We start from the raw sequence: 72,089 nt of genomic DNA on the forward strand, positions 1-72,089 counted from the left end.
CACATTCGATTGATCGATACCGCACATTCGATTGATCGGTATCGCACATTCGATTTAACGATCATTCGATTGATCGATACTCAACATTCCATTGATCGGTACCGCATATTCGATTTAACGATACCAAACATTCGATTGATCGGTAGGGAACATTCGATTGAACGGTACCGCACATTCGATTGATCGGTACCACACATTCGATTGATCGGTACCGCACATTCGATTGATCGGTATCGCACATTCGATAGATCGATCCTCACATTCGATTGATCGGTACCGCACATTCGATTTAACGATACCAAACATTCGATTGATCGGTACGGAACATTCGATAGATCGGTACCGAACATTCGATTGATCGGTACCGCACACTCGATTGATCGGCAAGGCACATTCGATTGACCGGTAACGCACATTCTATAGATCGGTACCGCACATTCGATTGATTGGTACCGAACATTCGATTGATCGATACCGCATATTCGATTGATCGATACTGCACATTCGATTGATAGGTACGGAACATTCGATTGAACGGTACCGCACATTCGATTGATTAGTACAGAACATTCGATTGATCGATACCGCACATTCGATTGATCGGTACCGCACATTCGATTGGTCGGTACCGAACATTCGATTGATCGATACCTCATATTCGATTGATCGATACTGCACATTCGATTGATCGGTACGGAACATTCGATTGAACGGTACCGCACATTCGATTGATTGGTACAGAACATTCCATTGATCGATACCGCACATTCGATTGATCGGTACCGCACATTCGATTGGTCGGTACCGAACATTCGATTGATCGATACCGCATATTCGATTGATCGATACCGCACATTCGATTGATCGGTACGGAACATTCGATTGATCGGAACCGAACATTCCATTGATCGATACTCAACATTCGATTGATCGGTACCGCACATTCGATTGATCGGTACCGAACATTCGATTGATCGGTACCGCACATTCGATTGATCGGTACCACACATTCGATTGATCGATACCAAACATTCGATTGATCGATACCAAACATTCCATTGATCGATACTCAACATTAGATTGATCGGTACCGCACATTCTATTTAATGATACCAAACATTCGATTGATCGGTACGGAACATTCGATAGATCGATAGCGCCCATTCGATTGATCGGTACCGCACATTCGATTGATCGGTACCGCACATTCGATTGATCGATAACGAACATTCGATTGATCGATACCAAACATTCCATTGATCGATACTCAACATTCCATTGATCGGTACCGCACATTCGATTTAGCGATACCAAACATTCGATTGATCGTTACCGAACTTTCTATTGATCGGTACCGCACAATCGATTGATCGGAACCGCACATTCGATTGATCGATACCAAACATTCCATTGATCGATACTCAACATTCGAACATTCGATTTAGCGATACCAAACATTCGATTGATCGGTACGGAACATTCGATAGATCGGTACCGCACATTCGATTGATCGGTACCGCACATTCGATTGATCGGCAAGGCACATTCGATTGATCGGTAACGCACATTCTATAGATCGGTACCGCAAATTCGATTGATTGGTACCGCACATTCGATTGATCGTTACCGAACATTCTATTGATCTGTACCGCAATCGATTGATCGGAACCGCACATTCGAACTAACGGTACCGCACATTCGATTTAACGATACCAAAGATTCCATTGATCGGTACCGCACATTCGATTGATCGGTACCGCACATTCGATTGAACGATACTCAACATTCCATTGATCGGTACCGCACATTCGATTGATCGGTACCGAACATTCGATTGATCTGTACCGCACATTCGATTGATCGGTACCGCACATTCGATTGATCGGTACCGCACATTCGATTGATCGATACCAAACATTCGATTTAACGATACCAAACATTCGATTGATCGGTCCGGAACATTCGATTGAACGGTACCAAACATTCGATTGATTGGTACGGAACATTCGATTGATCGATACCGCACATTCGATTGATCGGTATCGCACATTCGATTTAACGATACCGCACATTCGATTGATCGGTACCGCACATTCGATTGATCGGTACCGAACATTCGATTGATCGGCACGGCACATTCGATTGATCGATACCGCATATTCGATTGATCGATACCGCACATTCGATTGATCGGAACCGAACATTCAATTGATCGGTACCGCACATTCGATTGATCGGAACCGAACATTCAATTGATCGGTACCGCACATTCGATTGATATTTACCGAACATTCGATTGATCGGTACCGCACATTCTATTGATCGATACCAAACATTCCATTGATCGATACTCAACATTCGATTGATCGGTACCGCACATTCGATTGATCGGTACCGAACATTCGATTGATCGGTACCGCACATTCGATTGATCGGTACCACACATTCGATTGATCGATACCAAACATTCGATTGATCGATACCAAACATTCCATTGATCGATACTCAACATTCGATTGATCGGTACCGCACATTCTATTTAATGATACCAAACATTCGATTGATCGGTACGGAACATTCGATAGATCGATAGCGCCCATTCGATTGATCGGTACCGCACATTCGATTGATCGGTACCGCACATTCGATTGATCGATAACGAACATTCGATTGATCGATACCAAACATTCCATTGATCGATACTCAACATTCCATTGATCGGTACCGCACATTCGATTTAGCGATACCAAACATTCGATTGATCGTTACCGAACTTTCTATTGATCGGTACCGCACAATCGATTGATCGGAACCGCACATTCGATTGATCGATACCAAACATTCCATTGATCGATACTCAACATTCGAACATTCGATTTAGCGATACCAAACATTCGATTGATCGGTACGGAACATTCGATAGATCGGTACCGCACATTCGATTGATCGGTACCGCACATTCGATTGATCGGCAAGGCACATTCGATTGATTGGTAACGCACATTCTATAGATCGGTACCGCAAATTCGATTGATTGGTACCGCACATTCGATTGATCGTTACCGAACATTCTATTGATCTGTACCGCAATCGATTGATCGGAACCGCACATTCGAACTAACGGTACCGCACATTCGATTTAACGATACCAAACATTCCATTGATCGGTACCGCACATTCGATTGATCGGTACCGCACATTCGATTGAACGATACTCAACATTCCATTGATCGGTACCGCACATTCGATTGATCGGTACCGAACATTCGATTGATCTGTACCGCACATTCGATTGATCGGTACCGCACATTCGATTGATCGGTACCGCACATTCGATTGATCGATACCAAACATTCGATTTAACGATACCAAACATTCGATTGATCGGTACGGAACATTCGATTGAACGGTACCAAACATTCGATTGATTGGTACGGAACATTCGATTGATCGATACCGCACATTCGATTGATCGGTATCGCACATTCGATTTAACGATACCGCACATTCGATTGATCGGTACCGCACATTCGATTGATCGGTACCGAACATTCGATTGATCGGTACGGCACATTCGATTGATCGATACCGCATATTCGATTGATCGATACCGCACATTCGATTGATCGGAACCGAACATTCAATTGATCGGTACCGCACATTCGATTGATCGGAACCGAACATTCAATTGATCGGTACCGCACATTCGATTGATCGGTACCGAACATTCGATTGATCGGTACCGCACATTCTATTGATCGATACCAAACATTCCATTGATCGATACTCAACATTCGATTGATCGGTACCGAACATTCGATTGATCGGTACCGCACATTCGATTGATCGATACCAAACATTCCATTGATCGATACTCAACATTCGATTGATCGGTACCGCACATTCGATTTAGCGATACCAAACATTCGATTGATCGGTACGGAACATTCGATAGATCGGTACCGCAAATTCGATTGATTGGTACCGCACATTCGATTGATCGTTACCGAACTTTCTATTGATCTGTACCGCACAATCGATTGATCGGAACCGCACATTCGAACTTACGGTACCAAACATTCGATTTAGCGATACCAAACATTCCATTGATCGGTACCGCACATTCGATTGATCGGTACCGAACATTCGATTGATCTGTACCGCACATTCGATTGGTCGGTACCGAACATTCGATTGATCGATACCGCATATTCGATTGATCGATACCGCACATTCGATTGATCGGTACGGAACATTCGATTGATCGGAACCGAACATTCCATTGATCGATACTCAACATTCGATTGATCGGTACCGCACATTCGATTGATCGGTACCGAACATTCGATTGATCGGTACCGCACATTCGATTGATCGGTACCACACATTCGATTGATCGATACCAAACATTCGATTGATCGATACCAAACATTCCATTGATCGATACTCAACATTAGATTGATCGGTACCGCACATTCTATTTAATGATACCAAACATTCGATTGATCGGTACGGAACATTCGATAGATCGATAGCGCCCATTCGATTGATCGGTACCGCACATTCGATTGATCGGTACCGCACATTCGATTGATCGATAACGAACATTCGATTGATCGATACCAAACATTCCATTGATCGATACTCAACATTCCATTGATCGGTACCGCACATTCGATTTAGCGATACCAAACATTCGATTGATCGTTACCGAACTTTCTATTGATCGGTACCGCACAATCGATTGATCGGAACCGCACATTCGATTGATCGATACCAAACATTCCATTGATCGATACTCAACATTCGAACATTCGATTTAGCGATACCAAACATTCGATTGATCGGTACGGAACATTCGATAGATCGGTACCGCACATTCGATTGATCGGTACCGCACATTCGATTGATCGGCAAGGCACATTCGATTGATCGGTAACGCACATTCTATAGATCGGTACCGCAAATTCGATTGATTGGTACCGCACATTCGATTGATCGTTACCGAACATTCTATTGATCTGTACCGCAATCGATTGATCGGAACCGCACATTCGAACTAACGGTACCGCACATTCGATTTAACGATACCAAAGATTCCATTGATCGGTACCGCACATTCGATTGATCGGTACCGCACATTCGATTGAACGATACTCAACATTCCATTGATCGGTACCGCACATTCGATTGATCGGTACCGAACATTCGATTGATCTGTACCGCACATTCGATTGATCGGTACCGCACATTCGATTGATCGGTACCGCACATTCGATTGATCGATACCAAACATTCGATTTAACGATACCAAACATTCGATTGATCGGTCCGGAACATTCGATTGAACGGTACCAAACATTCGATTGATTGGTACGGAACATTCGATTGATCGATACCGCACATTCGATTGATCGGTATCGCACATTCGATTTAACGATACCGCACATTCGATTGATCGGTACCGCACATTCGATTGATCGGTACCGAACATTCGATTGATCGGCACGGCACATTCGATTGATCGATACCGCATATTCGATTGATCGATACCGCACATTCGATTGATCGGAACCGAACATTCAATTGATCGGTACCGCACATTCGATTGATCGGAACCGAACATTCAATTGATCGGTACCGCACATTCGATTGATATTTACCGAACATTCGATTGATCGGTACCGCACATTCTATTGATCGATACCAAACATTCCATTGATCGATACTCAACATTCGATTGATCGGTACCGCACATTCGATTGATCGGTACCGAACATTCGATTGATCGGTACCGCACATTCGATTGATCGGTACCACACATTCGATTGATCGATACCAAACATTCGATTGATCGATACCAAACATTCCATTGATCGATACTCAACATTCGATTGATCGGTACCGCACATTCTATTTAATGATACCAAACATTCGATTGATCGGTACGGAACATTCGATAGATCGATAGCGCCCATTCGATTGATCGGTACCGCACATTCGATTGATCGGTACCGCACATTCGATTGATCGATAACGAACATTCGATTGATCGATACCAAACATTCCATTGATCGATACTCAACATTCCATTGATCGGTACCGCACATTCGATTTAGCGATACCAAACATTCGATTGATCGTTACCGAACTTTCTATTGATCGGTACCGCACAATCGATTGATCGGAACCGCACATTCGATTGATCGATACCAAACATTCCATTGATCGATACTCAACATTCGAACATTCGATTTAGCGATACCAAACATTCGATTGATCGGTACGGAACATTCGATAGATCGGTACCGCACATTCGATTGATCGGTACCGCACATTCGATTGATCGGCAAGGCACATTCGATTGATTGGTAACGCACATTCTATAGATCGGTACCGCAAATTCGATTGATTGGTACCGCACATTCGATTGATCGTTACCGAACATTCTATTGATCTGTACCGCAATCGATTGATCGGAACCGCACATTCGAACTAACGGTACCGCACATTCGATTTAACGATACCAAACATTCCATTGATCGGTACCGCACATTCGATTGATCGGTACCGCACATTCGATTGAACGATACTCAACATTCCATTGATCGGTACCGCACATTCGATTGATCGGTACCGAACATTCGATTGATCTGTACCGCACATTCGATTGATCGGTACCGCACATTCGATTGATCGGTACCGCACATTCGATTGATCGATACCAAACATTCGATTTAACGATACCAAACATTCGATTGATCGGTACGGAACATTCGATTGAACGGTACCAAACATTCGATTGATTGGTACGGAACATTCGATTGATCGATACCGCACATTCGATTGATCGGTATCGCACATTCGATTTAACGATACCGCACATTCGATTGATCGGTACCGCACATTCGATTGATCGGTACCGAACATTCGATTGATCGGTACGGCACATTCGATTGATCGATACCGCATATTCGATTGATCGATACCGCACATTCGATTGATCGGAACCGAACATTCAATTGATCGGTACCGCACATTCGATTGATCGGAACCGAACATTCAATTGATCGGTACCGCACATTCGATTGATCGGTACCGAACATTCGATTGATCGGTACCGCACATTCTATTGATCGATACCAAACATTCCATTGATCGATACTCAACATTCGATTGATCGGTACCGAACATTCGATTGATCGGTACCGCACATTCGATTGATCGATACCAAACATTCCATTGATCGATACTCAACATTCGATTGATCGGTACCGCACATTCGATTTAGCGATACCAAACATTCGATTGATCGGTACGGAACATTCGATAGATCGGTACCGCAAATTCGATTGATTGGTACCGCACATTCGATTGATCGTTACCGAACTTTCTATTGATCTGTACCGCACAATCGATTGATCGGAACCGCACATTCGAACTTACGGTACCAAACATTCGATTTAGCGATACCAAACATTCCATTGATCGGTACCGCACATTCGATTGATCGGTACCGAACATTCGATTGATCTGTACCGCACATTCGATTGATCGGTACCGCACATTCGATTGATCGGTACCGCACATTCGATTGATCGATACCAAACATTCGATTTAACGATACCAAACATTCGATTGATCGGTACGGCACATTCGATTGAACGGTACCGCACATTCGATTGATCGGTACCGAACATTCGATTGATCGGTACCGCACATTCGATTGATCGATACCAAACATTCGATTGATCGATACCGCACATTCGAGTTAACGATACCAAGCATTCCATTGATCGGTACGGAACATTCGATAGATCGATACCGAACATTCTATTGATCGGTACCAGGCGCGTATCCAGGGGGTGTTGAGGGCGCGCGCCCCCCTGGTAAGAAAAAGAGGAGAGAAAAAAAAAAAAGAGGGGAAAAAAGGAAAAAAGATGGGGAAAGAGAGGAGGAGGAGAGTAAGGAAGGGAAAAGAAAAAGAAGAAGGAGAGGAAAAGGAGAAAAGGAGGGAGTAGAAGATAAACGCCAAGACACCGGGAAGAGAAAGAGGAACAGTGACATCATTACAGCGCTGAACCCTATTATATACACACGGCCGGGTAGCCAGTGACGGATCGAGGATTTCGGAAGCGGCGTGCGCCTCACCCTACCCCTTACACCGACAACTCCATTTTTGACGTTTCCAATTTTTCCTCTCTCACTAATGTATCTATATATATATACTATATATGGTCTATCATAACGCGTGTGTGTATGGAAGCCTTAAACAATTGTGCTATGAAACCAACTGTGGCTGGCCTCGAACTCGACCGAGTCGTCGGGGAACATGACATTTCGGGAATGGGGCGACCGCCGCCCCCCCCCCCCCCCGAGCATATTTTTTTATGATATCGCTAGTAAATTCGAAATAGAAAATGCTTAGATGCAACTTAGAAGGCATGGGAAGTGTCATTTCCAGCGATCTGGGAGGCATTTTCGGCCAAAATTTTCTTGTACGCTTCGCGCCAACTCGTGGTGGCGCTACGCTTAGCGTAACGACTTGCCCGAAAAATACAACCAACATTTTCGCGCGCTTCGCGCGCGTTTAACATGTTAATGTCAATATCATATAAGCAAGCATCGGTTATTACATCGCATGCCATTATGTACCGTACGGTCACTGAAAGTTGCGCAGTATACCGCGGGATGCTCATATAAACAACGAATCGTCCTATAGTAGATGGAGAAAAAGCATGGAGGTCCAATTATGTCAAAACTCTCTTTTACATTAGTAATGGCGAATTAGTCGGCCAAGCTTAGAACTTTATTTTAATTACCTAGGAGATGATTGTTAAACTATTCATTTCCTTTAGCTACATCATTGCAATGTATTTTTCTTTCAGCATAGGTGCCCGAAAAATTCTCAGCATATTGCCCGAATTTTCAGCATATTGCCCGAATTTTTACGGAGGGCGTTGTGTTCAAGTGATTAAGGCAGTGGACTTGTGATCTAAGGATTACAGGTTCGAGCCCTGGCCAGATCATTGTTGATCATTGTTGTGTCCTTGGGCAAGGCGCTTTATCTCCATTGCCTCTCTTCACCCAGGTGTATAAATGGGGACCTGCGAGGTAACTTGTAAATATAGTTGCGTGCGCCGGTTTGTGGCTGCACCCTATGGGAAGTCCCCCGGGGGATACATGGTTGTGGTGCACTGTGGTGCCCCAGGAGAGATTGATTGAATTGTGCACACATTGGTGTGTGGGTGTGACAAGTTACCAATGACCAGGGGTTAAGTTGTAAAGTCGTGTGAGGAGGCATTAGCCTCATACAAGACTGTAAACCTTCAACTTTAACAACTTTAAAGAAATATTTCGTTAGCCACCCCCCCCCCTGCCTCCTTGACCTATGTGTGTAGTGTTCGGTTTCGGAAATATCTTGTATTTTTTTCATTTCCTTCAACGAAGTTTTATAATAGCCGTTATAGGAGGTTCAATATTTGTACACCAAGAAATTAACTGTGTCTGAATTTTCGAAAATTTCCTGACCAACATTCTTCATCATACTTCCCTCTACTCGTGCAATTTTGACCAGTCTGTTAGGGGCTCGAGGAGGTTTTTCTATATTGGTTGTCCATAGATGAAATTTGTTGCAACATTATGGGTATGTTTTGAGGTGAGTTTAATCACGAGAAATGTGAATTTTGAAATTCTGAACAAAAAATGGGCATAAAGCCTTCAAAAGTGGGGCTGTCGGGTATTGTGGGCCGCGACGTAGAATCACCTACAAAAAGCAATGATCCACAGGAGATGCGATGAGGTCGAACATGATGTGTGACTGGTGACAATCTTCAAAAAGGTTATGGATGGGGGGAAAAAACTATTGGGAAATACTTGGTTCTCAGGCAAAAGTGTACATCTGGTTGGTCATTTTCAAGCCCGAGAAGTGTCATTTCCGGTGATCTGGGGGGCATCAAAACAAGAAATTTTCTTGTACGCTGCGCACCAACTGATGGTGGCGCTCCGCTTAGATAGTAATTCGCCCCCCCCCCCCGGGTTAGAAAATCCTGGATACGCCCCTGGGTACCGCCCATTTGATTGATCGGAACCGCACATCCGAACTAACGGTACCTCACATTCGATTGTTCGGTACCGCACATTCGATTGATCGGTACTGCACATTCGATTGATCGGTACCGCACATTCGATTGATCAGTACCGCACATTCGATAGATCGATACCACACATTCGATTGAACGATATTGAACATTCGATTGATCGGTAACGAATATTCGATTGATCGGTACCGCTTATTCGATTGATCGGTACTGAACATTCGATTGATCGGTACCGCACATTCGATTTAAGGATACCAAACATTTCATTGATCGCCCTGTGGAATAATCACCAATATTTTATTTTAGGTAACTGAAGTAAAAATTTATTCGTTAATGGGTTAATATATAGCTCTACCAGAAATTATTATATATTTTCGTGGGTAAATCCGTCATTATTTTTATGCACCCAATAGTAAATACCAACATTTTGGAACACAGAGCTGCCCCGGCGAGTAGAGGCTCAATTTCTACAGTCCCAACAACCGAAGGACGATGCCATAAGAGACGTCAAATTGGGGCGACAATAGGCCAGCTGTTTAGCTTGACATATATTTATTAATAGCCTATCTTGTTAGAAATATACGGCAAAACGTACAGATATATGGAGTATCCCCGAATTTCTCCATGGAAATGTCTGTATAGTGATTAGTAAAATAAGAACTGTTTTGTATGTGGGGGTGAGGGGGGATGATAGGGATGGAGTCGTAGGCTAGGCCTATATGAAGTTTCGTGAAAGTTTAATAAGGCAAAACTAACTACAGTCAAAAGAGAAAATGAACCTGAGGTAATGAAATGGTAAGGAGCCGCGCCCAACCTGTAAATACAAACATCCGATTAGCGGGTCCAGATAATTATCTATATTGTTGCACGGAAAAATAGGTACCCCTAAAAATATATCAAATTGGCGTTCATTATAAATTACAAGCACCTAAACGCACACTAAATGTGAACATGCGTGCCTATATGTAGGAACGTACGTTGACAGCACTGATCTACACTAACGTCAGTGTAGATCAGTGGTTGACAGGCGCTTGCTTTATCTGCCAATTGAGCTGTTCGCCTCATATGTTCTGGGTCTCCTTTCTGCAGGTGAGTTACTGAGTTTACATGAATTATTTAACGTTAAATACCAAAACTTCAACCAGTTGTATTAAATCACCTCTCGTTTTGATTTGATTAAGTCTTGGTTGATGATGTTGAGGCAAACGATGGGATTATACAAGACTAAAAATATGTTTACCACACGTGCAACGATGTCACAGAATATTACGTATAATATTGTATGTTAGGTCAGCGAGTAGCACTTATTCGTGTTAAATGCGTCAACTAAGTTTCATATATTGCAGGACTTGGATCTGTGGTAATATAAACAGTCAATTAGGCTTTGTAATTTAAGTAGGGTAATTAGAGTATTTATAAAATGTTGATCACGTAGAGGTACGGCAGTAAATTTGTACCATTAGGCTAGGCTCACTGTTTCTTACTGTCTAGCGTAGGCACAGACCTATCGTGTAATAAGTCACACCGTGCGTATTGTTCTGTAACGTTGAAGGGCGCCACCGATTTGGTCGCATAATTAGGGGATTCACTGTAGATCAATATTCCAGCATCAATGTATGTATGTATGTATATGTGATCTTCCCGCAAGCAGGAACTCGCGTGTTAATTGTGTTTTACACTGGAAATAAGTTAAATTACTGCCATTTGATCAAATAATAAAAGTTGTTTGCTCTATCTGCCAATTGAGCTGTTCGCCTCATATGTTCTAGGTCTTTCTGCAGCCCTAAAGAAAACCCCATAGGACCCGGGGTAAGCAAACCGTTTCTTTTTTCTAGCAAAAAAAGAAACGAATCTGGCTCAAAAAGCATTTTTTCCCCTCCCAAATTTCATTGAAAACATCCAAATCTCTGACGGAGGTGTCGCGATTGCTAAGATGCATATTTTTGAAGCTTTACCGACAGCGGTCCAAGTCTAGTTCGTTCGCAGTAAATGGTAAAAAATAAGGAGAATAAATTCAAGAAATGTTATTGTCTTCATTACTATCTTTTTATAACCCACGTTAACTTAACTGAAGTAAAAATGTTGAGAAGAAATGTGTTAAAGAAATGTTTTAAAGTTTTAACATCACCCACACGTATCGTTTGTCTTGTGTTTACTGTACTTCACAAGTTCATGTTCGTGTTCAGAAAAAAAATCACGATCATCCCGATCACCCAATGGTCTCGTCAGCTAGAAAACTACACTGATAATGACAGTACAAGTAAATATTTACTTACAATCGTCTAAGAATTTCTGTTAACTAAGGAAGGGTGTGCTCGGTCGGTTGCTTACTGCTTAACCTGCTTATGATGATAAAATATAATTTGTTGGTTAACACACACAAAAATTAGTGTCTTGGGGGTAAAATAAATTTCTCTTCAAGGAGTGAAGAGAATTTACAATCTACACTTTCAAGTACAAGTTGAAAAATATCGCTGGCAAAAAGCGGGGATTAGGTTGCAAAGATTATAAATTGTTTACGTAAAAGTTGGAAACATGTGTTTATCAACGTAAACGAACAATTAAATGAGAGACGCCTTGTCTGATAACTGATAAGAAGAAATAGTGAAAGGAAACTTACAAATAAAATAAAATTTATTAACGTACAAAGTAAACTTGTCCAACAGCAACATCTGTAATTTCCCGCCATATATGCAACATTTTCACTCCTTTAGTATTCCTTGGCTCAAGCCTGATGCCAGGTGTTATCTTGTGAATAATGGACTGTGATTGATCGAATGTTACTTTTTGCATCTTTAGTTGTTCAACTCACAGAGCTAGCCTGTTATAAATGTTTGTCACTGCTACTAGGCCTGTGTTCTGGGCCGGCTACGTGCGCGGCTGTACATGTATGGTATTGTGGATTGCGCAATGTACCTTTCAAGTTTTAGCGATCAATTTTTGAACACGAACCGTGCTCAATGTGTTTGAAAAGATTTTCTCCATGTCCTCTACTGTTAAATTGAAATAAAATAATAAGAACAACACAGAGGACAAACACGTTGGATATAACAGTTTATTTTGAACTGCATCTGGTCATTTGAGTGTGTACTTCTCACAACTACTAACGTTGGCCACCAAGGTCAGTTCAATACTACAAGGTCACCTAACTGATTAACGCATATAAGGGCTGCATAGCCTAATGTAAGGCCTAGCTATCCACACTCAAGCACTGGTATATGGCGTGTGCCGATCGTAGCTGACAATGTCGTCTAGCAGAATAGCTTTCTCTTGATGCAATTTACTTTCACATTGCAAAAAGAACAGTAAATATGAGAAACCGAAGTCAAAAAATGATGGGTGGAAGCTTTAACTTTGTTTTATCAGTATTTGCAATTCACATTTTGTTTTTATTTGGTTTTTTTGTTTTGTTAAAATAAAAAATAGTACCGAAATTCAGTCGACAAAAACCGGTTTGGGTACTTAAACGGGTCTACCGTGCAAGCCTACCCAGGAGTAACAATATAAGATCTACATAGGTCTAACCATAGGCCTATGAGAAGGGGGAGATGCTGCAACCCCTCCCATCTGTCAGAAGGTACCTTTTTTTCAGACAAGCCGCTCTTTTTTTCGGGCATGCTTGTGTTGAAACAAAAATTGCCTCAGCCCTCACCCAACGAAGGTAGTCCCGTATGCTTATGTACATAACAAAACAAAGGGAAGTATATAAGCTACCACATATTTTTGCAAAACACTGAATCCCTCCCCTTCTTGATTGGCCCATGAAGATGGTTTAATTTAGGGGATAAATACAAGGGGAACTGGTCTTAAATTTGATTTGAGACCGATGATGACGTCATCGAGGAGGCTGAGCGGACGGAGGCGATAGCGGAGGTCCGCCCCCCATTCATAAATGACCCTCACAAATGTTAGAAAACGGCATATTTTCGCTAATTTTTGCTGATCTGTATTTAATTCTCCTTATCCCCCTTGATCTTTTTCCTGAATGACGTAAAACTCACCTCTTGTAAAACAGCATTTTCTTCTGACGAACATTAAGAGTGAAAAAATACGAATGAAGCAGTGTCGTTTGGACGGTTGGTCTTAAATTTTTGTAGTTTAATCAATTCAAACACTAAAAAATGGAGGGAAATGCAAATTAAATAACAACAGATGAACAAATTTCTAAAGATAACATTTTAAAACGTTTTTTTGACCTACCAGGTCAAATTGCGCAATAAACAGATGCTGAGTTGTGTGTGTTCTGGAAAGTCCGTAAACGCTACAATAGTTAGGCTAGCAACGTTGCCTGTTGCGAACATTCTTTTGAGTAGAACTCGTCTACCCCTGGTCGGTAGATGAACCGTTCAAATAAGTTCTGAGCCCCATTGTTCGACAGGTTTGTACTTGTAGTAACCGCAGTGTTATTGCAAGTCTGAAAGATCGCTTGGCCTACTGTAGTCCCTGGTCAGTCATGTCGTTACTGCTAGTAGTATTAGTAGTGCTAATGTTATTGTTAGGCTTAGCGACAAGGTTTCTTCTGTTAGTGTCAAAGTTGGATGCTTTACGCTTCGGTTCTTCGTTGAAGCACCTCGATAAGGTTGCTGACATTGACATTTTTTCTTTTTTGTGCAGTTAGAGTGGACACTTGCTTCGCAGCGGTGGCCACTCAAAGTTGAGTTTGTAGTGACTCTAGCTCAAAATTAAGCTCAAAATTAATCCCTAAGTCATTTATGTTACTCGAAGTATTTAGCTGGATGATTTAAGAAGTACGTACAGTGTGTATTGAGACTCGGTGTGTGTGAAAACATATACAGTACTACTGCTGTAACTGATTGCAAGTAGGCTACCTGTATATATACTGTACAGTATTCTTTTGCAATTTGGAACATTTCTTTGCCCATAAACATATTTGCATACTCATTACAACGTTACACCATGTCTTCACTTCTTTTAATTATGACTTCATGCTTGCCACGGCAACAAACCAGTGTTTGTCTAACATTTTGATCCTGAAGCAATTCTCCTCTCTATACACTCGACCAGTCTCGAATCGCATTCGAGACTGGTCCAGTATACAGAAAGTTGGGTTAGGCATTTATGAATCACAATTCAAACTTATGGAGCCTAAACGTGAGTATTTCTCGCGACAAGTTGACACAATATTCTTAGTAGCTTGAACAAGCTAGAACAATATTTTTTGTAATGCTATTTCGCACACGGCCAGCATACATTTTTCTCCACAACGAATGAGCACAATTACAATGCCTGATCCTTAAACGCCGACCATAACTTAAACATTTTTTGCATTGTGACTTCTAGAATTTTCTACAATGATGTACTCCTTCGTACTAGAAATAAAAGTTACGTTTGCCGCCAGGCATGTGCCATGAGAATACTGACAGACTTTACATCTCAGAAGTGTTCTTACTTCTCATTAGTAAAAAAATACAATTCCTAAAACACTACTTGACTTTAATCCACAGAATACAGCCTTTCAAGAATGTGGCTATGGTAATAAATATTGGTAAATATGTAAAAGAGTCAAAGTTGGTATTAAAGAAAATGGGTGCAATCTCAAATGATAAAAATTGAAGATTCAAACTTTAAGCCAATGTTAAGTTCTCTTTCACAAAGGGTGGTTGGTTCGCACGCTTAGCACTAACACAATGCCTTAGACCTAAATGCTCTTCAACATGCGAGCCACAAAAAACCAGATCATGATTGATAACAGAACAAAAAAAAATGTTCTCCTAGTGCTTTTGGCACTTTTCCTGAAGGAGAACATTCGGCTGGATTAATATAGAGGCTTATAGGAGTATACCACCTTATATAGGCGATTAAGTAGCAGAACAGTTAGGCTATTTTAGCCTAGGCATAACATTAGAACTCTAAACTTAGACGTTATGGAAGGTATGCACTATGCTTAGCAGTTATTTATCTGTAATTGTCTTAACCAAACAACTCTTTCAACTTACACTTGTGACATGTTGCTTTAGATTCATATTATAAGACTAGCGGCCGTTGAAGGTGAAGTCCAGTCGTGTCAAGTCTCGTCACATGTGACGGCGAAGCGCTTCTGCAGGAACAAAATATGGAATACTTGTAATAGTCGCCCAGCAGTGATGTCAGTATAGTGTTTATAATGTACTGTACTAATGTACGTAATTTCTTCACTTCAAGTTGAAGTTCTGAACACCATGCCTTTTGAACCTGTTTTTTTTATTTTTTTTATTTTTTACACTGTATAAAATTCAGGAGAAAATGAAACCCTCATTTTTTTTTCTCTCTCTCTGAACGCCAGTGCGTCAAATTGGCAAGCCATTGCGTCAAAATCGCGTCATAGCGGCTTAGCGGAAACACTGTCTGTAGGGCTGGTAAACTCTCCTACTCATCTTCGCCCTTTTTAATATGTAAAAATAATAAAAAATACCTCAAACTCATCACTTCGTTAAAACAAAACAGTCTGACGTGAACATAAATTTTATCCGTCCCCATTTGAACGTGTTTCAGAATCCATCGGTCTATCAATATTTATATCTATGGCCGTTATATGATATCATACGACGACATATAGATATAACCACTAGAATACGAATGTACCAAATGGAAACTTTCGTCGGCGCCAAATTAAAGTTGATCAGTTTTTACGTCTGTTCTTTGTGATACCTGTTAGAATTTACCTGGAACCTTTTTTTATGATAAATAAACAATTTTAATGATGGTATTTATTCCTTGATGGATGTGAAAACTGCTTTTAATGTAACAATACGTCAAATTTTAGGACTAAACTAAAATGAAGTTTGTTATTTCATTAAACATATAGTGGGCCATCAGTCTTTATTATAAGATGTTACAATACCTTGTAATTGTAGAACAGAATGATATCACAAATACTTTCTGTCCAAGTAGTAAGCTTTGTCTTGTGAACAGCAGAATCCTGTTGTGAAGTTACTAAAAATGAAATGTATGTTTCCTTTTCTGTTGTGTTATGTTTGGTGGAGTAAAGATAATGTACTTTTATGATTACCTGATTCAATAACAAGCAAAGCCTTGTATGAAAAAATATAACAGATTCAGCACATGACACACGTATGATCCTTCAATGAGAATGCACGGATCTTAACTAAGATTTCACCTAATGTGCCATCATAATCTAGGCTTGTGATGAGAATGCGATTTGCTTATGGAACATCTCCTGTGTTCATTTTCAGATATCCCACCACTGAGCAGTATAAAATTGCTTCTCAGGCAGTTAATTATTGCAACATTTCCTTGCCTGACTACAAGAACCCTGTTTTGTGAATCTTTTGTAAGTGCTTAACTTTGATATATAAAATTTTAGAAAAAGAAGATTCAAACTACTTGCTTCTAATCGTTCTTTATTAAACAAGAAGAAAAGGGTTTTGTTTACACAGGAAATTGAGGTTTTGTAGTCTGGGCAGCCAAATCCCAATGCTCTCACAGACATCCTGGGGAATTGAACACTCTTGCAGGAACATGGTTTTTTTCACGGCATGCCCCCCCCCCCCCTTTTCAAGTCTAGTGTGAAGTCATCGAACCTCAGTGCATTTTTGCATTCTGGTTTACGTTCCATTCCATGCATGAAGTAATTACCTGTTTCATTGTTGACAACATTTATTTTGCCAAATTGATGAAATGAAATTCTTACATGTATCTGGAACTCTCCCTACTATCTTCACATTACTCAGGAGGCAGTGAAAAATGCTTTGAGAGACAAGTTTAGAAATGAAAGGTGACACATGAACTCTGATGAAGTATCCAGCAAAAGAAAAACATGACAGTCATCTAAGGAAGAACATGGAAGTAAACGTAAATATTTTACCATTATACCACAGGGAGGAACAAAGGAGATATGCATGTGAAGGACATGAAGCAAGAATCTACAAAGAAGAGGCAAGATGAGAAGAAAATAAAATCTCTGGTGGCAATAACATTCGGACACCGAAGATCTTTTATTCTCGAAAGGAAAACTAATATTGCAGACATCAAAGACACTTACCCGTTGTTATCTGCCTCAGATATGGTTAGTATGTAAATTTGTCTTTAGCTTACCCCTTGTGATACATGTAAAGTGCAAGTTCTAGGCTTCCCAGTGTTAAAAGTTTCCCTTAACAAGGGCTGCATAGACAGTCCTGGGAAGTCCCCACCAAAATATAAAAACCCATAGAGGCTGTTCTAGAATTGGTTGCAAACATCTGCAGGGCTTCCTAATAGTATCCATAGAAATATTATGGTTGAGGATACCAAGTTGCACATTATCATATGTGGTCTATATAGACCCAAGATGAAACCTGGTTTACAACATATACACCCAATTGAATACCAATTACATCCACTTGAAATTGGATCAATCAGTATTTATAAGTCAGAGGAAAGTTATTGGTTACATACTTAACAAAGCTAGCAGAAAACTTAACCTGGAATGTCGCAAACAAATTGTAATTCTTATCCACCAATACAATCCTATGATATTCTATAAATGTACCAAGAAACAATAGCCTCCAGAATCAATAGGAAGGAACAGTAACTGCTGTTTTTGACACTTCCTGTCAGTAAATGTTTAGGCAAACTAATTGGGGCACTTTTATGCTACAAAATATTCTAAACAGATATATCCCCTCCAGCCCTTGTCTACTAATCCCCTTACATTTATCTCTTTGTGTTCACCATGCTCATTAACCTGTCTGTATTCTGTGTGTATTTTTGTACCTTCTGTAACTGTAACTTGTCATTTAGCCTTTGAAGAAGATCCTGCTAGGATCCAAACATCAGGCCAACTTATTTTTACACATTCTCTTACACAGGCTCTCTAGTGGATAAGCAGTTTGCTAACAGTTTTATTGTATTTTTATTTTTATTTTGAAATTCTAAACAGAATATTCTAAACATACATACATACATACATACATACATACATACATACATACATACATACATACATACATACATACATACATACATACATATTGTCCATTTTCTACTATCTTCTTTAAACAGATTATCCAAGACTTTTTAACTCTGTATGCTTGGCAAGACATACTGTATCTGAAGTAGTTGGTATTGCCAACAATATCATAAACTTCAAAATGTTCAACCATTCAAAGGGTACCGTATATTTTCTCCTGGATTATTGGACACACACATGCAGAGGATGTTATCTCCAGAAGAAAATGCAAGTAAGTCTACCTGTTTTGGGAACATCAGTGGTACTCTTTAGGTCATAAAATATTGTGACATTGGGAAATCATGTCATACGAAGTGGATGTTCTTGTTCAACAAGCACCATAATCTTCCGTAAAGGCTTGAATATGAATATGCTCTTGCAAGGGGTGCATTCCAGTTCATTCTTAAGAATGGCTGCATATACTTTTACCCTTATGCTGGAAACAGTTTCAAAGTTGCAATCCATTATGTCTTGCGTCAACCTTTCTAGGCACATTCTGGTAATAATTGTAACGGTTTCCAAAAAAGAAGTACAAATAATATTGGCTTTTAATGAAAATTTTAACTCAATAGCATGTTGCATTTGGAAGATATTTCTCTCACAGAAATCACCTTTTTTTTTTGGAAATGCAGTTCATGATTTGGAAAGTCTGTTATATGTGTAAGGGTGTTTGCCACTGAAAATAAATGTTTTTCTTGATCAGAGAACTCTGGGTTTGGTGTGAAGACCAAAAACAGAGCAAGACACATAAAAAATAGAAAACTCAACTGGATTGGATCAAAAGAAATTAACTATGAATAACAAACAATATACAGTACAGCTGATCTGGGCCCAGAATAAGAATTAGATAAAATGACTTACAGTTGTCAGGTGCGCACCCCAATAGTTAATGTTATTACAATATGTTTAATTTAAATGCTGATTCTGGTGGATTGGCGTGCTGGTGACATCAGGTACAGATCTTCCACGACATCAGATACAGTATTCCACGACATCAGGATAGAGTTGAACAGATAAATATGGTATAATGTCTGATCCCAACAAAATAGTATCCTTTAATTAATAAGCAATAGAGTCCCAGGCTATCCTCCAGTAAAATAATGTGTATATCCTTTGTGGTAAAATAATGTCAGTTATAACAAATGTTGTCCCGGAAAATTTTTTATGGTAAAATAATATCCTCTAAGTAAATAATATTCTTTATAGTAAATAATGTCCCAGACTGTCAGTAGAATATCACTCCTTCCATAAAATCATAAGGACTACAGTAAATTGAACTTGTAAATTAAGGATTAAAACAAACTATCCAGCATTAAAACTATATTTCATCTCTTATATGCAACTGTCTTGCTCCAATACTCATGGCCAACTGCCTAACTCCCTATACCCTCACAAAACTCCTTTGTTCCTATAATATATATACACATACCCCATTTCCTGTGAGGGCTAATTTCCAGGAAGAACAAAGATAGTTGCTTAGCAACCCAGAAGGAGAGATCTTAATCCCCCCTTATACTACCACAAGATAACATACAAATATACTGTACAAATGTATGGACCTCTGTACAGTGAGCACTGCACAGTGCACTAATAAACAAGTAAAACTATGGTACAAAAGAAAACTTTATGTAAGAGCTGACCATCTTACATCTGACATAGGCATTAATCCAAAATAGTTGTTATATTCATACTCAAGACATTTAAAATGTATGAAATTTCAAGGCCAAACAAGTTATTTGTTTTTGAAGCAATCTGCCCACTTTGCATCACATTTGGTGACCTTGAGGAACTAGTGGTATTTTATAATAAATAGCCTATGTGTGAGACAGCATATCTTGACTACTTGTGGGCTCAAGCTAAAGTCAGGGTTCCTCTTTCCTTCACAGATGCAACTCAAACAGCCGCCCTGTGGATTCTTCCATGTTTGTTAAAGGAAGACAGAAACTTTCTGATTGTGAACAGTGATGATCATGTAAGTACTTATTTTCTTAATCTTGTATTTCTCTTCAAAAAGAAACTGTACGAAAAGGAATTATTTTCACATTTTGTAATTGCAACACAACATACAAAGAATCACATCTTTTGTGCACTTCATATAAGTACAAAAGTATGTAATTAGCATGCAAACCACCAATCAACAAAGAAATTGATTTTTAAATGTCCAGATGAAATTTATAGTAAAATTGAGCACGGTTACTCATATGGATTCCTTGCGGAACTCGGCACAAAACACCCCTTTACGCAGCAAATATCGCTACAAAATAAGCACATTTTGTGCTAACTCTTTTCATAACTTCTAAGTGTAGCACGCAGAAAACTCTTTCTTATGTCATTTTGAAGAATATTGTGTCCTCTTTTCGATAATGTGTCGTTATTTATAATGCGTGTGAACTAAACCCCGTACTTTTTAATCTGAAAAAGTAAAAACCACTTGGGAAAGCAGTGAATGTCTTCAAATTGTCCCTATCTCTCAATGCTTACATTGTGCTTGCTGGGAGTGTGATTGCGTAACCAATTTCTTTCATATGCCAAAGAAAAGTTTGTAGACTCCTCTCTCTCTAGTGATATAAAATTTGACTTGATTGGTCAATATTAAGGCTCGTACTTTTCACCAGCAAATCAAAGCATTGTAAGAAATTTTGTGAAGTCCTCCTTTACACTTAGAATTACAGGGGGGTGGACATTTGAGATATAATCGACCGTAGTACATTCATGGGGGCATACACTGCATTTACTGAGGCGAGAGGGGTTTCAAATTGCGTATTTAACATAGGGTAAATTTAAATTGCACTGAAATTGAGGCTTCATTTTAGTTTATACCTAAAATTTGACGTATTGTTACATTAAAAGCAGTTTTCACATCCATCAAGGAATAAATACCATCATTAAAATTGTTTATTTATCATAAAAAAAGGGTTCCAGGTAAATTCTAACAGGTATCACAAAGAACAGACGTAAAAACTGATCAACTTTAATTTGGCGCCGACGAAAGTTTCCATTTGGTGCATTCGTATTCTAGTGGTTATATCTATATGTCGTCGTATGATATCATATAACGGCCATAGATATTATTATTAATAGACCGATGGATTCTGAAACACGTTCAAATGGATACGGATAAAATTTATGTTCACGTCAGACTGTTTTGTTTTAACGAAGTGATGAGTTTGAGGCATTTTCCGTAATATCATTATTTTTACATATTAAAAAGGGCGAAGATGAGTAGGAAAATTTACCAGCCCTACAGACAGTGTTTCCGCTATGACGCGATTTTGACGCAATGGCTTGCCGATTTGACGCACTGGCGTTCAGAGAGAGAGAAAAAAAATGAGGGTTTCATTTTCTCCTGAATTTTATACAGTGTAAAAAAAAAAAAAAACGTTCAAAACTTCAACTTGAAGTGAAGAAATTATTACTGTAAATTGTTTCCAATTTATCGTCAGAAATGTTAATGCGATCATTAACTTTACCGTAGCTATTTTTTTCTATACTGTCACACAGATTTAGCTCGATGGTTGTAAAGCTAAATCATATAACGTAACGTGCACATGCACTGATGCATTGACTACACTACGATGGTTCGCACTACCAGTGTACTAAATATAATATCTGTGAGCCTACCTTATATAACGTTGCAACAGGGTCAGAAATAAGCGAGGGCGACGGGCGATTCGCCCCAGCAAGTGCTAAAGAAGCCCTCCGAAAGCACAATTGCGAGGGCGAAAAGAAAAGAGAAATATAAGAAATCGCCCTCGTAATATCAGGTGTCTGTGTAAATTTAATTGAGTGACATGCTTTTGCTTTAGCTAGGGTTTGTAGTAGCAGCGCGAATTGCACAAACAGTTCTCACAATCCTGCATCAAATTTGAAGCAGTGCGGGATAGAGGGTCGCACACTGCCGCGCTGCTGCTGCGCATCACCGGGAACTTCCCGTACAGTCACTGGCAAATTACGGCTTCCACTAAGCAATTTCAGTACAAGCGACAATAACCTAACTAAAATCCCGACAAATCTCCGACCACATGGTAGCCTAACTTCACACTAAGTCAACATGGAACTCTAACCTAGCCATCTGTTTATTTGCTCAAGTAATTGTGTCGCCAATAAAAATAAAAGTATCCAAGAAAAACTGCAATCTTCGACAACATGTTAGCCTAACAACCACACTAAGTCAATGGGAAATGTAGCCTAACCATAGGTTTGCAAAAAAAATAATAACAATACTTTGCGTAGCTTTGTTTACATACTTTCTTTGCTGCTATCGTCGCGCGCATGGTAGCCGAACACCAAACGTAGTCAACAGGAAAATCTAGCCTAAGCATCTCTTTATTTGCTGAAATTGTGACGCAGTTAGCTAAACCTAAAATATCCATGAAATACTGCAACCTTCGACCACATGTTAGCCTAAAAACCACACTAAGTAACAACCACACTAACAACCACACAATGGGAAATGTAGCCTAACCATCGGTTTGCAAAAAAAGAAAATAATGCATAGCTTTGTTTACAACTTTCAATTTGCTGGAAATCGGCAGTTGTTTGGAAGGTATGTGCTATGTCTTAAAGAGGGAATGTTGTATTTTGCATACACCGTTGCTGTGGCGATGGATTGAAGGTTTTAACTTTGATTACTTTTCAGTGGTAATATGGTTTCGTAATTGGTGGTGAGTGATTTTATCCACACACGAAAAAATACATGAATAAAGGAAAGGGTACCTTCAGTGGAAGTAAACTAAAACCTGTGTTTTCTATTTCAGTTGATGTGTATTGGTTTTTCGTCACATGTTCGGTGGATTGACGTTATTTGCTAAACGTTATTTGCTAAACTTTCAATGAAATTGCTATACCGTCGCAGCTAACTAGGAAGAGGGTAATTGTGCAATTGATCCTGATGAATGCTTACAACCTTTTCCGTAAACAGCATATTGAACTTTGGAAAAGCACCCCTTTAAACCTTAAAAAAGCCCTCGTAAATACATTAAGGGGGCGTTTTTAACTTTTCATTTTCCAAACTAGCCCCCAAAAGCCAAATCTTAATTCCTACCCTGCATTGCAAGTAGTGCACTATATGAGCCAAATTTAGCTTGTAAAAAAAAGCGTAATATGCAACGAACTAATTTATGATTATTTAGCATTCATTGTTTAAATAAAGCTCAGGGTTCCATGCCTCAACCTTAAATCAGATTGGCTGATGTTTAGTACACTGGGGCGTAGCCAGTATGTAGCACTGTAGGCCCGTGCCTACACTTTTTTCAGCCAAGCTATCTTTTTTTTTAAAAACACCCATAATTCAATGAATTATGGGATGAGTGAGTTTTAGAGTCTAAACAGGAAAACCTATTGAATTGAACGTAGCAAAAATATGGCTAAATTAGGTGACCTATTCTTCTGTAGTCATCTAGGCTGTCATTTTTATCGCGTGCCGTTTCAATCAACACTCTACCCGCCGAAAAAGACTAGGATCCAATCTTGTCAGTTTTTTAACATCTAGTTAAGAACCTGTTTACGCAGATAAAATTCAATTGAGAAACATTCCACAGTCAAATAAGCCTATCGTTGATTAACAGACTTTATAGAGCTGCAGCACTTTGTTGCCTGTTGCTACTGGCTTACTCTGTACATGTACCTTGCTAATTTTAAATACATTATGTAGTATTGAATTACGTACTATTTTAACTCGTTTGTTTTTTGTGTTTAAAAGTGACATTGAATGAGGTGTCTCAAGTTACCAAGAGGCCAGGGAACCAGAATGAACACTTGAGAAGGGCCGTTTCCGGCCATCTGGGGGGTTTGTAAAACCAAAAATTTTCTTGTACGCTCCGCGCCAACCGATGGTGGCGCTCCGCTCAGATAGTCCTGCCTACAACTTTGAAAATCCTTGCTATACCCCTGGTACTAATACTGTTGGCAAAATGTAACATCGTGAAGAGTCACGAAAACAGATAGTGTTTTTGTGTTCAATAAAATAATTTGCCCGGAATTTTACCCCTCCCCTTAGACCCCTCCCCCAGAATGGTGGTGAGTCAAATATTCAGATATTATAGCCATTTTGACTCAATGGGAATTTTTTTAGAGGAAACACTGCCTACAGACCTTATGGAGAAAAGTACATGCCAAATGACCAAATTACAGAACATCAAACGCAATGTGTTTAACATATGTAACACCAGGTACTAATATAGATGCATCCAAATAAGATGACTACATGGCTCTTTAATCCAGTAATTGGGGATTTATTCAACTTTGTTTTCCTTTGAAAAAGTGTATGTGAACTTGTAAATTTGTTTTCATTGGAAATATTGTTGCAGTTTCACGATAGATTACCATTTGACCTATTTATAGTCCCAAAACTGACCAAAGTCGTGAGTGTAACTATACAGCTACCGCTGTTTATGTTTATAGCACTCTAAGACAATATGCATGTTTCGATCTAGTAAATTGATGAAAGAGGGCTAGTTTTAACGTCAAATCATTTGATCAGTAATTCAGAAAAAGGGTTTGTGCCCCTGAAATTTTGTTTTTTTTCTCCAAATATTATTAGTTTGTGGGAATTGTGTGCCATTCGACCTAATGACAGGCTAAAAACCGACCCTGTTCTGGGTGGTACATACGAGCACCCTTTCATTTGTAACGTTAAGCCAATCAGTACATGCGTGTCAAGTTTGGAACAGTTCACGAAAAGGACGATAACTTTTCAAATTATGGTTTAAAAGTTTTCAAATCGACATAATTTTAAAGGATAAAGATATTTGTACTGGTAATATCGTTCATATGGAAAAGTATGCTTAAAGGACATTGTTACAAGTGTTTTTCATTGGCAGCTTCAAACTTGTACAGCCGACCAAAGTGCAAACATAAAATTCATTACTGTACGTGCAAGTTAGAGGAGTTTGTCCAGTTTTAGAATAAGTCTAATTTCTTCCTGAAAATGGAGAGTTTCTTGTGAATAATTTACCAATTTTAATCCTTCAACTATCAGAACGTGGATGTTTACATTGTTCAAAATTAATGATGATATACTTTACATTGGGTTGCAGTCATATATTTGCCTTGCTTTGAGAAAAAATAATCAACCAAAATTGTAAATCAGAGTGTATTTCTTCTTGAAAATGTCTTGTCTGTCTCATATTGGCCACTTGTGAATATTTGATTTGATTTGGTATCAATGACAGGGCTGAAACTACACCACCTCATATGTAACAGAATGACTTATACAACTATACACACCACAGTAATAGTAAATGTATAATATTTTGCCAATTTCTTAATCAAGAAATGGACTAAAATGCTTGAAAAATTGGATATGATCTTACTGATATGTAATCTTTGATAAATAAACAGAAACATATGGTTTATGTCTGAAAATTAACAAAATTATACCATAAAATTGAGATAATTGAGTATTGTAGTGTGCACGGTACACAAACCTTACATAGTTTCTGAAGGCTACAGTTTTGTATTTTAAGTACTTTCTCATAAACAGTTTCATAAACATTCCAGAAACTATAAATGTGAGCTTGGATATATATCTAGAGAGCAAAATGAAACCTGTCTTGTTAATTTGATATCATTTTGGGTGGTTTAAATTACTGAAACTACCCCCTTAAAAAGAGTACCACACTCTGTGCTGCTAGGATATGTTAAAGTTCTACAAATAGTACCAAAGTATCAGCATTAACACCAGCTCTAGATCGAGCGATGTAAATGGGTTGAATTTAACGTAAAATCGCTTTAGCAATAGATTAAAATAGTGCATGTTAAAGCCCAGTCACATCTCACCGGATTGCAATAACGGAGAGGGAACGAAGACAAAAAATGGCACTCCGTTGATGTACGTTATTATCCGTTTAGTATGCGGTTCTCCTCCGTCCGTCTACGTTTCATTACCGGGAGGGTCCGGTTTGTCCGGTGTCGATTTTGAACATGCATAAAACTTGGAACGGACATCCACCGAAAAATGTCTCCGTTATTTATTCGTTATTAATCCGTTAAGCTTCCGTTTTATCAGTTTCTCGTGCGTTTTGTTCGTTCTGTATGCGTTTGGCATACTGTATTTCTCCGTTCGTCTCTGGTTATTGCTATTGCTCACCGGATCATTAACGGACAAAGAACGGATGAAACGTAGAAGTACAGTACCTATACCGTATATTCGACGGACGCTAACGTAGAAATAACGGAAGTGCAAAGGAATAGAACTGACAATGAACGGATAGGTAACGGACGTTACACGGAAGAAACGGAAGAACTCAGGCCAGGAAAGTATAACAGACGGACATAGAACGGAGATGCAGCGTACCTCCACCTTGTCCACTCCAAGCGTCCCACGCCTCATTCTGCTCCTATAACCTCTACCGTCAACACCTACATCATGGACCCTTCAGAAAGATTCAAGCTTCAGAACACACTGTCAGCTTTAAAAGCACAGATGCTTATCACTGAAGCCAACATCAAGACCAATGAATAAGTCAAGAAGAGAAGGAAGAGACGTGCTCGGCTTAAATGCTGGTCTAGGGCCTTGCTAGGTTCACAGAGAAGACGGCAGTTTAGTCTTTATGACCAACTAATGCAGGAGCTGCGAATGGAAGACCAAAATCTTTCATCAACTTAATTTTGAGGCACTCCGGAGGCCCAGGTTTTAGACCGTTTCTTCTCCGTTGCTAGTCCGGTATGTCTGTTACTTTTCCGGTACTCCTACGTTTTGTATGTTCTTTATCCGTTAATTGTCCGTTGTAAATTCGTTACTATCCGTTGGTGTTCGTTAGTTCGTTCATTGTTATTCCGTTGTTCGTCCGTTGCTGTCCGTCCCTCGTATGTTTGTAATCCGTTTTCACCGTTGAACGTCCGGTACGTTGCAAACCCCAGATGCATGCGCGACAACTTTTACCAACGGAAATAACCGGATGACTGTTTTTCGCGCGTACTCTTATCCGTTCGTGCAATCCGGTGAGATGTGACTGGGCCTTTAGCTAGAATTTTTTTTTTTTCTTTCTAAAACTTGCAGGTTTGTGACAATTATTTCCCATTGTACCTAATTACAGCACAAAAACTGACCAAAGTCTTGATTGTGCCTAGGGAGCTATACTGGCATACGTAGATAGTACTATCACAGTCACAGCATAAGCACATGTAGATCGAGCGATAGAATTGGGTTGAATTTAACGTAAAATCGCTTTATCAGTAGATTTAAATAGTGCATGTTAGTTAAAAATTTTGTTTTCTATCTAAAAATTCCTCAGTTTGTGTCTATTGTTCCCCATTGGACCTAAATACAGCACGAAAACTGATCAAAATCTTTTACTGTGGCTTTGTGAGATACGTTGCACAGAAACACAGTTATGTAAGCACTAGAGAATCTTAAAAATACCTTAAAATTAAAGAATTACTGCTACAATATAAACAAAATCGGGCATCTAATAAAACAAGTATATAATGTGTAATGTTTCTGGGAATGTTACGTCCACCAAGATACGAAAATAAGACGTTAATCCTCCTTTTCGAACCGGTTGTTACCATCAGATTGGCCATTATCTTGATCGCATGTGAAATTATTATTGCAACTAAGTTTTTCGACCTAGGACTAGCCTGAGCCGTCTAGACAGTACTACCAATATGAAGGTGAAATATCTTTGGTACTACTGCTAGTACTACTGACTAGGCTAGGCTACTTACAAATACAAGTTACAACAAGCTAACTGCTCAGCTCAGCCTAGGCTAACTCAAAACACTTTATGTAGGCCTATGCCTTCATGGCTGTGTTTGGGATCAGGAGTTATGACGAGGAGTATTATGAGGGACATGCCTTTGGCAGAGAGACTGTTTGGCTCTAGGCATAAGCCTAATTTAGAATATGCGAGTGTGACCACAACCTAGTATGTGGGTCATTACACGTCGAATCATCCAGGGGCTGTGGCTCGACTGTCTCTAAAAAAGGGAGAGAAAGCCAATCTATATAAAATAAAATACTGCATTATTTGATAGATCATTATACTAGAAACATCTGTATCTGTGTTCATTAACAAACAACTTGTACGGTACTTGAACCCGTACTCGTACTCCAGTCTGTAATTCGAGTACTGCCGGCGTGCATGCAAGTGGGCCAACAGTGGACTTGCTCCACGTACCGACTAAGTTTTTACTCAATTTGTTTTAAGTTTGTACAAAATTTGCGAACATTAAAACACTAAATACAAGTTAATCCCATCATAAGATGATGTGTTTTTGTTTCAGCTGTCACCTTGGCAATGTATTATATACTTACACTAACAAGTTTTATTTTTTATTTCAAAAAATATTACCAGAATATGTCTGTGTAAAAGTCACAAATTTTGAGAAACCACCATCACTGGATAATGAAGAACAATTAACTGCAACGATTCGCCTTCCATAGTCAACGAAGGAAGCTGTGTTGGACTGGAAATGCAACTTTGAATCTGAATCTCTCAACACGCTTCGTACATATAAAACATATCCTGAAACTGAAATGGAGAAGAATGTTTTTAAGGTACAAACATTTTCATACATAAAATATTTGCAGGATTTGCTGTGGTAATATTTTTTATAAAATATTTGCAGGATTGACACTGACAGTTTTCAATGATAAGTTACTGATGACTTGACTTAGTTCCTTCTCTCCTTGTGAAGGATTGGGCCATTTATCAGTCTGCTCTATCCTATCCGGCCTCTTGCTCTCTGTTCTGCTTCTGTCCAACTCTGTAGACTAAGATTGGATCTCCCGTTTCCACTGTTCTCCTCCAGGTCTCTTTCAGTCTTCTCCTTCTTAGCTTGCCATCTGGTGTCGATGTGAGTGCAATCTTGGCATTGTCATTTCTGTTTATTCTCAAAACATGGCCCAACCATTTTCATCTCCATCTTTTGCTCAATGCCTCTATATTAGCTTTCTCTCTTATCCTTCATTAGATATTCTTGTTGGCCAATGTATTTTTAATATTCGCTTAAGGCCTTTATGAAGAAAGACATCAAGCTTACTCTCATCATTTACTGATGTGGAAATTACTGATGGGGCAAGTCCAACCCCCCCCCCCCAGTTTGGCCACCCTACCAATATTTCTAAAGTATATTTGTGTCCTGACCTTTTGTGCTAAAAGTTTGACATCAACCCCCTCCCTCACCCTCCTAAGTTTTGGTCCCTCCCGTTCATTTTTGGTACTGCCACTGCTAGAGAAAGTGTATTTATAATGCTTATATGCTGACAAACAAAATATTTCCATGTACAGTAGTTATGAGTTATAAAATTTCATGCAAAATTTGCTTACCTATCGTTGTGATTTTCTGGATTTTACATTTAATGTAATCATCCTATTAATATCATACCATGAGACTTATTTTAGCCTTATCATGCAAAGGAAAATCAAAACATACCAAGAATCCCTTTTTGTGAGAAAGTGACATGATATACCAGTAACCAAGCAAAGACTGATGAGTAGGCTACACAAGATCAAACAGCCCATGAAACTTAGTATACACCATTGGAACAATGTACAACTTGAAAATTGTATTGGTGTACAAAATTCATATGTACAGGATTTTGTTAGTATATTAAATTCTTGTTACTGTACAATTATTTTATGCTATATTTACAGAGAGTTTATCGTTGTCAACATAAAACCGACCCGAAATTAGTAACTGCAGACAAGCGACATTGCTCAAAGAACACCAATTGCCTGGACAGATGACAGCTATAGTGAAGAAACTTGTACGATATTCGAGGTTAGTATGACATCAAACTACAGCCTATGATCCTGGGTATGACTAACTACAGCCTATGATCCTGGGTATGACTAACTACAGCCTATGATCCTGGGTTGGATATGATGTTAAACCACAGCCTTGGGGCGAGTAGTGCCCTTGGGGCTAGTAGTGCCCTTAGGTGTGTAGTGCCCTGTGGCGAGTAGTGTCATTGTGGCGAGTAGTGCCCTCAGGTCGAGTAGTGCCTCAGGGCATGTGGCATTGTGGTGACCCTGTAGTGAGTACTGGTAGTGCACTAGGGGGAGTAGTAACCCATGGTGGGTAGTGCCCTCACAGTTGGTAGTGCCCCTGTGGAGAGTAGTTCCCTGTGGCAAGTAGTTCCCCCAGGACAAGTAGTGCCCACATGGCGAGTAGTGCCCCCATGGCGAGTAGTGCCCCCATGGGGAGTAGTGCCCCTGGGGCGAGTAGTGCCCAGGGTGAGTACTGAGTAGTGCCCCATGGTTGAGTAATGCCCATGGGGTGAGTGGTGCCCCTGGACGAGTACTTTATATAGTGCTTTAATGGACAATTTTATGAATATTTATTTGATTTGTTATTTTACAGGAGTACAGATGAATACACTTATTCTATTTGCGATAGCGTTCTAGGAGGGAAAAAAGTTACTGCCTGCCTACCCAAATCCGAAATATTAACTCTGATTCCTACTTTAACTTGATAAGAAAAACTTCAGTTGAGCTCATACTTGTATTTAGCATAACTTGAATCTAGAGGCAAACTTTGATTGGGCTTATCCTTTAATGTGCGGAATTTTGATACCTATTGTTTTTGTTTTGGTTATATTGAATGGATGCATGTCCTCAACCTTGTGGTACAGTACCTACTCTCCAGTGTATATAATTCCAGAACAAGTTGTTATTATATTAACGACTACATCATACAAACTTGTACAGACAACAAATCACTGTGCAAATTGGAATAATTTCTTTTACTGATTTATAAGTGTCATCAGAGGAGACCCACTTGTGGAGCAGATGTGATCCCATGTAATGACAATTGTGTGTGTGTCTGTCTGTCAGATTGTTGTTGATGTTACTGATGAGATTTTACCTATCAAATTAATTTTATTTCTAAATTTTATAGACTATACTATAAATGCTTCAAGAAAGCCTCAGCAGGCTGGTGTCCTCCAACACCTAGAAAATCTGATTCTTCAACTCAACCAGGCAGAAGGTGACTGTGTCAAAATGGACTGCACTTCAGGAAACCATCTAATAGTAGGTATTTGCACACTGTTGATGAAACGGGTTCTCAGCACAGTTAAATAGTCTGGCGAATTGATGATTGTGGATTCTACAGGTAATGTGGATCGACAGAATTGTCTTATATATCTCCTGATGACTCATTCATGCAGTGGAGGCCTTCCTGTGGGATGTCTTAATGTCACCAATGAAAGCAGTAACACAATTAAGGCCGCCTGTCCTTATACCTTCAATTGATTCCAGAGGATGGTTTTTATGGGCGAGGAAGTACTGGACCCAAGCTTATAATGACTGATGATAGTGTTGCTCAACGCACAGCGCTTCAAGCAGTGTTCCCAAGTTCCTTCCATGCACCTTCCATGTTTTGCAGGCTACCTGGAGGTGCTATAGGTTGCAAAACATGGTATTAGTAACCTGTGTTAAAGATCTGCTATGTGCTAATGATGCCGAACAACTTGATGATGTGTACATGTCCATGCTAACAAATAACACAGTAATTAAGTATACAAGCTTCCAAGACTATAGATGTTAAAGCAACTGTATTGCCGCAAAGAACAATGGGCCCTATGCTATAGAAAAGACTTTCAGGTGAGAGGAATAACACAAACAATTATTGTGTAGCCTCAATGCATGTTTTGAAGGATCGTATTCTGCAACGCAGCAAGGCATTTAATGTTGTCCAGCTTCTTGATTTTGTGTCAACAAGAATGATGGACTTCTATGAGCTACGCATGTTGGACATTGCCAAAAATCGCTTGTATCATAGCAAGAAGAGTAAATTCTTGCCACCTGCAAGTTCCATCGACCAAGAGCAGATTGTTTCCATATCTGAAATACAGTATAGTGTACCCAGTTCAGGCTTGGGGTAATCGTAATCAGTAATCGTAATCGATTACAATCGATTACATGTTTTGAAGTAATCGAAATCGTAATCGATTACTTTTGTGAAAATTACAAAGTAATCGTAATCGTAATCGTAATCGATTACAAGGGCAAAGTAATCGTAATTGTATTACATTTATGATTACAGTGAAATTTGAATGAGAAGGGCAAAATTAGTAGAAATGATTAAAACTAATTCTTACTATTGGCTTTTAGTGTGACCAAAGAAGTGTTCCTGCTTCTAGAATTCTCTAGCACAATAAACTTATACTAAGAAGTACTGGGGATTTGATCACCATATTCAAGGATTTTTTATCACCTGAATTATTCTGTTCAATGCTGCCTCTCAGCCTTCACAATCCTTTTGCATACACAACTGGTTGACATTAGTTGACATGGTGTGCTGATTATAGAAATTATTTCATTAGTATATTAAACACTTAACAAACAATAACAGTCAGGCTGACAAAATACACCCTTTAAATTCATTTAAGTAAGTAAATTTGATAAATAATTCCATTTGCCATGTTCAGTGGGCCACAAGGCTCAGGTGTAGCAGCTATTGAAAGCACATTGCTATTTATGTCAGTCTATTGTTCTCATTTGAATACAGAAATAGTGCAAAACGCATTGGCAGCTAGCATAGAAATTCTTGTGAAAACATCACGGACGGGACATTTCAATGTCCATTAGTAAAACGTTAATTGTACTCATCTCATGTTGTGGGGGAAAAAGTTATTCAGAAATTTGCCTACATTCCATTGTCCAATAACCCATCCAACTTTGCACCATTTACACCTCTTTAATTAATGTAATTAACCTTGTTGCTGAAAAAATCACTGCAAATTAAGTATTTTGGTGGATCAGAATTTGCTTTACCAGAGTTGACCCCTTTTGATGAAAATAATTTACTTTTACTTTGGCCTTCCATGTCCCATGTACTGTGGAATGCCCCATTTCAAAGCTGTTTAGTTTTATTTTGGTGTTATAATGTAAAAGAGGTTTTAGTTTTGCTGCTATGCAGAAATTATTAGTTTACAAACTATAGTGTTGCATGAAAATCTTCATTTGTTTTACTTTAGTATTTGTCTGTTTACTCTTTGTCTGTTTAAATGGTATTTTTTACTGGACTTATGGGTTACACATCTTAAACGTGTTAAGGCATAAATGTGTAATGCCTGGTAGGAATTGTAGATATACTTCCACAATTTTGTCCGTATACTGTAAATGCCCTTCCTTTGCCCTATTTCATTGCCCTATTTTCCGGCAGAGAGTTATATTAAACAGATAGGCAGAGGATTGTGCAAGTAACCACAATGGAATCATGATTGTAATCACGATTACATTACAATGTAATCGTAATCGATTACTTCAACTTTAGGCTGTAATCGTAATCATAATCGTAATCATACATTCTCAAGTAATCGTAATCGTAATCGATTACATTCAGATGTAATCGCCCCAAGCCTGACCCAGTTCCAGTGAAGATGGCATTGTGTATACTGTAAATACTTCATCTGATATGATGGAAAGTACTAGTGGGTATTCAGCTGTGTCATCAGATGAATATGGAAGCACTACTGCTGTATAAGGCAGCTTGGACCAGCAAAGAGTATTTCAAAATGCATATCTTGCAAGGACTGCACATTATACTGCTGACTCCCAAGAGCAACCGGGCCCTACAAACCAGAGTTAAAAATGACTTAAGGAACTATTTTGACTTGCTATTGGAGAATTTAAATGACAACCCAGAATGCTATGCTCCTGCTATTGAAGCATTCATTAAATCTGGTAGGAAGCTTCATACCGATGCCGCGTTACTTTCTGCATTGAATTGCTTTGGGAAGTTTTCAGGCTTAAAATCAAAATCAAAATGCAAGAAAAGCAGTCTTGTCAGCTTGAAACCATTGGTATGCAGCCAACTACATTATCAAGAAGAAAGATGCCTATTCAGGCCAGATCTTCTTATGGTGGAGGCCGTCCCCTTAAATCATCGCATGTACAGGAACATGGTTATAATGCAAACATGCCACCTGTGTTACTGAAAACCGTAGCTTAGGAAAGCGACATAGTGCAGTAAGCCATGTGAAGACTTGAATTTGAGTCATTAGATGGACTGACTCTGCATTTATTGCACTTAAATCATTTTTATTGACAAAATGCATGGATTGTTAGCCAAATCACTTTGCCAAATGGTAATCTTGCTACTTCTAGTGAAGTCACTCGGTGTTGTAGTTGAGTACTCCTATCAGAGAACCAAGAACCGTAGTACTTCTCAGGGCTCTGAGCAGTGTTAGCGCTAAGCAGCACTATTGCGGGAATCCCTCACTTTCTTGTCGATCCCGCTACGAGAATTCGTAGGGGTGAACTTCCCCCTGAATTTTTTTTAGGGGGGAGGGGCTGTTTCATAATTTTATCAGCTTTTAATTTATACTACTTAAGCCAAACTGTCATTTGTTAATGCATAAAACTAGTACAACTTATTTAAATGTTTAAAAAGTCAAAATTTATGCTTAATATTGCTATTCGGGTACTTTGTTATCCGATATCGAGTACTTTAACATCCGAGTACAAATACTAACGCCAAGTACCTGCAAATCAGTACTCTAGTAGTACTCGAGTACCAACTATTTTAAAGCATTACAACACTGGTGATGTGCCCACTTGCTTCTTGCAAAGTTATTCAGAAAGTTTGGTAGTCAACAAGTACACTGTAAATTGAAAGTGTTTAGATTTGAACACCAAAGTAAACACCAGGCTGTGACAGCCTTTGAACACATTGATCTTTTGCATTTATGTTAAACATTAGTGTTTAGGCTTTGCTTCGCAGTGCAGTTTTGTATATATTTGTGTATTATTATTCTTGTATTGTATTTTTGTTCTCTAATTAGTGCTGCGATGTGGATGGAGCAGCACTAAATGTGTGTTATGTATGTGTGTGTCTACTGTGTCATATGTGTCTGTATGTATTTATGCAACTTAAACATGGTGCTTAAATGCAAAAACATATTCGAAGGTGTTTAAAAATAAACACATGTAAGCATTTATAACCGTTCTGCTTTTAAACGCCAAATGTTGTTTATATTGTAACACAAATTTAATATAATTATCATAAAGTGTAAATTTGTTTCAACTGTTAGTATGTGTAAATTACATATTTTTACACTGCATTTTACATTAATCTTGATAGAAATATTGGTGCATAGGTAGGTTCTTAATTGATGAAATGCATTTTTGTCTATGATATATGCTATAACGTAATTTGCATATCATATTCAATAATTTATTGTTTTAGGCTTATGGGCTATGTGTTAACACATGACATGCCATAGGTATGCTTCAAGGGTCACACTGCGTTTATTTAGGTGGGATGATGAGTCACTGTCAAAATAACCAATGAGGTTTAATCAGGGTTGAAAAACACTATGCGTTCATTGTTAAACATGTGACGTGTCACAATAAACACATCACACGTCTCAATTCTTCACAGTGTAGTACTGTATATCACCATGTTTGAATTATTATATATAAGTATTTTGATGATATATAAATTAGAATTTGTCAATACATATCTGTTGTTTTGAAAATAAACATATATAACAGGAACATTAAGTTATGTACTTTATAAATCATGCTTTTTGTGGTTTTTACCAAACCAATAATATGAATACAGGGACCCTATAATATATTATATACTAGGCGATTACTTGCATTTTGCGGACACCCAGTTTAGCGCTGGTTACCCAGTATTGGTGGCAGTTACCCAGTTTTGGAATCGATTACCCAGCTTAACATCGGTTACCTGGTTTTGATGTTGGTAACTTGGTTTTGGCATCGGTTACCTGGTTTGGCATCAGGGATCATGGGGGTTTGCCCCCCCCATTTTAATGGGCGACAATTTAATGCCCCCCCCCCCCAATATTGAGGGCAAATTGCTGGCGTTGGCTACCTGATAGTGGCAGATATCACTAAAGTGGGAGGGGACCCCTTTGGAACCCTTCTGTGGCCAGATCAGAAAAACAAGGTGAACCTCCGCATGAAAAATCTCTGGCTATGTAACTGTATATACATAAGCTTAGGGGGTGTGGGGGGCTGAGCCCCTGCAATACTTTGACTAGTGCCCATTAAATATACCTATTTACACACAAATTTGTGAGGAAATCAATCTTAGCCCCCCCCCCCCCCAAATGCTCAATGTTGGCTAACTTCCAAGCTACTATGGTTCATTCACATTGAATATATAACTGAAATAGGTCAACTTTCTATGCATCTCTCATGCACTGTATCTACGGCGGCTCAATTGAGCCATGATAATTTTTGTTGTTTTTCCGATTTTGTTTTTTCGTTTTTTGAGTTTAAAATTCGTTTTTCTGAGTTAAAATTTAGTTTTTCAGACTTTTTTTCTTTTTTTTTCCTTTTTTTTGGGGGGGGGGGGGGGTTCTAGGGTTTTTTTTGTTCGTTTTTCTGACTTTTTTTGTTCGTTTTGCAGACTTTCTTTCTTGACCCTGAAGCATTGGTGCAGTATGTATACTGTGGACTGCATACGTGGAAATATCTTGTATGGTATGTGCCGGACAGCGGATGTACTGAAGCTAGGACTAGCTTACGCGTAAGCCGACATCTTCAGACGATCGGCTCACCTGTTACCAGCATGGAACCAAAATGAAAGCTCATGATGAATGTAAATTTGAAACGCAGTTTGCCTCAACCGGAAAAAACGGGAAAAAAAACGAAAAAGTTTGAATACCCGAGCCTGAAATTCAATGTAACCAATTGCTCCCTAGACAAGCTAGCAGCCATTGCAGCAGTACTTTTACAGTGATCATAGACAGGCGAGGCGTTCGGCTTTGCTATAGTTACAAACGCGAATGTAAACACATTGCAAGTATAGGCTAGGCAAAGTCGGAAAAACGGGGGGGAGTAGGAAAAACGGAAGTAAAAAGTCAGAAACGAGGGGGGGGGAGGCAGTAAAACGAGAAAAAAAAACGGGAAAAAAAAGATAATTATCATGGCCCTATTAAGCTGCCATATGTATCAGCTTTTTCTTTTGAGAAGTTTAATGTCACATTTTATTCCAACTCTACCACTACATTTCAAACGGCTACTGGGGCTTTAATAAGAGCAGAAGTATGTACAGTACATACAAGTATGTACAATACAAGTATGTATGCAGTGTATGCACTCTCTCTTCTGTTGGAGTTGAGGTACATAATAAATGTGGGCGGAGCCTAGATTCCTAATACGGCAATTGTTGCGCAATATTTGCGCTAGCGTTCTAGGAAAAAAATACTCGCCTCCCGTGGGAGCCGCCATGTTTGCTGTTTTCTACAAAGAGTGCACTCAGAACCCATGGCTCATTGGACAATTCGTATCACATGATACAAGATATCTCACTGGCGCACGACTTTTGAACGTAACACGGCAGCTTTCTTAACATTCGCAATAAAAAATATAGTTGGATCTTTCGAGCGGCATTGCGAAAAAAAGTGCAGGAAAGCACATGGAGAACTTTTGAATCATTAATCCTCGTAAATTCATGTATTCAATGCTGTAGAGAAATATTAGTTCCGCAGTTGCTGGAACGAAAAAAGCGAAAATCGACTTTCAGCTGATGGCCTTTAATTATCGTAAATGATATGAGCAGACGACATTGATTTTGTACACAAATCTTGTCGGCTTACTACTACTAGTACTAGTCACCTTGGTCATCCATAGTCGCACATAGAAGATTGAGATTTTTCGGTCATGTAGCAAGATCCCAGGAGGACGCTCCAGCAAAGGTTGCTTTAAGAGAAGCATTAAGACATACTGCTAAACCAGTAGGAAGGCCCGTGACTACCTTGCTTGGAAAAATAAAGTCGCAATTTAAGGACGTTAACATTAATAATTTCGAGGAAGCAATAAACCTTGCACAAGATCGTGATACGTGGCGGAGGTTAATCACTGAGCATGTCGGATAGACGAGAATCAACTTACTACTTATACTACTAGTATACTACTGTACTAGTACCAGTGAGAAGTTGGCTGATATTTTTAAGAAATACTGCAAAAATAGAGATCATGCCGTGACGCGTTGCCGGGGTGTAGCAGCATGTCTGAAAATGGTTTCCAAAGGGTAAGCTTTCCAAGTGACAGAAGGGAGAATTTGTCGGTAAAGTTGGGAACTGCTGGATGAAGGTCGATAGGAACAGCTGTAACTTGTAAGGTGTAACGTTATGACTAACTTGCATTAGGCCTAGCCTATGCCCTATACGTTTTAACGTAGTCAAACATTGTGAATTGTGAGGTATAGGCCTAGGCCTAGGCCCTTATGTAACTGAAGTAATATACTTCATATATACGAACGTGCATAATGTCACTTACAATATAAATAAAGTAGGTTAAGCTGGTAGCCATATTTCAGGAGAAACTGTGTTAGTAACAAGGCCAAACTTTACATATTACAATTATTTCGTCCTTTACTATACTTAGCTGAAAGAATATGCTGTTGACTTTGCGATGTAGGCTAAAGAAGATTAATATTAATAAGGCTATAGTATAGGTTAAGCCTTGAACCTATTACCAGCAATCTGCTGGTCTACGTACTGTAGGCTGGCTCTAAAACAAGTTGCTATATCATTCTCTAACTTGGGCCTAGGTTTGACACTATTGTAGCATGGTATACACATATAGTTGTATAATGCTAACACAGATATTCCAAGATTCTTACATGGAATTCCCCACATTAGTGCTAACTAAGTTTAACTGTAGGGTTAAGCAAAGTTATTGTTACACTGGGAAGTGCCATTTGACCGGGGGCGGAGGGGGGATGGGGGGAGACACTGAAAAGAGAGAGTAATGTCAAAGATGTTATTTCAGAGATCCTGTTACAGTCACAAACTTTATTGTTTTCTCTGCCAGTAAATAGAAAGAAACTTGAATATAATATATAAACTACGTTTACTAGCCAAAGTGCATGTGCACTCCCTATTTCTTGTGAAGTGCACAGACCAATAAAATAGTGAAACATGAACATGTATAAATGGTTGAAAAAAGGGGATAATAATCAGTTTTAAGAAAATGGTTCAATGTCTGTTGTTGTCCCAAGTGACTAAACAACCATCATGTTTGGATGATTCTTACGTTTTCTTCGTAGGGCAGGGGAGGGCTTGTGCCCATATACCCTCACCACCTTTAAAGGGATCATCCCCAACAATAGCACCTAAAGAAATGTGAATGACATGCATAGCACCGGTCCTGTGCACATACACTGAAAAACCTTACATGTTTTCTGCGAATAACACATGTTATCTGCATTTAACTAGGGTTGGGATAATTTGTGAACCTTTGAGATCTCCTTCCACATCACAGGAATGCAATATATAGCAACATTATATCCATTTGCCACATCAGTGGAGAGAATATGCTGTAGAATGATATTGGGTTGAGCACCGCTAATAATACAATTTCTACCCATGTCCATATAGATTCTGAAAATTACAAATTCAAATTACAAATTCAAATTACAAATTCCAATACAATAGAGAAACCTTTAAACATGATATAGGGTTCCATGCTTACAAAACACTTACAGCCTGGAAACAAAAAAGATGCTTGCTTGCTTACATAATTAGGATTTAACAAATGGCTCCTCTAGTACACAACTGACGGTGACTTCCTACATTAAAATTGTAACCATGCTGATGATAAGGTTGGCTTAGCTGATATATTCTATTACTACTGTGCATTACATGAGGTATCCACATATTGTAAATTTGTCCTCCGACTGGAGCATGGGGGTGAACCACAGATTTTGCTTTTGGATATTTACTTTGGTCCCACATATGCCTGTATTTCTGTTGTGGGCATTACCAATATTTGACACATAACACTCTCGATTTTGAACATTGACAGCAGTTTCAATTTGGGCCGGAGATCCCAGTCTGTCGCAAGTCGTAAGTCAAATATCACTTACAGTAGGCGTGCGATCGCGATGAGATCTTCTGATAACTTTGCCATGTGAGTCATTATGGTCAATGTCATTCGGTTCTAGGGCAATGTCATCTAAAGTGTGCCCTCACCTGTACTTGCAATACAATTCCTCATCACTGTCAGAGTCACTTTGATGATCACTAAGATCTTCCTCCATGAATTGCTGAGCTTTAGTATTATGTAGTGGCTGCTGATGTTTAGTAGTCTCAGTTTGCATTGGAGTGATTGGGAGATAATTCTGCAACCCACCGATGTCCTGGGGTGTTGAGTCTAGCAGTTGTCAAAATATAAGTCAGAGGGTTACTGTCAGTATAAACAGTAAAGTGGGTACAGCAGATAGTCATGAAAGCAATCAGTGATGGCCCATATAAGAGCTGAAAACTCTAGATAACCTAAATGTAAATGGTAGTTCTTTTCTGCCAGTGTCAAGGTTCGGGACCCAAAGGCTATTACTCTTAATCTCCCAGCCTGTAATTGATATAGTACACCCACCACCCAATCCTTTATCAGATAAATCTGTGTGCAGTACATACGGCTGAGTGAAATTAGGGTATGTCAGAACTGGGTGACATGTTTTGTGGTCAATCAAAGTCTCCATGGGTATGTTGATGTTTTTGGGTCCACACAAGTTGACACAACCTTCTGTTTTGAGGAAAGTTGGGGTATGTTACTCCTTTTTGCTGTTTTTGTCTGGGGGTTTACCCTCATCCTTTCTTGATGACCCCTGTAACTGATAGAGTGGACCCTGCAATATGTGAGAAGTTCGGGATATAGAGCTACGATAATACCAACCGAGGCCTAGTATTTGTCTCAAATCTCTTACTGTAGATGGTGGTTTCCTTTTAAGTGAGACCACTGCCCTTATTTCTTCTGGGTCCATAAGTTGTAAACCTCCAATATGATTCTAGCCAGATATCGTACCTCTCTTTGGAACATCTTACACTTTGCTGGTTTAAGGGTTATACCCTTCTCTTGTAAGCTTTTCAGAACTACTTGTACTCTATCTCTCTCTACATGTTAATCAAAAGTGGGTGCAAAGACTAAAATCTCATCCAAATACACTGTACTGTACCTACATCTGACAACTCCCCTAGTGAAGAAACTATGTACCTTTGGAAAACAGCTGGAGCATTCTTAAATCAATGTTGCTTAAACCCAAACTTAATACCTTACATATATGGGGAACACCTTGTGAGAAACAGCAATGAGCGTGAGGATACCTTAGGGGTAACAGTGAGGATGAAGATACCTTGTGAAGAACAATGGTGCTAGCATGTATACATGTTGTGTTTTAATTATTCCTTAAATAACCAATTGGACACTTAATTAAATGAATGACGTTTTTCAGGTTTGTGTTGTTTAACCCTGATTTGCTGTAGCTCAACTGTCTATATACTTGAAAGGCTTTTAAGCTGTTCCATGGGCAAAAAATAAGATGATTGTGGTGTAAAAGAAACACTAATTAAGTTCAAAGTGAAACTACATACCTTCCATGAAATTATGAATCAAGGAGAAAATGATTACTTAGCATCAAGTCAAATAAAGGTGTAAAAGTTAGGAACTACAAGGTTAGTTAGGATATATTGATGCCTTCAAACCAATGAGTTTTTGGCTAAATATTATATATATATATATATATATATATATATATATATATATATATATATATATATATGCAATGTTTGATCTCTAGAGTAAGGCAAAATATGTCACCAAAAACAGAACTAGTATTGTTCGATACAGGTGACAAACGCCTACAGTGGAATTACGATCTTCCTTTCCGGTTTCGAACCTCTGGACATACAATCAGCGTCCATAGCCTAGTGGTTAGGGTGTCCGCGTACAGAGCGGGAGGCCCGTGGTTCGAATCCCGGTGGAGGCTGAAAGTTTTTTCACTGTTCTTGATTTTCCAACTCATTACGATTTTCATTTTTTATATATATATATATATATATATATATATATAGGGTATATATTATATAATCTGTACAAAAAATTATTATTCGCATTGTAGGAGCTAATAAATAGATATGAGTACCAGTGTAGCTTGTGTGGTACAGTGGTACAGAAATTAAATTGCATATAAATATACCTGAATGCATCTAATTTGCAGCCTAAAGTAGATGCCTTCATTGCTATTAGAAGTCAAACAATAACTTTTATTGAGGTTTCATACTGGAATATGAAAATTCACATTTATTGATGCTGTCATATTGTATGAGTGCCAGGATACCTTGTGGGGTACAGACAGTGAAATAAAAAGGTCAATCTGTCTTTCAAGAACTAAAGCCTTCTACCTAGCAAACAGTAGAAATTCCTTGATATGAACTAATGACCAGGTATGGCCAGTCCTATGCAGTGCCTTGTTAGACATTTCAAAGTGTGGATGTGAGGAATATAAATGATTGAATGCCAAAGAAAGAGCTTCTATTTATATTGCCAATAAACATCTCATTTTCTGATGTCCCATTTAAAAGCAATAGCTCTAAAACTTGAGGGCTGTCTAACCTCATAAGATATTAATTTGAGAAAAGCTTCAAGGATTTTTCAGCCTATGTAGCATTTGGGGCACCAAGGGTTTGGGATGACAAGATAGATTTGGGGGGAAAACCGTCTTGATGCACCTCTCTCTTCTCCCCCTCCCCACCTTGCCACTGACCATATGCACATTACCATTTTGAATTTTACTAAATTCAGTCCTCCAGTACAGTGGTGATACTACCCCAGTGGTCTGTGCAAAGGAGATTGGGGGGAGCTGTGAGGCATTGCCAACCCCCCCTCCCGCGAAGGAAAAAGACATCAAAGAATTATTCTATTCTCTATCCCTGTATTAGACAATCTTTTTCAATCAGTTCTTTTTTGATATCTTGACAGGGAGAGGAGTGTTTGCAACAAAGCAATTCAGGCAAGGTGAATTCTTGCTGGAATATAGGGGAGAAATCATTTCTCCGGAGGAGGCATCGTGAAGAGTGAGAACCAAGGAAGATGGCAACACCGTCATGTACTGTTATTAGATTGGTGGAACTATAGATCGGTAAGTTAGTAAGTTTTCTTCCCATTTACAGTATATTGTTTTTATTTTCTTCAAGGCTATTCACACAACATCAACAAATTTAAACATGTACATAGTAAACAATGGAAATTCCTTGATAAATTAATGGAAATGACAGCGATAATCTGTACATTTAATTTATTATTCCCATTGTAGGACCTTATAAATATGATATGAGTACCAGTGTAGCTTGTGGGGTACAGAACTGAAATATGATATAAATGTACTGTACCTTAATTCATCTAAGTTGCAGCCTAAAGTAGATGCCTTCATTGCTATTAGAAGTCAAACAATAACTTTTACTGAGGTCTTGTACTGGAATATGAAAATTCACCCATTGATGCTATATTCTGGTCATATTGTATGAAGGCCAGGCAGGGATGTAGCTAAGGCCTGATTATTATTGGGGTGTAGTAGCTGAAATTCCAACTGGATGGGTTTTGAAGCCAGAAAATTCAGACTGCTGCCTGGTACCCCCCCCCCCCCCACGTAACTTGTCAACAATACAGTCAGTCAGACACCCCATCTTTTGCGACTGCACTTTTAATCTGAACTTTTCTCGGTACATTTGCACCCACTGGCCCTCACTTCACAAACTAATTAATCACTCTGGTTAAGCAGGTAAGCAACTGAGTATAAGTTATCTGCTTGAAGGCTACGTAGACTAATAACTACAAAAGCTATGTTAGTGTAACAAAGGGGAAACCTTTCTTTTTTTCAACAAATTATATTCGACGACATAGTGAATTACCAAAAAGTAACAATCTGCCTATTATCTTCGTCAAGGACCAATAGAGTTCTTAGAAATAAGTATAAAAACATACGGTTAAAACATACAGTTTTCAGTGGTTGCGGTTCTCACGTAGGCCTTTATATAAATTTGATATGGCTAAATTCGGTGGTGATATACGCCAACCCGTATTAACTAATAACCTGATATTTAACTCTGCTCTAAGATGAATAGGCAAAGTTCGCAGATAAAACAAAGTTCTACAACCGTGACTGAAACTAGTAGTGTTTTCTTGGCAGTCATGTGCACATAAAATAGCTGTAAAGGGCGCTAATATTAAATTTTAGTCAGTCTGACTCTGCCAATGTGAAACCGTAGCCAAGAAATATCCCTAGGGCGGGGAGGAAATATCCCTAGGGCGGGGAGAACATACTTAGTATCGCCTAAATGTTACATGCACCAAATTATTTACCCAATAATTTTTAAAGAATGTACAACCTTAGATGGTGGTAAAATCGAGAGATTTCTCAGCATCATATGATTTCTCAGCCACTGTACAATTGAGATAATCAGTTGTAACTAGTTAAACCTAGAGCCTAGGGCCCAATGGAAGTTGGAAAAGCTGATACTTTGAGGAATATAACTTGTACAACAAAAAATGAAGGAAATCATCCAGAAGTTAAATTTTAGGCCAATCCCAGAACACTTTTTTCACTGCTCAAACCTTAGTTATTTGATGTAAACCTAATACCTTTTTTTATTATTTTATGGTCATTACATCTGAGGAAGATTATTGTCTACTACTAAGCTATACATTATTATGTGGGCCCGATTCCGCAAACAAAATAACAACTGAACTATTTCTATAAAATATATTCTAGTCTAAATTTGGCCAAAGTAGTCTTACACTTATCTTTTAAAACTGTATAAGATGTAATTGTCTGAATAATAAAATATGAACCAATTTTGGCAAAGATTAAAGAGTTCAGTGATACGTACTGTAATGGTTACAACTACTATACTGACTAGCATTTAGTGTTTTAATTGTATACCATAGAGACAATATACCAGCGACATAGCCAGAAAATTGCAAGGGGGGAGCACATTTTGCAATTGATATAGATGAGGAGTCTAAGGGGAGGGTGTGCCCCCCTCCCGTTTGAGACATTTTCAAACAATTGAAGGTCATTAGATGGGATCTGGTGCAATGTTTTGCCAGTTTCATCATTACCATATTATCAGCAGATGTTTCCAGTTTTAATTATGCTTTTACATGTTCATTTACATACTGTATTATATCAGAAAGACAAGCATAGCTCTTTTACAATTTTTCCAGTAGGATGATTCTTGTTTATTGTCCAATGTCTGGACTTGAATACATTTGATGAACTTAACTAATGGAAAATATAAACTTTCATATTTAGCAGTGTCATAATTATTTACAGGAAGCTTGTATCACGTACAATTACTAGCTTAGCTTCATAACATGCTGTTCGTGAACAACTAATGACGAATCAAAGAAAGGATGAGAACGCACGTTGACATCGCCGATGTGCAAACGATTCATGACTCTCCATCCAGTGCGGTTAGGTAGGTGTGAAGTTAGATACTTATTCCTTGTTCCTCGTTCGAAATTCGCGAATGAGTAACTGCTATGCAGTTACTTATTCGACAATGGTATCGACGTAACACCCATGGCAAGACGAAAGCTTTCTTACAAGAATGTTCAGCATTGGTCGTGGAAAGAGGTTTATCTATGGGTCATTTGAACTCTAATGACAATGTAGAAGGGTACCATAATGCGTCTTGCCCGGTCCAAAGAGTTCTTGACCAATTAAAGTGACCACTAAATCAACTTTTTTTAAATGAATGTAACAGGAACTGAAAAAAAACCCATTTAGGACAAAAGCACAACCAGCATGCCTTGGACCACCTGTAACCAATGGGTCATATGAATTTAAATGACCACTAAATCATACTTCTTTAATGAGTGTAACAGGAACAACGAAAAAGCTTTGGGCCCTAATTTAAGCAGCACGCCTTGGATCACCAAACCGATGGGTAACATGAACTCTTGCCATAGGTGTTAAGTCGATATCATTTCGAATAAGTAACTGAATGCAGTTACTCATTCGCGAATGTCGAACGAGGAATAAGTATCTAACTTCACACCGGTGGTAGGCTATATGTATTTTATTACGCAGTGGCCAACTGTAGGCTGGTAATAGGCTATAGGCTAAATTTAGCTTATTGCATCTGCCAAACTAAGTAGCTGAATCGGTAGGCCTGAATGTTCCTACGATTATAGTTAACGGAGCTGATCAATATTCAAGATCAAAAGAGCACTCACAAAATACCATGCAAAAACTCAACAGTTTTTAACATTTTTTCCACACTGAAATGGGGGGGGGGGGGGCAGTTGCTCCCACTGCACCCCCTGGCTACGTCCCTGATATAAACTGAACTTACTTGAAGCTAGCAAACAGGGTCAACCCACCAAATAGCAAAATTAGTACATAAATTAACCAAATTGAAGTATTTTTAAATTGGAGTATTTTTGTGAGTACATTCAAAATCATACAAAGTTTTGTATAGTTGGAGTATAAGGATCGCAAGATACAATTTCTCAAAGTGGCAAGTAAAACATGGTAAATATGACTGATTATAGGTCAATACTGAGCGAAATTTTCAATTTTTAGGTCGTTCACAATCACAGAAATATATGAATAGGCCTAGGTAAATTCGAGTCCGACAGTCGGAATATCCGACTGTCGCACCTCATTTTTCCAACTATCGTCAGTTTTACCAAGATTGGGGGAATGAGACACCCCCACAACCCCCACCCCCCTCTAGTGAAGTCCCTGGTGCCAGGATACCTTGTTGGGTACAGACAATGAAATAAAATGTCAATATGGCTTCAAGAACTAAAACCTACCTTGCAAACAATGGAAGTTCCTACTGTATGTATGAATTCATCGAATTGACATCGGTAATCTGTACAGAAAATTCGTTACTCCCATTGTAGGAACTAATAAATATGATATGAGTACCAGTGTAGCATGTGGGGTAATACTTAAATGGCATATATACCCTAACATATCTAAGTTGCAGCCTAAAGTAGATGCCTTCATTGCTATTTGAAGTCAAACAATAACTTAAGTGTTTTATACTGGAATATGAAAATTCACCTATTGATGCTGTATTCTGGTCATATTGTATGAATGCAAGGATACCTTGTTGGATCCAGACAGTGAAATAAAATGTCAATATGGCTTTCAAGAACTAAAACCTTCTACCTTGCAAACAATGGAAGTTCCTTGATATGAATTTATCGAATTGACAGCTGTAATCTGTACAGTAAATTTATTACTCCCATTGTAGGAACTAATAAATATATGAGTACCAGTACCTGTGTAGCAACTTTCATCCCCAAACTTGTTCGCGCGCGTCTTGATATTTTGTATACTGTATAATATATATATATATATACATACATATATATATACATACATATATATACATACATATATATATATATACATACATACATATATATACATTTCTATATATATATATATATATATATACATTATATATGAAAAATCCAGAACAGTGAAAAAACTTCCAGCCTCCACCAGGATTCGAACCCGGGCCTCCTGTATGTCCAGAGGTTCGAAACCGGTAAGGAAGGTCGTAATTTCACTGTAGGCGTTTGACACCTGTATCACCTGTATATATATATATATATATATATATATATAAATAGCACTGGATTGGTATGAATGTTTACTTCTCCAAGTTGGTGCTTAGGTTTACCTGAGGTGAAATGATTGGATCAACTTGAAATTTAACATCAGTATACCTTAAGGTACTAAGACTGCATATCAGTCGTTAAAAAGTTGCTACCTACTTTTTGGGTCATTTGGCAAGGAAAAATTCAATTGGTTAAACCCTTACGGTAAACCTAAGTCTTGCTCTCAAAGTATATCACCCAGTTGGTATATAAGTTTACTTGACGTACAGGCATCCGTAGTTTTCTTGACAGCGGCAGTAGCCTGTATTCAGTGTATACGCTGTACACTGTGTACACTGTATACGCCAGGGCTAACGCTAAAGCATACGCATAGGCTGCATTGCATGCAACCCAATAACAGTTTCGGCTAAGATGATGTGTAGTATCTGTTCCCTCTCGATGCAAGGGGACGGGCTTGAGATCGGGTCAGTCGTTCGGTAGTTTGGTTTTCGTGCCCAGGTTCTTTCCTTGTTGACTTATTCTTAAAAAAGTACCGTTAACACGAAAACGTCTCACCAACAACTTCAGGTAAGGTCCATGAGATTAGTCAATAAAGTTTGGTGATATTAATAACGTTGATATTATAACGTTGTTGCATACAGCTTCACGTAATTTGTTCATACCCATATTCCAATACTATAGTCTAGACTAGCTTCTAGCCTAGCTTCTAGCCTAAAACTTGTAAGGCCTAGCCTACGTTCGGCTGTAGCCTAGGGCCATAGTCCAAGTCCTAACACTACCTTAGCATTGGGTCAAGGGTAAACTGGTCTGTAGTTTGAGCTACAAATTAATACCAACTGCCAGAGAAATTAGATTTCAAGTAGGTCAGCTTAACTTCTTAGCCTACTGTGCATGTATGTATCATATATGGCCTTAGATTTTGCTGGACAATAATGTTACTGTGCATTGCCCTAATCATGACCAGATACTGTAGCATGGTGGGCTCATAATTGACGCACTTAAGGATTTGATCAATGATATCAATCAAGTAAAAATCCAAATTACTCAACTGTATGTGTTTTTCATATGTGTAGTTCCTCAGAAAGGTTCTGATGTCAAAATATTTAAGGTTCTGTGCTTATGCACCGTACAATTGAGCAGAATTTGACCACAAAATGTCTGCCGTGTCAAGTTCTTTCATACCCCTAAATTGACACATTCGTCGATAAGCTAACTGTAGTGTAGGCCTTAGTATACATCCATTGACTTTAGATGCTGTTTGCTATGCTCTGAGCCTCTAAGCTCAGACAGGTCAGGTCCCAGAGAGTAGTGTTATCATATTGAGGTAATGTTGGGTATTTTTAGGGTGTAAGATTTCCAAATGGCCAAAAAACGTGCAAAACTGGGGCGAGGGTGTTAAAAGCTTAAAAAATACCACAATTTGGTCAGCAAATACCTCAAATGGATTCAAACTCATGAAATATATAATTCTGCTTGACTGCAAAAAAGTTTAGGTGGCCTGCTGTATCGTTGCTAGTAATAATTAAAGGTGCGTCAATTACGGGGGTGCGTCAATTATGAAGCCTTTACTATACTGTACAGTAGCTATGCCTAGATTATTAGAGACTGAAGTCACCATGCGAATGTAACTTACAAGTAGCCTGTATTGAATAAGACATGCTATAATTGCTAGAACTTTTCAAAAAGTTCTTGGAAGTCTTTACTCTCCAAAATATTCTCAGACATTCTAAACACCACTGTACTGTAAGATGTCTGAATATCCCAGTGAGGGTATCAATAAAAACAGTTAAAGGATATAATACTTGAAAATCCAGCATCAAATTTGGGCCAATGCAGAATACCTTTAATCTAAGTCTCTCAAGTGATGCATTGTGTTTCTTTTGTGTCTTATTTATAACTAGCCAAAATTTGTACAAAATAGCAATGCCATGCGTCCAAAAAGTTATTGAGTCAGTACAGTTCCATAATGTTACTGTTACAAAAGCAGAGTGCACCTAATTAAAAGTTAACATCCTCCAAAAATCTATATAACACAAAAATTTGATGAAGCCTTCTATCCCCTCCCTTGCATATAAGTCATTTTGTTAAGTCTATTTAGATCCATAAGTAATACCAAGTTGACTAAATGTGCAATATTCAGTGTTAAAGATCTGAGCTCTGTATTGGCCCAAAATATATTGGAGAGAAGTGTACAATAAAAATTGAAATAATGCACATCTACACTCTGACCATTTGATATTTATTTGATTGGCACTGTTAATGTTTTCTCAGACAAATTTGATGATCAACATTCTCAAGATGAATGACAACAGCCCACTATCCAAGGGAATAACACTGTACGATGTAGCTGCCATGCAGTGAAAAAGTCAATGTTGGAACGGTAGCAATCATAGCTAGAGCACAGATGCCGTCTGGGACAGACTGATGTGGTGACCTACTGCATCATTGACAGCAAAATGGAAGATATTTTCTGAATTAACCAAAAAGTAAGTTAATATTCTGTAGGTTTGACATCGCATAAACTTGATACCATAGGACTCTATTATCTCAAATACGAGTAACATCTGAGGTAATTTATTCCAAAGTTATGGAATGAAGAAAGAAACAATCAGAAGGGATGAAAACTTTTGTATGATCTGGTTAATGTGGTGGTATCTTTTCCTCTATCTCCATAGTATTTAACTACACTAGAGCTATATCCACTCTTAAAGGTCAATGCAGGACAACACCAAATTGTCAGGTTAGGTCCACATAAAATGTACATGTATATTTAAATTTTGAAATCTTTACAATTGGTAAAGCTTAAATGACTTGCAACTTTTAAAAGCACTTGCTATGGTAGGGAGCTGTTTCAGCTCCAATTGAATGCATGGCTGCATAAATAAAATGTGTAATGTTGTATACAAGGCAAGATGAATCAAGAATTAATGGGCCCAATATGGGATGGATAAACGAATTGAAATTTACAGTGAAAATAGTATATATGAAAGGTTGTGAGATGATTAAAATATTGGCTGATTTACAGGAGATTTAGTTTTGTAAAGCAGTTCATTGTTTTCTTCATTTGTAGAGTGTGAGGTCATGTGAGGTCTATGCGGTAATCGCAAAACATTCCAAGCTATATTGCGTGCTGTAATTGGGACCAAATCAGCATATCTTTAAGAGAAAGCTTTTCTTTTTGTACCAACAGATGGATAGATCTACAGGCTGATACAGCAAAGGATATGCCCTAATTAGAAATGCCAGGCAAGATTATCACACATTTTACAGTGGGTGAATACAATCATCAACCAAGCTTTTCATCATGCTGTACATAGTGGTATAGCTCCTTGTTGGGCTTATCAATTAAAAGCTTGCATAGAAGCCGATGCCAAGCAAAGCAAAAGTATGTCCTGTAAATCGCGAAGTAGATTCACACGTCTCGTGTATATCCTCTGGGACACAGCACATCTTTCAATGGAGTTAGGGAGTTGCTGGGAATAGTTGTTGGATTGGTACAGTAATATAGTATTTGCTTCACATAAATGCAGAGCAGTAACAGAAAACTAACTAGTTCCAGGATATGTTACACTGTTACACCATATAAAAGATAGAGGAAATTAATATTATAAGCTTCAAGCAGACAGAACCAAGAGAATGCAGACCAGTCTTCATGGGAAGTCTTCTACATATTTAACTGTATAAATGGACTCATTCTTTTGCAATATACTTCTTGAAATGTTTTAGTTTGGTGACATTGTGGCACCACATGTTTTTGTAAGTATTAGGGAACATTTGCAGCTGCTTGTCAAGAACATGGAACTTGTTATACAACTGATATTGTGGTAATTTGTATTGGTTACGGTATTAGATACAGCCTATACTGGTAAGTCTAGATAAATACTTGAGGTATAAGTTAGTTCCCAAAATGTTTCTCATGTATGAGAGAGGTCAGTAAATTGAGGTCATGAAATAGTGCAAGTATCCTGGTTTATGTGAAATAAATCTTGTGGAAAATATAAACTGGGATTGAAAATGCAATCAACTGCTTGAATATGATTGTACAATTTTTATTGTGTCTCGTCTTTTAATATCATGCTAATCTCCACTACTGTATGTGTTTGGTAATAAGCCAGATTTCTGGGTAGAAGTTTAAAAAAACAAATCGTCAACAATTTTTGATGAATTTTAAGCAATCACATTCACTGCCTATATCTCTTTTTATGTTTTAGGTCAGCAACACAGTATACTGTACAGTAGTGTACAGAAAGGGACACTTTCTGTTGTATTCCTGATCAATTGAAAATTGTTTGTTGTTTGACTGTTTGTAGCAGTATTCCTCTGAGGAGTGAAAAAAAATTAAACATACAGTGAACAGTTCCAACTGTGCATGCATTTATACATTACTTAAATTATGTTCTGATGCAATTCATTTAATATTCACTGTCGATTTTAGTTTAAAACTGCCAGTATACCATTAGTTCCTGAGCCATAATTTTTTTGCTTTAAAAATCTGGCTTTGAGTGTATAGTATTTTGTCAAAAACATAAAAGTGGAGGGGCTGCTTATCATCATTCCCTGAACAGGCTTTACCCAATTTGTTAACTATAATGGTAACATATCAAAATGTCTGGGGGACTTGCCGCAGTGCTGACAATTTTCAAATATTTCCATGGTTCCACCAGGGATGTTAGAGATGGACAAACAACATTTGAGCTTTCTTTAACATTTGGTTCGTGCCGACATTAATACTGTTTTTGGTCCAATACTAATACCTAAATAGGGTGACAGGACAAAATCCCCCGGACAAAATCCCCCTGGACAAAATCCCCCTGGACAAAATCCCCCTAGGACAAAATCCCCCCAAGCCAAAATCCCCCCAGGACAAAATCTCCCCAAGCTATAAAAAATCCCATCAATTCTTTACAAAAATGTGTCATCCCGGTCCCCGGTATCGTCATCCGGTACCGTAATCTGGTACCGTCATCCGGTACCCTCACCGGTATCTCCATTGGTACTCTCAGTGGTACTCTCAGTGGTTCCCGGACCAGTACTCCGACCATACCCCGACCGGTACCCTAATAGTGAGCCTGACAGTTACCCACACCGGTACCCCTCCCTGACCTGTACCCCGGCCGGTACCTCGACCGGTACCTCGACCGGTACCCCGACCGGTATCCCAACTGGTATCCTGAAAGGCACCCTGACACGTACTCTGACACGTACCCTTACTAGTACTGGTACAATGAACAGTACTTTGACCAGTACCTTGACTGGTCCCTTAAATGTCACACCATGGAGCTATATCCCATGGCCACACTAACAGGTAGCCTCGCAATTACCCTCAATGATCTCCCGACCAGTCCCCTGACCAGTACCCTAACCAGTACACTGAGTGGAACCCTGACCGGTAGAGTGACCAGTATGATGACCGGTACCCTGACCAGTCACATGACCAGTACCTTGACCGGTACCCTCACAGGTACCCTAACAGGAGCCCTCACAGTTACGCTTGCCAGTACCCTGACTGGTACCCTGACCAGTCCCCTGACTGGTACCCTAACCAGTGCAATGTCCCATGCCTTGACTGTCACACCTGGGCCATCCCTGGTTGTTGCAGGCAGGCTTTGTATGGGTCAGGGGGATATTGTCTGGGGGAATTTGTCCGGGGGGATTTTGTCCTAGAACCCCTAAATAGCACTCAAAACGGATAATGGTACCAGACTGTACCTGTACGTTGTGTGCTAGATTCATACGATGTCAAAAGGCTAGAACATGCACTGTAATACTGTTATCAGTCGTCAGTAGGTATATGCCACACTCATCTCATATCAGTCTTTGTTTCTAATGTCATAACAGGCAGTGGCGGAGCGTCCATACAGTCAGAGGGGGGGGCGGACTCAAATGGAAAGCTGGCGCCCTTTTCAGCTATTCACCACTTTTTACTTATTCACGATTATTTACTTTTTTATTGCGCTCTCATCTACCTATTGACATTTGTCACATTTTGTTGGCGATGACACCTATACCTAAAGGGTCATTTCCGGCGATATAGGGAAAAATTTCTGTACGCTCTGCGCCAACCTGTGGTGGCGCTCCGCTTAGATAAAGTCGAAAGCGCCCATACAGACTATTCTCGCCCCCTCTGACCAATACCCCTAGCTCCGCCACTGGCTCCCAATCATTCTTCCCCATCAATCCATCTAGTATCCCCCCCCCTTTCCCAACCGAACCTTGTTTGTTAAAGGATTATCTAATGATTATAGAGACACTTATTCTAATGTTAAATCAGCAAAGAGCAAGCAATAATGATTTTATCACTAAGATTTTAATTTCTTAGTTACACAGTCATTTAACTTCCCACTCAATTCTACACTCCCTGATACTCTTCCATCCCAATGTAGGAAACTTCACCGTTACACGCAGCACGCAACGATCTTTGTTCTACTTTATTGATCGTTACTGAGTCTTTCAACTTAAAGCATATTTTTTTCCAAATAAATTAGTGAAAGTTACACAGTTTTAAGTAATAAATTAGAAGCATCTCTTTGTTAAAGCATTGTATTATCGGCCTATAGTCTTCCGATAAGCGTAACTTAGGGTTGAAAGAAATCAGTGAGAGCAGGCAGTAATGATATTAACTTCCATATATATATTTTCAAATCTCTTATTGAATGAATTATCAGCCCCCCTGGTTACATCGTCATTTATCCTTCCCCATCCTGCCCTACCCTTCTTCACCTCACACACTCCGCTCTATAGGGTTAAAAGAAATCAGCGAGAGCAGGCAGTAATGAAATTCACTTACATCAATGGATTTTTTAAAATCTCATTTAGGACAAATTATTAGGTCCCTCTGGTAACATCATTTACCCCCCCCCATTCTCCCCTTCCCTTCCTCACAATCACCGCTTCTCTTACACCTAATATATGAGATATCCTCGCAAAGCGTGATGATCTAGGTCCCTCATTTATCTAATGCATGGGAGAAACTCGAAACTTTCTTCCTTATCCGCATGTTCCAAGCTTTCTCCAAGAAAAGAGTTACAGTACCTATTACCCAGATTTTTAAACATAGCCTCCCTCCTCATAAAACGTGATGATCTATGTCTCTCATTAATCTAAAGCATGGATGAACTACCAACTTTAAGCATACTGCAAAGTTTTTCCACAAAAGAGCTACAGAAACTACTACACACAAATTATGTAAATGTCACTAAACGGCATCCGTAGGGACATTGTTTTTTGGTCCACATTTGAGTTTCCATCATATCTTTAATTTGCTTTTCATACATATCTTTTATTGTGATTGTTATGATGACCACATCTAAGGACTTTTGAGTCGAATTATTGTATCCAGTGGAATTGTCTCGCTGAGATATAAAAGGATGAATTTTCCGTACGTTTTCACGGTAGGCCCCTCTGTTCAAGGTCAATGCACGACTATAACATTAGGTCCACTAAGTGCGGATATTGGTCTCCATTTGCCACCATTGCAGTAAACCCAACCGAGCAACGTATCTACGGTGTCTCTTAAAAGACAATATTATTAACAAATTCGAAAAGAAATTTTAGTCTCTTTGGTGACATTTTAAAAGTATTTCTGATAACATTACGTACAGAATTCTTTTATATGAGAAGGTACATATGAGAAACATGAAAATGACCGTGATAAAACCAATTTCAAGATTACTAGCAATCAATTCGCTCAATTTGTTTCAAAAAATGGTTGAAAAGTGATATGAATTCCTCCTCATTCATTCATTTTATTTGAGCATGTTGAACGCTTGCGATAACTTGTCATTACGAATCATTGCAGACGCTCACCCAAACCGTTAAAAAACACCGCCCCTCTCCCCTCCTCCTCTTCCTACAATCCACTCCCAACAGTGGCAGAGCGTCAATACAGTCAGGGGGGCGGAGGCCCCCCCCTAACGGACTCAAATGGACTACTGGCGCCCTTTTCAGCTATTTATCACTTTTTTTACTTATTCGCGATTATTGACTTTTTTTAGCGCTCTCATCTACCTATCGACATTTGTCACATTTTGTTGGTGATGACACCTTTTTATTCTTCGTTTATCTGCAAATTATTAAGGCCCGGAAAGGGTCATTTCGTGCGATATAGTATCTTTACTCAAAATATTTCTGTACGCTCTGCGCCAACCTGTGGTGGCGCTTTGCTTAGATAAGGTCGAAAGTGCCCATACAGACCATTCTCACCCCCTCTGACCAATACCCCTAGCTCCACCACGATAACAGGAGTGACTTTCCATATGTTATTGGTAGGAAATTGCAGGAATTATTGGAATCCTCAATGAAAACTATACGTAGGTAGTCCTGTTTGCGTGGGGATTGAGTTGTGTAGGTGTTACACAAAAATGTAGATATGCTTTCTTTATTCTTGTGGAAAGCCGCTTTCACTTTGATATCAGATAAACCTGTGGTACATGCAGTGACGTAGCCAGGATTGTTTCAGTGGAGAGGGTGGGCGCTTAGGGGGGGGGCTTAACCAATTCCTGGGAGGGCGTCTTGTTACTACCTGAGTGGAGTGCCACCATGGGTTGGCGCTCAGCGTATGGGAAATTTTCAGCTATAAAGACCTCCTAGATCGTTGGAAATGACACTTCCCAGGCCTTGTAGGCTGCCCTAAAGTTTCACAACATCCTTTATTTTGAGATCTCCATGTCTTGATATGGTCATCAAATAGTTTAGAGAAATAGAAGAAAAAACACAATCTGATAAGTTGCTTTGAAATATCATGACATATCTCGGCCTATGTCACATCAGGTTTTTCAGCAACTATAGCCTACTGCCGGTCTGCGGTCGAAGGGTCATTCTTGAGTGGTCATCATGGAGATTCAATACCATGCAGACCAATGAATGATATATTTTTTGCACATGTAATTTTTTCGACACCCAAAATCCCAGTGGGAGGGCGACTTGGGGCAACAAGCTTTCATGGGGCTGTCGCCCCCATCCCCCCCCCCCAGTGGCTACGCCACTGGGTACATGGTGCCGAAGCACATATCTTCAAAGTACTGTCTCCAACTTTCAATTGTTTCAAGCTACAATGTGACCAAAAAGAAGTACTCAAGATGAAGTTGCAGATCTGAAAGGACCAGTAATTTTACTAGGAAACCTTTCGACCACACCTTTGAAGTAGGATAGGATTACACAGTCTTTGAATTCTTCATCGATCGGTAGCTTTATTCGTTGTATATCCAACTCTAGATAACACATCCCAGGTTCTACAAGGCTTTGTATTAAATTAGCTGAAACTCTATAGACCAGTCTTGCAAGGTTTAAAGAAATGGCTCCTTACATAGTTGGCATAATGCAAATTCATCCAGTGCAAATTCATCCAGATGCAAATTCATCAATATTGGTCGAGAACTTGCTAGAACATTCAGTAGGTATATTCAAATTTACACAGTTGGCAATGAGGTGCCACATTAATCTCATATCAGACGACAGGGAGATGGGTTAAACAAATCTCCCAAACCTGTACATCTATGTTACCCTAACCTACAGCGAAAGTTTAGTATAATGAATGAAATTCATACTTCAACCAAAGCTAGTCATGTTTGTCAACAATTGCGATAACTGGAATTTTGCATCAAAGGAAAACCCTATTTCTCACCAGGCAAGTCATAACAGTAAGCTTTGTCATTTTTCTTTTGAACATATGCAAATGCTAGAAATGAAAGCACTTGGAAATTTCTTAAAGAGATAGGCAGTTGTTGCCCTTACATATGCTTTGAAGTCTGCATCACTGTAAATGTTGTTGAAGGAGTGGAGTTCTGCAACTCTCTTGATAGTCAAGTAATAAATTTTTCTTTTGCTGTTTGTTAAACAGCTCCTAGCAGTAATATGTATTAACACGACATTGTATCTGAGGTTCATTATGTAACCGGTGTTTACTACATACAGTCAAATTAAAAACCAATGTTAAACTTGTTCACCTGCAATGGTCTAAATTCAGAAAGTACATCAATATCAAATCTCTTTTGCATGTTGTATAACGGTACTGAATTTGAAGTGGATTATATTTATCAATGAATATAGCAATGTTTTGGGTAAAAGCAATTAAAGCATCCATTTGAACTTCATGTTTTCCTTGCATTGTTTGCTACTTCCTCCTATCTAGATTCGAAAGGGAAATATAGATAAATGCTCAATACCTCAAACAACATTATTTAACCTTGTTTCCCACAAAAAATGTTCTGTCCCAGTTTCTGTAAACTACTCGGGATAAATGGAGGGGGGGGGGGGGGGAGTTGGACAGGTAGGGAAACTAAATATTTGACAGATGTTGTATTTGACAATAAAATTCACCTTCCCAAGAAAGTAATACAGTTCTTTAAGTGGCATTTTATGAAGGACCTATGTAACGATAGCAGAATTGGTTATTGCCTCCTGCTGAAATGTCCAATAAAGACTCGCAGTATTGGAATGTTCATCAGATTCCCCATTTCATAGAAACATCTGTGTTTATTGAAACTTTCCTAGGAGGTTGCCAACAAGATTCAGTTGAAGTCTACTGTACCTTGTTGTCAAAGGTGGAGCTCACAAAAGTCCTATCAACTAGTCTTATTCAAGCAGTGGCAACATATGGGAAAAAAGAAAAGCAAAATATGGTACAATTTTGTTAATATTATTTTAAACTATTTACCCCAACACCCTATCCTCCTTTTAACACTTTTGCAAGCTTTTAAACCAGTTACAGCACTCATGCACATGATATGACAAAGGTTCATATGCCAGAACATGAAACTAGCAATTTGGAGTAAATTTGTTAAAAGAATGATGAAGTTAATACACTGCAATATTGAATGGGGCTCAAAAAAGCTTAAGAAGTCTTTTGAGGTACATCACTTGTTCTGATAAATATATTAATTGCCCTAAGATTCAGCTATTAAAGCAGCTACTAGTCAGATACTAGATAGTATGGGATCATGAAGGTTTTCAGATTTTACCTATGTTGGCCTCAAATAACCTTTGACTTGGCTAGAAGCATTAGCGTGAACTCAGCACATGATACACCTGCACACAAACTTCCATTCATCATTCCAATATTGAATTATCATGTTAACAGGGCTTTCAGTTTCAGATATCTAGTTATCTCACATGGGCTTCTGCTATACTGAACAAATTTATAGAATAGTACTCAATGTCAGAAACCTATATGCACTACATATATGACTACCAACTTTTCCTTGTTGAGTTAGATGCTCTATGTTACTCTACTGACCTTGAGTAGCCTTTGACCCTCAATGAAACCAACACCTACTGAAAATTCCAGTATAAATATAAAATTAATGAAATGATTCAGAAAGTACTTTAACAGAAAGAAAAACTATTATAAACACTTCTGTTCATACCGACCTCAGCGTAAACAATTTAGAGACCAAGAACATATGGTATAATAACTATTAGCTAACATTTCTTCCTTCTACTCTGCAATTTTGAGAGAACAATAAGCAAAATTGATACTGGCAAATGTAACATGGCAACAATAACAATAATTCACAAATGATGATGACATCAGAAAAAGTAGCAACCATGACAATGATGATGATTTGAAAATATTAATGAGCAATCCTAAATGTAACTAGAATATCACTTTTAGTAGAGCAGGGTTCTCACAAGCCCGTTTTAACCTGGCGGTGGTCGTGGTTTGAATATGATTTTGCCTCTCCCTGCATGGTTTGAAAGTTGAGCGCCCGGGCTGAACATTTATGAACCAGGAAAAGCTTGCTGCCACTTATCTGGTCCGAAAAAATTATAGCATGAGGTAAATTTCCTCCTGGGTGCATAATTATCATAACAGTTCAAGAATTTTTACCAAAGGTGATCATATTTGAATATCTGGAGTTGGCTCAGACTTGAAGGGTCTTGGATTTGGCTCATACCAAGTGGGCTCGGACTTGGCTCAGACTCTGGCTAATTGGACTCGACTACAGCTCTGCCATAAATATAAAAGATAATGGATTGTTGATAATTTATTATATGATGTTGAGAAGGTAGAGACTTAGAAAGTTAACTCCTAAATGTAATGGATAGCATTAAACTCTTCGTTTCACTAACAAAAGGATTCTTAAATACAGTAATAGCAACATTACAGCTGAAATAATGGATCACCAATACGATGCAGTGAAGAAAGGGAGTTTAATAAAGAGCATCCCTCAAGGTAATGACTAGGATGAAACTCTTAGTTTCACTAACAAAAGGATACCACATGCAGTACCAACAAGAGGGATGCCCATTATATTGAGGATCCACTAGACTTAAGGTTTGCTAGACCGATCACCCCCATTGTGGGAAGCATTATTGAGCGTCTAGTTAGCATTAATTGGGTAACTGAAGTATTAAAAGACCTTGGTGTCTCCCCTCCCAGCAGTATAACAACTGGAATAATGGATTGGTGAAACAATGTTTTATTTGATACAGTGAAGTAAGGGAGTTACATGAATAATAGTTAATGCAATGAATATGATTAAAATCTTTGTTTTACTAACGAAAATTATTCTCAAATACAGCAACATAAGAATTTGTATAAATGGATTATTAATAATGTATTTTATGATGCTGTGAAGGAAGAAAATTCATTAACAAATTTTAATTTGTATGCATGTCATATACCTGTCCAGAAACTAAAAAGAAAATTTCAAACTCATAGAATGCACCGTACCTGGCTCCAAGCAATGACATATAAATCTAGTCCTCATTGTACCTACAGAAGTTGTTTGTCCAATTTTAATCGAAAGCCTTTCCTTTCATTGAAAATTTTGATCTTCAGTAAAAATATTCTTCTGGCTGCAGATTTTATTGATGACAGTACTTCCTTCTCTTGTGGAGAAATTCCATCAGCTCTTGTTAACCTACAACAAACCAAAACAACATTTCAATCATATGTCAAAGTTTCACTGAAGTACATTCCATGTAAATATTTTTAAAAGCCTCACATTTTGATATTGACATTGTTGCAAAAGGTACAAATAAACACATCATAATCAAGGTTAAAATGTGATGGTGTGTTAACACCTCAAGTCTTTGCTTCACAATCCTACCTACAATTCATTCCAGCCTGCCAGATTTACAGTACATTTGGTTTTCAAAGACTACACATAAAGTCATTTCAATTCTGATAACATTCTATGATGGTGGAAGTAGCAAATTAAAACAAAAGGTTTGGCAGTGGACTTGGCGGGAAGTGGAAGTCTTTCTTACATTACTTTGTTAGCCGTTGCCTTAGATCGTTTACAGTTTTTGAAAATAAACAGCAAATTTTCATCATCTTTGTTCGTGTTGAAACTTAGTACAGTAAATTTATATTATGTACTGTATAGTGTGTGTTGATCAGACTTAGAGGATATTAAAGGGAAGACTTTAGAAAACTAACTTCAGGTCATAGGGATTTAAAATATATCCCACAGTCAATACTTACTGAATATTAAAGACAAACTGGGGATGTTTGCAATATATGCTTGTGGGAGCTCCTTATTTCCATATAAGCCATTTCTCGCTGCATCCCATGGTCAGCATGAACCAGCAGCTCAAAGTTACAGTATTTTGATATCCTGTGTCGACCTTGAAATTGCAGCCCTGTACTTCTTGCAATAAAGTGGAGCATATCTGCTGTGGTGTTCTCATTCTGCATTCATGCATTCCTCAAATTGTGCCAAATTTAAGCCATCTTTTCTGACGAGAATGAACATAAATAAGTCCAGATAATTGTTTCAAAAATTGCAAGTGGAAGTCTTGACAGTGCAGTTCCCTATTTGATGTCAATACTTAGTGTACAGTACATGTTGTCCAATATTCATGTCAGTTTAGTTAATTTAGCTATCACTTTTTTCATGGAAACCGCATATGCAACAATTGAGAAAAATGCCACACTACTAAGTTTGAATATTGATCTATTATTTGGTATGCAAGTTGTACCCAGGAATTTAGCATGCAATCACTTCAAGAGATTGACTGAGTATTCATGCATGGTTCAATGCCTCATCTCGCATGCAGTTCATTTACTGTACTTAAAAATTGCATGCACCCTAGACTATGTATACCGGTACATTTAGTCCCTCAACGTATCATTTGGGGTTTAAGCTCAGGACTACTCGTGTACATAGACTTTGGCATTATGACTGAGTTCATTTTTAATGTTTGGTTTCAATGATGTTGAAACTTTCCACTCACGATGGCATATGTGTGCGTGTGCGTTGGTGGGAGTACTGTGTTTGTGATCCTAGCTTGTAAACACAGTTTCTCATGACAGTAAGCTTTATTGGACAGATCTAATAGTTGGAACAGCATGTACATAGATGCATCACAAGTACAAGAAGCCTATTGTTTTTGGTGAAGGTCAAAAGTAATTTAGGTAAAAATGGTCAAATTGTGAAAACTCAATTTGAAGCATGGATAGATCTTTTATTGGTATGTCTAGGCCAGTGGTTGGGTCAACAGGGCAAACTTTTGAAAACCTTATTTAAACCATACATCTCAAGCCAGGGTACACTAGCTTGCAGAGATACATAATGTTTAGTATCATGTTATATCGCTACAGAAGGCTTTCAGTGCATGGTCTTTTTAGATCCCCAACTGTCACTTTGAAAATGTTGTTTATCACAGTTCTCAATAGTTTTTTGCTGTATATTATTAAGATACCATAAGTTGTACATGCAGCTTACACATAAACAGTAGCATATGTCAGATTGACAAATTCATAAAATAAAACTTATTACATAATGGAAACCATGTGCAGTGCAGTTTGCATAATGGTGATTTATTTATACACCCAACCAGCTAGTATCAGATCATAGCAACATGTTACCACATGTATGCATTTAAGTATTTTGTCACACAGTACAGTGCTAACATCATACAAGGGAGTTGTTATTGTTCCATAACAACTCTGATCATAATAGCCTGTTCGTGCAGGGAGTTGTAATGGAACAACTCTCTGGTTTGTGCTACGGACATGAGAACTATCTAGTGCCTGTTGAACATTAGTCTTGTGCATTTTCATGTTACTTACTAACACCAAATTACTGCCCACAGATGGTCATTTTTAAAAGTATATGAAAACTGAATACAATCAAGAGCTTTTATTTGGACATGATACCCAATATGAAACTACTTTAGTTGCACATACTGTATGTATGCTGGTTTTTATCATGAATGATTTTTATAGGAGCCATGAATTTTTTTTTTTTTATGAAGTAGGTCTGGATTCCCTCTGATCATAATAGCCTGTTCGTGCAGGGAGTTGTAATGGAACAACTCTCTGGTTTGTGCTACGGACATGAGAACTATCTAGTGCCTGTTGAACATTAGTCTTGTGCATTTTCATGTTACTTACTAACACCAAATTACTGCCCACAGATGGTCATTTTTAAAAGTATGAAAACTGAATACAATCAAGAGCTTTTATTTGGACATGATACCCAATATGAAACTACTTTAGTTGCACATACTGTATGTATGCTGGTTTTTATCATGAATGATTTTTATAGGAGCCATGAATTTTTTTTTTTATGAAGTAGGTCTGGATTCCCTTGGCATTATAACCTGATTGAAATTTTAACCTCTGTGATTGCACTAATATGTGAGACCATTGATTAACCTAATTAATAGCTTTTAATGATGAAGACACTGATAACAATTTCATAACTCATTAGTGTGAACACAATGCAAGGTTCAATGAGGTACTGTTTATTTCCTTAAAATGCATAGCTGTTGGTTTTTCAACATACTCTAATCCTTTCAAATATGTTACATTGAATCTTTACACTTTTCCATTGATATATCACAGACTGTGCTTTTTGTTATGGGACTCCGTAAAACTGGATCAAACCTAGCAATTTTGGACAAGGAATTTGCTCTTTTCGCAAAAACTCCTAAGTGCTCAAGTGATTGAGGTCACCCTGTGATGGCATTGTGGGACTTTGAGGAATACTTTTGATCAAGCTATTACTTCAGCACTATTAACACTACCCCCGTCATAACGTTAATATCAAAATGCCTAAATTACTTAGCCATGATTGCCTTGTTATTCTAAAATGCATACTCAATTGTTTACCTTCAGCCATGATTCATCCCATAGGTGCAGGGGAAAAAAAATTCATGTTACAAAAAATTGTTGTACACTGCTACACTGAGGCCCTGTGTGACTTAGTTCTCTGAATCAGAACCAATGACACACCACTACTACTGTACGCACAGGGCTAAGTGATGCACACTAACACGTACAGAGAATATTGTGGGGATGAATATTGTACCGAGAGGGCAAACGTTTTCACATTTTTTTACTTTTGTAACTCGTTTATGGAATATGGAATCTATCAGGCCCTTTCTTTTACTGTAGTGTTCCGTTTGCTTGTGTATCTGTTTTTGTGGATTTACTTCGCTCCTCGCTTACCTGTCTCCTCACAACCTTAGCACCTCATTCTACCGTGCCTATAAAGTCCTGGTAAATAAATAACACTGTGCGCCCTCTGTGACCGGACCCCCCTTCCGGTCCCTCCTCCTTTTTCATTCTACCATTCCAAGTGCCTACATGCATAATTTTCTTGTGGATAGTTTCCTTGGAAAATTGTCTTGGTTTTCTTCGACGATCGCCGGAAGTTTTTTAGCTTCGGATCTTTAGAAGTTTGACAGTCCTTTCCTGACCGATAAGTATCCTTTTTATCAAAAAGGGAGGGTTTTGGGGACTGTTTTCGTAGTGCGTTTCCTCCTTGGGTTGGTTTGCGGCGGGGGTAGCAGTTCCGCGAAACTGCCTAGGTTCCCGCCCTATTCCTCCCCACGCTTAGGCATGTTGTTGTTGTTGTGTTATCATAGCTTGTTCACTAGCTTTCTTCCCCCCCCCCCATTTAGTTTTTCTCACTTCCCCCCTTTGGGATTCATATTGCTCACTTATATTCACTCTCTTTGTATGTATTTCTCGCTCTCTCATATTCGTTTCAGCTTGCATTTTTCTTGTTAGGCCACCTCGTAGGTTACCTTGTTTACCGTTGCTAGGTTACGCTACGCTCCACCTAAGCCTAATTCCCTCCCTAATTCTCCCTTCTTACGTTAAGCTTCTATTGTTGTTCACTTATCACTAAGAAGTGATCTTCCTTAATCCGGTTAATCAGTATGTCACGCAATCCATTGAAGTGCATCAACTGCTCGATGTTTCGCCTGGGACGAACACGACCTTTGTCCGAAATGCAGATCCTGCACTCGACGAGACCCCTGCCTGGTGTGTATTAAGTTTACACCAGCTCAGTGGCAGGACATCGACCTGTGGCTTGAGGGCTTACGAAGCAAGCTCCAGGGAAGGCTGGACTCGATCCCGAGCGCAATCGGGGCTCCGGAGGTTCCAGGAGTAACGGGAGATAGAGAGGAGGAGGGAGTAGTAGAGAGAGAGGTGGAGGAGAGTGGCCAGGAGAGGGCCGAAGGAGAGAAAGAGGTAGAGAGAGAGGAAAGAGAAAGAGAAAGAATTCCCCTAACGGCCCCGGCTACGTCCGGATCAGTTACAGCCAGAGGGAAGGGCAGGAGCAAAGGCAAGGCTCCTGCCAAGAAAAGACCTCCAAAGCAGAGGCACAGCTCGGCCGGGCTGGAGACTCCGTCTCAGTCCGGGCCGCAGCTAAACAGACCCACGGAGCGCGGCCCTCCGGCCGTGGGGGGCTCGGGTCCAAAAGAGAGAGCAACCAAGGGGTCGCGGAGACGGAGCCGGTCCCATTCCAGGGAGCCGGACAGGGAGCCGGAGAGGCGGGTTCCGACGGAGATCCCGGCCCGAGAAAGTAGGGGGAGAGAGTCCTCCCGCCGACCCAGAAGGGAGAGATCGGGGTCACATACAAGATCCCCAAGACGGAGAGAGAGGAAGAGATACTCTCCGGTCTCCGACGAGTCCTCGGACTCCTCCGACGACGGATACAGAAGAGCTAAGAGGAGGCGCCGGTCCCAGAGACGGCGTCAGGAGGAGGAGCCAGCCTGGCTATCAAAACTCACCGGCCTGCTACAGCCCCTGCTGGAGCAAAGGACGTCCACGGTAGCCGACGTGGCACCAGGCCCTACTAGCCCCGTACCGACCATGGCCCCGCAACCGGCCCCGGACCCGGACGCTCTGGATTGCAGAGCGTCGGTGAATCTTTCCGGCTTGGAGGACGAAGGGGATCCTATATATCCAGATCCTCTCGACTACGATCCTATGGAGGACAGCTTTGGCCATAATTACAAGCCGGAGGAAGCGCCCGTGACGGGAGGAGCCCTCCCTCAGAAGCTAATAACACGGGCGGCAGACATATTCAGACGACACCTGGGGTTCGAGGAACCCGAGATGCAACCGCAGAAGGCGGGCCGGGTATCAAAATTGACAGCGACCGGCGAGGCGTCATCTAAGCCCAAGACTACCATACCAGTAGACGCAACCTGTTATGACAGATTTGAGGCCATTGCCAACAAGACCAAGTGGACGGCCTTCCCGGCCAGGGCAGATAGAGCGGTCAGGGTACCTGACGAGGCCTGGAGGGATCTATTTAAATGTCCAACTATCCCCCAGGAGGCCAAGGAGAGATTAAAAGCCGAACAAGGGGCCTCATCCACACACGTGTTCAAGACCCCGGCCCAGAGGAAGCTAGAAGAGCTTTTGGTAGAGGTGGACATGGCAGCCCGTTCGGGCATGAAGTTCGCATCGGTACTAATGCTATCAGCCGAAGTCCTCATGCGACACCACCAACAACTCCCTGAGGACAGCAGCCAAGTATCCAGGGACGAAGCGGGCCAGCTCCTCCTACTGCTGGGCCCCCTTGTCAGGCTCGCGTACGATCAATTTGCAAGGATCGCTACCAGGTCCGTAAAGGCCCGTAGACAAAGCATCGTCTCCGCCATCCATTGGCCATCGACGGAGGCTAAGGACAGAATGCTGGAGCTACCAATCCTCAGGGAAGACCTCTTTGCGGGCTGCTTCCAAAAGAAACTGCAGGAAGAGGTGGCCCGGAGAGAGACTCTGGCCAAATCAGAATTCCGACCCCCGCCTACTCAGAGAACCAGACCCTTCCGCCCGAGGGAGAGCAGAGCACCCAGGGGAACGAGAGCAGCGCCCGCCAAATCTATGAGCAGAGGAACTCTCAGAGGCAGAAGCCGGGGGGCAGCCTTCCGTCCGACCCGTCCCTAGGCCCCCAGAGGAGGCAGAGGCTCGATGTCGACCAGACGGGACAGTGACCGCTCCTCCACTCGACCAGCGTTCGCCGCCCAACCCTAGGGGTGCCCACCTCACCGCGGCCATTCCGCTGGTGGGGGGGAGACTAACAAACTTCTCCCAGCAATGGGAATTTATTGGCGAGGACAAGTGGGCGTTGGACACAGTCAAACACGGGTACAAAATAGAATTCTCCTCCAGCCCGCCTTTCGGGGGCGGAGGAAGGCAGACACTCACACCCACGGACCCTGTCAAACGCTTAGCTCTAGAAGGGGAAATTCTGGCCCTGCTGGCCAAACAGGCAATTACAAGAGTTCCGGAAGGGACGGGACCACACTTCCGGTCCTCTTTCTTTCTGACCAAAAAACAGGACGGCACCTGGCGTCTCATCCTAAACCTAAAACCCCTGAACTCAAAACACATCAGACCAAAACACTTCCGTATGGAGACCTTAAACTTAATATTACCCCTACTCAGAAAGGGCATGTGGGCGGCGACCGTAGACTTACGGGACGCCTACCTGCACATCTTGATACACAGAGAACACCGACGATTCCTAGCGTTCCGGTACGCAGAACAAGACTACCAGTTCCGGGCGCTCCCATTCGGCCTAGCCACGGCTCCCAGAGCCTTCACGAGAGTCGCGGGAGCAGTAGTCGCCTATCTCAGAAAAAGAGGAGTCACCCTCTACGTATATCTAGACGACTGGTTGGTAGTAGGGAACAGCCGATCGGAAGCAACCAACAACGTCCACAAAACGCTCCAGACCCTTCAAGAACTGGGCTGGATCGTGAACCAGAAGAAATCACGGCTATGGCCTTCCCAGACGATCCAGTTCCTCGGGGCCATACTGGACTTCACCACCAGGATAGCCCGACCCTCAGAAGAAAGAGTCGCGGCGGTCAAGGCGACCACACAACAGATCTTGGCACACCGGGGGTCACCAACAGGGACATGGCTCCGGGCCCTGGGACTCATGGCCAGCCTCGTCGATATAGTGCGACTGTGCAGGCTACACATGCGACCCCTACAACTGCACCTCCTGAGGTCCGCAGACCCTACAGACCCAGACAAAACAACGCCCATCTACAGGTCAGAGGAGGTCACCCAACACCTTCGATGGTGGCTCGACCCAAACAACTGGAGTTCAGGGGTACCCTTTGCGATACAGCTACCAATGACATCGATAACGACGGACGAGTCACTGTCCGGATGGGGAGCTCATTGGAGCAATCGCACAGCATGGGGGACGAAAGAAAGATCTCTCCACATCAACATCCTGGAGATGATGGCGGTCAAAAGAGCCCTGGAAGCTTTCAACGACCACGTACAGGGAACGATAACTAGTGTTCAACCGATTATGCATAACAGAAAATACCGATTACCGATTATTTTTTTCATAATCGTACTGATTCCGATTCTTTGAAAGTGAGAAAATATCCCGTTTATACGAAATCGGCAATAAAGTTTGACAGAAACAATTATTGTTGTGATTTTCCCCTGTTTCCTTTTGCTTCGTTGTTATACAAGGCTCTAAGGTATCATTTTGTATGTACCAAATTACCTCTGGAGTTTCTCGGAAAGAAAAAAAAGTTTTTTTGTGTTTTTTTTTAATTTCCAAAATACGGAGATATGACATCCTACCTAGTCAGCACTGTGTTAAGCGAATGGCCTAACCACCTCGACGTGAATGTCACCTGTTAATGGCTTGAAATAGGCTAAGAATAGTTACTCAAAATATCCATCTCAAAAAGTATCTCAGACAAACCATCCATCTTCAATCTTTACCAAAGTGTAAATTTTAATGACATATTGCCTTCATTCCGACATTATTTTGTACTTATTTTCAGTATTATACCGTTTATGAACAAATAGAAATGTTACGAACTTGAAGTTAAACATACCTATTCGTTACCTATATAACTCCATTCAGGTTCAATTAGAATGTGTAAGCTTAGGCCAATCAAACTGAAAAGCAAATTGTACCATCGTAACTTGTTTAACATTACTCTAAAATGTAATACCAGATTGATGTAAAGAAATAATAAAAACTAGAAACTACTCCAATATAAAATATAACATTCCCTCTATAAGACATATCACTTACATTACCTTCCAAACAAATGCCGATTTCCAGCAAATTGACAGTTGTAAACTAAGCTACGCAATTTATTTGCAAACCGATGGTTAGGCTACATTTCCCATTGACTTAGTGTGGTTGTTAGGCTAACATGTGGTCGAAGATTGCAGTTTCCGTGGATATTTTTAGTTTTTATTTGCGACACAACTAGAGCGAATAAACAGATGGCAAGTTTAGATTTCCATGCAGTTGATTTAGTGTGAAGTAAGGCTACTATGTGGTCGGAGATTTGTGAGGATTTTAGGTTATTTTCGCTGGTACTGCAGGCCGTAAATTACCACGGGAAGTTCCCGGTGATTGTGCGCGACCCTCTCGCACCGCTTCAAATTTGATGCGGGATGTGAAAACTGTTTGCGCGATTCGCGCTGCAACTGCAATTCCTAGCTAAAGCAAACGCATGTCACAATTAATTTTACACAGACACCTGATATAACGAGGGCGATTTTCTTATATTTCATTTTTCTTTTTCGCACTCGTAATTGTGCTTTAGGAGGGCTTTTTAGCACTTGCGAGGGCGAATCGCCCGTCGCCCCCGCTGATTTCCTACCCTGTCCAGCACAATCGTGAATTCGCGAAATTGCTATTGCTGCTATGCTTACTGTGCCAAGAAATATTCCCAAATTAATGGAAGAAAAAGTACAAACGTGAAGATTTCAGTGTAATTAGAGGAACCTTTAAGTTTCGGAACTATATATAGCCGCATTTGATCAAAATCGAGGTGTAAAGTTGGGATCAACATATATACCATGTACGTAATTCTGTTATATACCCTTCGGAATTACCTCCACTTTTGAGGGGAAATTTTACCCTTTAAATGAACGATTTTTTTTTTGTAACTTCGGAATTGAAAAGTTTATGAGGTTTACTCTTAACTAGAAATAATCATTCCTCAAAGGAAGTGAAATTGATTGAACAAGAAGACCCTAGACTTAGGTTTACCTGGTGTCAGGTAAACCTATCCCTGAGGTAAACCTAAGTCCCAGCTATCATGCGTTGAAGTAAACCAAAATACCAATGTGTATATATATATATATATATATATATATATATATATATATACATACATACATATATATATATATATATATATATATATATATATATATGGGCCTTTTTACACAGCAAATCAACATGGAAATCAACACATGGAGTTTTCAGTATTGAAATTGGTATTTTCTTTGTTCTATTAGGATGAGTGTTAGTTATTTGAAGCAGAGAGATAGCATAGAAAGTTTCAACATCCTACTTGAATTTTAAAATTTTGGTCCATTGGAATCCTATGGGAAAAATAACAGGCGCACATTGACATACACCAGAAATATAAAACGGTTGTAACACATTGACATACATCACATGGCAGGCAATATTTAGTTAAGTTTAAAACATATATAGTCTTGGACATTCTCCTATGATGGCATATAGTCATACCTGCCACCCAACCAAACGAGAGAGAATTGGTGATGCATATCAGGCTTAGTAGCGCATGAAATAGGTAACGGTCGAACAGTATGTCAAGAATGTTCGACCGTTGCGAAACTCAAAAAGTATACAGTGCATGTAGTCACTTTTGTGTATACATATTCCTACCATGAAATAGTTTATAAAAACCATGGAAACTTCATTTGATGTTGCACATAGGGGTATAGTGGTACGTTTGAAAAAGATTGACGGCCAAAGCCAAAATTGGTCATCCTCGAATCCCAAAAGTAAAGTTATTTCTCTGGGAGAAATTTATTTTGGGCTCATGGCAGTACTAATTGACATTTAAGAGTAAAAAATAAACCAGAATGCAAAATGCTTTGAGGTTTCGATGACTTCAAAGCACTAGACTTCTGCTTGTTAACTATAACCAGAACTAGCTGTTACAATAACACTATGGCTTGCTAACACAGGTCAGTCTACTGTACTTGGTTATACACACCTCCATAAAAAACAATAGGATTCTTGTACTCAATGTTATGAACCCACACACCAAGTAAATACAAAACCATACCAAATCTCTAATAACTTCGCACATTAAGGTTGCAGAGGAGTCCACTTATGGACAAAGTTAGATTGGAATATGCCCACGAAACTTCAAAGAATCAACTTGAAAGAAGCTAATACAGGTCACTGGAGGTCAACCTGAGGTCAAAGGTCACCCAAATGCAGTTCGACTATTGTATTACAATAGCGTAACTCCCAACCTTGATGGACATTTGGGTCTCAAGTTATTGCAAAAATACTTGTTTTTGACCCCTAATTGACCTTTGTTGACCTTGGATCACATGACTGTTATGTTTTAAAACGATCCCTTACCCCATTCACAACTAGTCCCAAAATATCAACCATGTCGGATCCCTGTCAGTGGTAGTTTCACAAGCTATTGAGAAAAAAAAACACA

General features: G+C 39.5%; 1 long non-coding RNA gene and 1 pseudogene across 1 annotated transcript; both read left to right on the forward strand.

Moving 5' to 3' along the window:
* Positions 1 to 11,113: 11,113 nt before the first annotated feature.
* LOC139969275 (uncharacterized) lies at positions 11,114 to 36,495 on the forward strand (annotated as a pseudogene).
* An 11,923-nt stretch (positions 36,496 to 48,418) lies between these two features.
* Positions 48,419 to 53,178, forward strand: LOC139969012 (uncharacterized). The gene is made up of 3 exons (XR_011793618.1): positions 48,419 to 48,968; positions 50,673 to 50,887; positions 51,592 to 53,178. It is a non-coding gene; the product is annotated as an uncharacterized lncRNA (long non-coding RNA).
* The last annotated feature ends 18,911 nt before the right edge of the window (positions 53,179 to 72,089 follow it).

Source organism: Apostichopus japonicus, chromosome 6, assembly GCF_037975245.1.
Source record: "Apostichopus japonicus isolate 1M-3 chromosome 6, ASM3797524v1, whole genome shotgun sequence".
Lineage (NCBI taxonomy): Eukaryota > Metazoa > Echinodermata > Holothuroidea > Aspidochirotida > Stichopodidae > Apostichopus > Apostichopus japonicus.